The sequence below is a fragment of the Thunnus albacares genome, chromosome 16 (assembly GCF_914725855.1).
Source record: "Thunnus albacares chromosome 16, fThuAlb1.1, whole genome shotgun sequence".
In the NCBI taxonomy this organism is placed as follows: domain Eukaryota; kingdom Metazoa; phylum Chordata; class Actinopteri; order Scombriformes; family Scombridae; genus Thunnus; species Thunnus albacares.
Window position 1 is genome coordinate 683,547 of NC_058121.1, and position 55,298 is coordinate 738,844.

The 55,298-nt window shown below is 40.5% G+C and overlaps 2 protein-coding genes and 1 long non-coding RNA gene across 4 annotated transcripts; 1 reads left to right on the forward strand and 2 right to left on the reverse strand.

The window, feature by feature from the left end:
- Nucleotides 1-345: 345 nt before the first annotated feature.
- On the reverse strand, nucleotides 346-27,984 carry slc35f1 (solute carrier family 35 member F1). Its single transcript, XM_044329781.1, has 8 exons — nucleotides 26,760-27,984; nucleotides 16,805-16,980; nucleotides 11,002-11,129; nucleotides 8,522-8,681; nucleotides 6,880-7,036; nucleotides 6,092-6,144; nucleotides 3,279-3,433; nucleotides 346-1,471 (listed from the first exon to the last, which is right to left on the reverse strand). The coding sequence occupies exons 1-8, from the start codon at nucleotides 26,852-26,854 to the stop codon at nucleotides 1,238-1,240; spliced, it is 1,158 nt and encodes a 385-aa protein (XP_044185716.1). The 5' UTR covers nucleotides 26,855-27,984; the 3' UTR covers nucleotides 346-1,237.
- On the forward strand, nucleotides 26,097-26,839 carry LOC122965627. The gene is made up of 2 exons (XR_006398275.1): nucleotides 26,097-26,185; nucleotides 26,674-26,839. It is a non-coding gene; the product is annotated as an uncharacterized LOC122965627 (long non-coding RNA).
- Nucleotides 27,985-28,427: 443 nt separating the features above from the next.
- On the reverse strand, nucleotides 28,428-49,980 carry nus1 (NUS1 dehydrodolichyl diphosphate synthase subunit). 2 transcript variants are annotated; one of them, XM_044377057.1, is made up of 5 exons: nucleotides 48,995-49,976; nucleotides 47,867-47,998; nucleotides 41,804-41,956; nucleotides 33,962-34,061; nucleotides 28,428-31,259 (listed from the first exon to the last, which is right to left on the reverse strand). In XM_044377057.1, the coding sequence occupies exons 1-5, from the start codon at nucleotides 49,392-49,394 to the stop codon at nucleotides 31,169-31,171; spliced, it is 876 nt and encodes a 291-aa protein (XP_044232992.1). In that variant the 5' UTR covers nucleotides 49,395-49,976; the 3' UTR covers nucleotides 28,428-31,168. The 2 variants fall into 2 exon arrangements, with proteins under 2 accessions (XP_044232992.1, XP_044232993.1); XM_044377058.1 differs by lacking the exons at nucleotides 28,428-31,259; nucleotides 33,962-34,061 and adding an exon at nucleotides 40,166-40,396 and having other exon boundaries at nucleotides 48,995-49,980.
- Nucleotides 49,981-55,298: the final 5,318 nt, after the last annotated feature.

Below are 55,298 nucleotides of genomic sequence, written 5' to 3' on the forward strand. Positions count from 1 at the left end.
ATGTTATTTTCTGATTGTTTCATGGTGGATACTTTCTAAAGCACAAATAAACAAGTCCACACCTCCGCACAACCCTGTGGGAGGGTGCCACATTGCATTGATTTTGTGTGAATGCAGAACTTCAACTTGTGTGTAGCTCAGCCCTGCCCTCGGTCAAGTAGATACACAGACCTGCAGCTCTTTATACATGCATGACACGGAGAGCAAAGCGGAGAGAGAAAATCCTGCACAGTATGCCTTTAACTCATCAGTTCATTTATATGTTTTCTGTAAATTCAGTCTCTAAAGATGAAGGTCTAGATGCCGTTACAAAGCTTTCTTCACATTGTCAGGATGACATTCTGGTCGGTTTCATTTCTATTATTTTATTTCTCTTATTTTGTTTCTATTTCATTGGCCTAAAAAAGTCAAATTTAATTGTAGTGAATGTACACATACTGGAACTAGGCTATGAATTATCCACCATGTGTTAGTTTTACTAAACTATTCAAAGAAAAAGACTGAAGACATGACCTCACTGTCCTCAATGTCTACAGCTCTGATGCTATATATCACACACTAGCATAGGTTTGTGTGATACATGTTGGTAAATTAATTCAGTGAAGTATTAAATGACTCTAGTGTATGTATTACTTTAACAGATAACTAAATCTGTTGGACAATTAGAGCAGGCGGATTTGGAAAGACTGTAGATTCTGATCAGATATTCAATTTGGAAGTAATATGGGTAAAACCATTAACCGTTTGGCAGAATAATCAATACAACCATTGGTACAGAATATACAAACACAATTATACAGCATATACACAGAGATTGAGCACAAATATTCTTGACAGATATAAAAAGAAAGCAGATTAAATAAAGTTACAATACCTTCTATATACATGAATGATCATTTACAGTCACTACTGTCTACTCTTTGATCACAGTGAACTCAACATTTTTACTTGTTTTGCTATTTGTTTTTAATTACATTCTTGTCATTCAGTTAGCAGGTACATATTTGGGTACATGAATTTGTCTAACTTGGTCACTGAGTGGGTGGAGACTTCATCCCTCAATACAGGCCAAAAAATCAAAACCTGGACGTACCTGGGTGATCACCCAGTTGCCCTGCTTAGCAGACTGGGTGCAGCCAATACTCTCTCTCTGTACACAACTGTGGTCAGAACCTGTAGGCTGCAGCTGACTCACTGATCCACCAGACTGACAGTGTAAACTCTCCTGCAGATCATCTTAGGCTACACGTACAGGAGGTTCGTCCCCTGGCTCGGGGCCCAGGCTGGTGTAGGTGACGGCAGGCTCCAGGACTACAGGACTGAGTTGGGGCAGGTCAGTGGCTGGCTGGCTGCCTGTGTTCCTGAACTGCTTGTAGACCCGTGGGTCCTGGGCCACATAGGTAGACGAGGAGGTGTAAAAGACCAGGCCCAAGATAATGATGAAGAATGACAACAGATAAAGGCCTGAGAACTACAACACAGAGACAAAACAGACTTTACCGACATGACTTATTATTGCGTTGTGTTGTCAAAGGCACATTATTGAAATGATCTTCTGTGGATCACCAGTCAATGATGTTTACTGAAATGGTGTTATTCAGCAACAGCATTCTAACTGTTTAAATCATATCTTATGACCTAAGACAGGTACAAAAACAGGATGACAGCCATGGTGCTGCTCTCATGAACATCACAGCTGTTTGCAACTGCTGTTTGAGTTGAAGATGGTTAAACTTTTTCCAACTTGCTGCCAATAGCTCACTGTGTGATTATGGCTAACACAGAGAGGAAAACCATGCAGAATTCATTTGACTGGTACATAAGTTTCACTGAATTATATATGTTTCTTCACCAGCAGAGAACAAACACATCAATCAAAAACAGTCTTGGAGCAACATCAGCTTTGAAGTCTGATTATACAGTCAGAGCCAATAAACAGCTGAATTGTCTGAAATCACTTTACTCTTATTGTGAGCAGTGAATTGAGATTTCAGACACTTATTGAATCATTTTGCATCATCACTGACAGGTGTTACATTACCGCAATTTGTGCGTCTATCAAATGCAACACATTGAATTGTGGGATTGTTAGCAGACAGTAGTGTACATGCTCTGAACACTACTTTTTTGTTCCATTATGGAATGTTTGAGGGCACTATAAGGTGCATATATTTAAATAAAAAATATAATAAATAATATATCAAGACAAATAAAAATCTATTGCACTAAAAGGAGTGATTATGCACATGGTCAGTGTTTTTAGTATTAGTTAGCTATACTTACTGTATTAATCCTGTCATATTGCCAACCATTTCCTCTAAGTCACAATCTGTTCTATTCAGCTTCGTTTGGATCAGCACAAACAGGACATTCCATTACCTCTGCCATTAAAAGGGGCAAATCATGCTTTTTATGATTTTCTGTATACTGTTATGGGGTCAGATGTCTATGTTAAACATGATTTCACATGTCAATGTTAAACATGGTCAGAGTTCCAAAACTTGAGGTGAACGTATGTAGAAATCCTCCCTGCAAGTCAAAAGCAAGGTTGTTCCACAGGTTGTTTGTGTTGTCCACGCATCAGAATCCGTATCGAACATGTATGGATGTATTAAGTAATTCCATTGATTATTATAATTCCATGTATTAAGTTTCCAATTGTGAGTAAAGAACAAGAAAAAAAAGTGAAATGCTACTACTACTGTTTGTTTACGTAGTCTGCTGAGGGGCTGTGTCTGGAAGTTGACCAATCAGAAGAGAGTGGGTTTATCGGGAGGTGGGCCTTAAAGAGACAGAAGTCATCCAGCAAGGCACTCCGTTGGCCCATCACATACATGCAATCACACATTCCTGGTGGATTACTTTGTAACGTGAAAGCCTTATTCGACTGTTTACCTTGCGACCATTGCATCTAAAGATAACACACTTGCTGCTGTAATAACTCTGTAAAAGTTGTAAAATCCTGTCTGTAAGTATTACAATCTGCTGCAGGGTGTTTTGGCATCTTATAAGTCTTTAAATAGCCACATCCTTGCCCTGGATTCATCACGCCCTATATAGAAAAAACAATGTAGGAGAGTAATGTACGTGTTCTTTCTAATGAATTTAAATTACCATATTTCAGTATGAAGCAGACCACACCTACATGTTGAAATCCACTCATCAACAGTTACGTGTAACGTATTTTAAACTAAATTTAGACCCATTTTAACTTGGATGTCTGGACATCTTTTGACCAACCCATCACCAATCAGTGTCTCCTGGCAGCTTGATGTTACCTTGTAGTGAAAGAGGAATAGGCCACAGAAGAGGCTGTACAGGTCAGCTGTGAGCAGAGAGAGGTTGACTGAGGTGGCGCTTGTCCTCTTCATAACTACCGGCATGAAGCTGTATAGGCTGAACATAAAGGCACTGAACCCAATGTAGAGAAGACCTGCAAGCACATAACTTCTAAATTACAACTAGATTACATGTTGTGGTCATATAACTTGTATGTACAGTGTCAAGAAAAAGTAAGTGAACCCTTTGGAATCAGTATGCAGCACCCTTTTTATGCTACACATAGTGCTGCATGTTCTTCCTAAACAATTCAACCTGAGTTTCATCAGTCCATAAAACATTCTACTTGGTGTCTTGCCATGGACACCATGCCTGTTCAATGATTTGTGCATGGTAGACTCATAAACAGAGATGTTAACCAGCTCCAATGACTCCTTTAAGCCTTTAGCTGTTACTCTGGGGTTCTTTTTTACTTCACTGAGTATTCTGTGTTGTGCCCTTGGAGTCATCTTAGCTGAGTTCCCACTTCTAGAGAGAGTATCCACAGTACTAAATTGTCTCCATTTATAGACAATTTATCTAACTGTGGAATGGTGAATATCTAAACTCTTTGAGATAACTTTGCAACCTTTTCCAGCTATATGCAAATCAACAATTCTTGATAGTAAGTCTTCTGAGATTTCTTTTTTGCGACAAGAAGAGGTACTTTTTTGATCTCCGTGGGGAAATTTATCTTCTGCATTTGACCAATCCTATACACATACACTAGGAGCAGTGGGCAGCTGCACTGCAGCGCCTGGGCACCAACAGGGGCACTGACAGGAGTATTAACCCTATCATACAGACGCGTGACAGATTAAAAGAAAAACCAACATAAAGTGTCTTATTAAGGTGTTGGGCCACCACGTGCTGCCAGAACAGCTTCAATGTGTCTTGGCATTGATTCTATAAGTCTCTGGAACTCTTCTGAAGAGATGGAACCCCATTCTTCCAAAAGATATTCCCTCATTTGGTGTTTTGATGATGGTGGTGGAGAGCACTGTCTAACACATCTGTCCAAAATCTCCCATAGGTGTTCAATTGGGTTGAGATCTGGTGACTTTTAAGGCCAGAGCACATGAATCACATCACTTTCATACTCATCAAACCATTCTGTGACCCCTTCTGCCCTATGGATAGGGGCATTGCCATCCTGGAAGAGACCACTCTCATCAGGATATTCAATTTAATTCAATTCAATTTTATTTATATAGCGCCAAATCACAACAGAAGTTATCTCAGGGCACTCCTCATATAGAGCAGGTCTAGACCATACTCTTTATTTTACAGAGACCCAACATTCCCCTTGAGCAAGCACTTGGTGACAGTGGCAAGGAAAAACTCCCCTTTAACAGGAAGAAACCTCAAGCAGAAATGGGCTCTAGGTGGGCTACCATCTGCCTTGGGTTGAGAGAGAAAGAGGGAGATAAGGAGAGAGAGGAAAGAGAGACACAGAGAAGCACAATAACAACAATAATAATAATAGAAATATGACTAATAATAATAATAGCAGGCCTGGGCATCAAGTAGCCATTGTCCATGGAAACCCACCATCCATAACAGCACCACAACCCTGATCTATTGTAACCTGTGAGACGAGAAAGCACAAAAACTCCAGGGAAGAAGCCAAGTTAGTAAGATGCATTAATGGTACTTGAATGCATACAGATGGAGAGGAGGAGGAGGAGAGAGGAGCTCGGTGCATCATGGGAAGTCCCCCGGCAGTCTAGGCCTATAGCAGCATAACTAGGGGCTGGTCCAAGGCAAGCCTAGCCGGCCCTAACTATAAGCTTTATCAAAAAGGAAAGTTTTAAGCCTATTCTTCAATGTAGAGCAGGTGTCTGCCTCCCAAGTCCAAACTGGAAGATGGTTCCACGGGAGAAGAACCTGATACCTGAAGGCTCTGCCTTCCATTCTACTTTTGGAGCCACAAGTAATCTTGCATTATGGGAGTGCAGTGGGTTAATAGGGTACTATGGTACTAGCTCCTTAGGATAGAAATGTTTCATCATAGGATAAAGGTGATCACTCAGAACAACTTGCAGTGACCCTTCCCTCTAAGGGGACAAGTGGATCCAAAGCATACCAGCAAAATGCCCCCCACAGCATAACAGAGCTATTTGATCCCCTCACGATAGGGGTCAAGCATTCAGTCCTGTACTTGTTTTTCCTTTAATTTGTCACTCGTCTGTATATGTCTTTGATGGTGGGAGGAAACCAGAGCACCTGATGGAAACCCATCTAAACATGGGGAAAACATGCAAACTACACACAGAAAGGGCCTGGGATGGCTGGGGTTAGAACCCAGGACCTTCTTACTGTGAGGCACCACTGAGCCACCATGCCACATTGTTCACATCAGCAGATGCTTCTTGTGAATAGTAGTAGTAGTAGTTTGAATGTTTTTATAAATCAAAGTAGCGCTAACCCACACCTCCTATCTTGTTTCATTGATAAAACATCAGGTTTGCTAACTCTTGACTCCAGTTAGCTTTTGTTGATGTCATTAGCCAAGGGGTTCACATGCTTTTTCCAACCTACAATTATAAAAATGATGTAGTCAATATGGACAAGAGCAATACATTTATATGTGTGTTATCAGTTAAAATAGATTGTGTTTGTTCATAACTGGAACTTAGATGAATCTCTGGACATATTTAATTTCAAATTTACACATAAATGCAGGTAATTCCAAAGGGTTCATTTACTTTTTCTTGCCACTTTAGGTCCAAGATGTATGTGTGTGTGTATGTTCTTGTGTGCACAGCCTCACCTATCTGCCAGTCCCAAGGTACCTTCAGTAGCTCCTTGTGTTCCATTATGGCCCTGCAACAGAACACCAACAAAGGTTACAAGGGTCTATCTGAGAGAATATTAAAAAAAAAGATTGTCCCTCACTGTGCTGTACAGATCTGTTCGCACTGAACATCCCTATTACAAACTTGAAGTCATTCTTGCCAGTTTTTGCTCTGGAATCTCTTTGTGACAACCAATCAATCTACTAATTCAGGATTTTAACATTCAATTCAGTCCTGGTGTTTGCTGATAAGCTGGAGGTCTTTGAAGATCCATCAGATTCCATAAATATATGAGACAGGCACAGGATTGTACAACTCTGGAAAGTTAACACGTCAAAAGTAATTTATCTGTCCTTGCTACAATCCTTAAGTAAACAGCAGAATTATCTAGTTCTTGTTATAAAATAAACTACCAGGAATGTACACTTATGTATTGCTTGGTCAGAACAATGTGTTGCTGCATGGAGTTGCATTGTGTGAGAGTAAAAGCTAAGCCAGGTTCTACTAGGTTTTTTTTCCAGCAAATAAAAAAGTACTCTTTTATTTACACCCTAGAGACACATTACACCAGTGTCTTTGGACTCAATTCACCTGCAGATTACACACCTCCACCACCACCTGCCACCTCACATTTACTAAACCTTTATCAACAAATGATCAAATTCACCCTTGTAAATGCTATTATGGTGACTGTTTATGGCACAGCCTGTATGCCTAACTTTACAGTTTTCATGAGGTACTTCTCTCTACTGCACAAATTTACAGCTGGATGCCGCTGAAAAAGGATCCAAAGAGGCCCATCATGCCAAGGAATTCCACACGGCTCAAGTTCTTCACTATGAACTCCTCACAGACATTGGAGATCCCATACAGTGTTGCTCCTCCTAGAACCAATAGATCTCCAAACAGCTTCTGCTCTCCTGGACAGATGAGGGAGAACAAGAAAGAAAGAGGGAAAGAAAGAAACATGAGCAAGACTGCTCTGAGCAAATGAGCAAGATGCTCCATGTAACCCCAACGATGTGAAAACAACATGGCAACATCCACATGTGCCTGCAACATGAACTGAGGCTTGTACTATTAAGCAAGTTCAACATACCCAGGATATCTTTTCATTATCTGGCTTCATTGAACCTAACATTGGCTGTCCAGATAACCAGTACTACGAAGCTGGTTATCAACTAGCTCAGTCAACCCGGGGTTTCCCTATCCAGCTACGAGCACATTTATGTAAAAGAGGCAGGGTTGTTAATTACGAGCAACATCATCAGAACCATGAATGAAGTACTTCATATGATATGAGATGAAACAATGATACCAAGTATCTGCAGAAAACTTCTGTTTAAGAGACAGCAAAGTCATATTCAACAAAGTGAAATGTAAATGAGCCTGTAATCATACAACAGAATAAGATGTAGAAACACTAGCAATAATTTCCACATATCAAAAGTAGGCTACAGCTTAAAATACATGTAGGAATTATTATATATGACTTAAGTATAGAGTGAGTATTTTAGCTATTTAGTTGGATGATGAAGAAACCATTCTGAATATGTCACATAAAAAAAGAAACCTAAAAGTAATGCCAAACTGTTTCTGCTACTGAGGCAAAGAGTGGAAAAGTAGTTAATGACTGATGAGTCTATCTGACCCAAATGTTGCATTTATAATCATGGGGGCCAATTAACAGTGTGTGGATTATTTTTCTGATAAGAGACAATATTTCGTTTTTATTTCCAGTTATCATCACACAGTTGTCTCATGTTATTCTGAGCTGCAGTGAGGGAATCAGAGTGTAAAATCATCCACACTGTCAGCTGTCACTCCGGGGATAAAACAAATTTTATACTATTAAAATGCAGCTAAAATCATCATTATGTGATTAGTGTCGTAAAAGATCTCTCCGTTTGTTAGAAGCTCTGTTTCAAAACCAGAGTGGAAATAGAAAGTCTGGAACAATAAAATGTTTCCACTGACCTATAGAAATATATATTGCTCTTTTTTACTTGTCACTTTATTGTAAATTCAGGACTTTTGTCCATGTTGGGATCTTGTAGGAATGATGACTCTTTTTTTCCAGTGATCTGATTGGTCAGTGGTCAGAGTGTTGACAGGTTGTGATCTGATCCTCTGAATTAACCTGCTCTGGAGCAGGTTAGCTGCTCAGCATAAATTACCATGGTGATGAACCCCAGTAAGAAGTGAACCACCGTCGTAGGACTGAAAACACAGAGTTAAACCTGAAGTTACCTCGCTGATCCCAAATCCTGCTTTGTAGTACAGGCCTCTGAAACATGTATTTGTGCTTGTGCCTCATTTCCTCACTTCCTGAGTCATAAGATCAGAAATGCTGTGTTTGTTCATGAGGTGTGTGCTTGTGTGTGTGTTTGTGTGTGTGTGCTCACCAAGGCCTTGCTGGCGGCCAAGTAGGATGTCAGCCCCCACCATGCAGCCAATACCCAACAGACACAGTCCTGCCCCAACCACATGGACAGCCTTGTACCTCACCAAGAGAAAGAACCAGGACAGCAACAGGACCACAGGGATGGCAAAACAGTCTAACAGCTGACAGGACGGAGAGAGACACAGAGAAAAACCCATACCAACATGATGAGCCCTCACACTGGAGTTTTCTCTTTCCCCTGGGTGGGTTCATTTGGACCCACAATGGAACCATGGACTATCTACAACCACACAACTCCCCCCAACAAAGGTGGGGTGAGTTATTTTGGCCACGCCTCTCTTCACTGACCTCAACTGGAAGCACACCTGAATCCTGACTATATGAAGGCTTGTCTGTTTTGTTCACAGTCTGTTTTGTTCACACTTATTAATTCAGTTTGATTTATTAAGGATGTAGTTTTGGGAATTATATGATGTGTTTTCTTTTCAGTTATTTGTGTTTGGGCCAAATATCCAGCCAGGAAGAAAAGTGTGCACAAACTCATGAATTTCTTATCTGCTGCTACTAAATGAGCCATCGCGCTAAGCTGGAGAAACGTTGCCAGAATGTGGATTGTGTTTACTCAGAGCAGGTATTAAAAGGACTGCTGAGGGCTTGCCTCAGCATGGCACAAATCTGCTATAAAATGCTGACTTTAACCTTCATATGGGCAGCAGGCATCAAAAGCTGCTTTTATCAGTTGGACTGTGTTAAATGATGATTTTTTTTTTAAAGGTGGATTTCTAGTGGGTGATGCTGTTTGGAACTTGTCAGTGTTTTGCATGGTGACTCCAGTATTTTCTGATAAGGTGATAGGTACAGTACTGTAAAAATAAATGATCGCCCATGTGTATGTCTGTAGAAGAACAATATCATATTCTTCTGTTCCTGTGCCAGACAATCTTGTGAACAGCCACTGCAGGGGAACTGTGCCCGGCCTGTCTGCTCTAGAGAGATGCTGCCACATCATCTCTATGGCCCTGACTATATTCAGTTCTATTGATTTCTTGCTATTCTGAGTCAGGAATGTAAGCTAATTCCCTTATTCCAAAAGTGCCTAACTGCCTACATGCAAAATTAGGATTCATTACATTACTTACAGGGAAATAATTACATTCTATAAAAGGATATACCATATAATCTAACATGTATTCATAGGCACTGTGTAATGTAAGCAGGATAAAAGGGTATTTCAGTGTTTTAGTATTGTACTCCATTAATTTAAGGGACTCACAAGAGTCAGATTAACAAAATATCCAGTCTTCTCCTGAAAATAATGCCGCTAGACTTTTGACAAACTCTAGGAAATCAGATTACATCCCTCCCATTCTTACATCTTTGTACTGGCTCACTGTGAGTTTTAGAATTGATTTTAAGATGTTGCTTATAATCTTTAAGGCTTTGGATGGTGAGGCACCCACTGATACTGTTGATATGTTAATCCCTTATGAGCCACAGCGCAGCCTCAGATCCTTAGGCAGGGGTCTCCTTCTTGTTCCAACCACATGCTTTGTTACCCAAGGTAACCAGGTCAGCTTTGGAACTCCCTCCCTAGCTCCTCTGTAGCGCCTTTTAAAACGCTTCTCAAAACCCACTTTTATCAGATAACCTTTTCTTAAATTGTAACTATTGTTTTTATGCTGTTTTGTTCTTATTTTTCTTTGCCCCTCACTGTTTTATTGTTTTTTGTTGTATTTTTAAATACTTCTTGTAATCAAGTTTTTTAGAGATACTTAACTGTGTGAACAAAGAATATAAATCTGCTGATGGTGCTACAGGAAAGTCAGGAGGTCTCCAAAGTCAGTAGGGATCGGGTTCATGAATGTCTGTACAAAATTTCATAGCAACCCATCCTATAGTTGTTGAGATATTTCAGTGTGGACCAAAAATTTGGACCAACTGACTAACACTGTAATCACTATAGCCACACTTGCATGGCTAAAAAAGAAAGGTCACTATTGAAGCAGCAGAGGTATTCTGACTTTTTCTTTTTAATATGGGTCAAGCTCCAAAACCCACTGTATCCTACATTTCCCATCATGCAACCAGTTGCATCTTTTGTTAATTCCTCCCTGCCTGGTAAATGCCCATATCTTTGAAACTCCCTGTCCCAATTTGTAACATAGACTGATAAATTTTGTTGTTTCCAAGTCCCAAGCTGACGACCACACAATGGCATCACCTAGGTTATTTTCTCAGACATGACAAAATTCCTCCACAGCCAAAGAGGCCATGACACAACTATTCTCACAGACTGAGTAGAACTTAGCATGACCAGAAAACTGACCTTCATGTGTAAAGTCAGTGGAGTCCACCTTCCTTTAATATGCTTTCACGTTTCAATTTTAGAGCATTTCTAATGCAAAAAACAGCAAAATCTACAAGCACACACACACACACACACACACACACACACACACACACACACACATACAAGCTAACCTGTACACTGGAGAGTGTAGTGTATTGGTAAGCTTTCAGAACCAGATAGTTGGCCTCGATGTCTATCAAACCCAGAATCATATATTTCCACCAGCGCTGCTTCAGAATAGCCAACAAGTTTCCTTCACCTGTTAAGACAGAGAAACACAAAGAGAAGATAATGAAAATACTAAAGCATCAGTGTGTTAAATTTGACATTACATCCATTTGGCATATGCTTTTTTCCAAAGCAACTTATAATAAGTGCATCCAAACTACACAGGGGCAAGAGCTAGATATCCACCAAAATTGGGAGTGTATCCCTTTTAAATACACACCCACAGAACAGACCGGAAACACACAGAGTGCAGAATGAGATCATTTCCTCTCCTGTTTTTCATTAAACAAAACAAATGGGATACTTGTGACCCATGCATGAGCATGTGAGAGCCCTGTGGGACTCATAAATTTATCTGAAATTTGCAACTGACAAGCCTTGGTGAAAATGTCACCATTTGCCATCTGCATAAAGGCAGTGCAGAGCTTTTGTAAACCGGCCCCTGGTCCACCACTTCCATGTGACAGTAGGTTTTAACAGGCCTTTACAGTTTTGATCTGTCATTACAGTTTCTTGTAAGGGTGTAGGGGATGTGTATTCTTCCCAATCCGTCACGATATAGATGTTACGATTCGGTGCATGCAGTCGTATGAAGAATACACTCCAGAACAATTACTGTCAAAATAGTTTAATAATCCACTAAGTCTGATGTGCAGAACAATAATTCTAGAGCACAAGTTCCACCTGGAACATTTTGGCAGCGCACCACTAGCATGCTCATGGGTATGTTAGCAGGCTTGGCCTGGGTTACCCTGCCGTCAGAATGACAAACGAGAGATCCATAACACTGAATGAGTGCAACACTATTATTAAAACATGTGCTGTTATTGCCGGAGTGAAACTATATCAGGTCTCCTCGTCCTCCTCCCCTCTCTGTGACAGTCAGTTTTTCACTCGACCTTTGAGTGAAGTCATTCAGAACTACTATTTGATTTCTGACGTGGTCAGACAGCATGTTCTAAGAACCAGTTCTGGGAGAGAAACATTTAGTTAAAATGTTATATATATATTATTATATATGACATTAGAGTATTAATACTGAAGCATCAGTGTTAGAGCAGCATGTTACTGTTGTAGCTGCTGGAGTTGCAGCTAGTTTGAACTACTTTATATACAGCAGGTATCCTCATGAAGGTTGTTTTCCTTTTCCACGGCAGCACAATTGAACTGTTTCAGTAATAGTTTTGGCTAATGAGCCATTGTTGGATGTTTACATTTCTCATAATGAAAGACCAAAATGTTATTTTCGAACCATGACCCCAAAACCAAGGTGTGTACCAAACCATAAACCTGGTGTACCATTATACCCCTAGTTTCTTGCTATCAGGCTCCTAAATACTTTTTGCAGATAAAAAGATAAAAAGATTTTTTACAGACACAAGATACAGATACTTTCTAAGGAATAATACATGGCTTTAAATGGTATACTACATTTTTTTTCTGAAATCTGATGACATGTTTTCATAAGGACCCAAACCAAATGACAGACTATTACCTCATCTGCACAGTTCTGTTTGTAATCTCATAGCACTAAATTTCAATGTTCTATTCAGTTTCTTCCATTACAATGACACAAACTGAAGAAGCAGACTACTGTACTATGTTAGTGTAGCCACTCTTTTTGTTTCTCATCTGTATGCCATAGATAATGCCACCCAAACATCAGAGAATCAGATATTAAGTCTATAAATTACTAATGGTGAGTAAACATTACAAGTTTTCTGCAGTCCTGCTGTATCATAGAATAATACTCCTTTTATTACACTAAATTATAACAATCTATAAAGGTAGTGAGATTCTTTAATTAATTCCCTTGAATAGAAAATCAAGTCAATTACCATACCATACTTTATCATACCAAACCATACTATACCATCACCAACACCAACACCATTCCATACCATCACCATACTGTCATACCATACCATACTGTACCTTCACCATGCCATACCATACCATACATACAATACCATCACCATACCATACTATAACCATACCATACCATACTATACCATCACCATACCATCATACCATACCTTCACCATGCCATACCATGCCAAACTATATCATACCATCACCATACCATACCATACCATATCATACCATACCATCACCAGTGGTGACTGGTGACTCAAAAATTGGGAATGAGAGGAGTAAAACCAACCCACTGCATCATATTATTTTACACTAGTTGACTACTTATCTCTACTTTCTTATGTTCAAGTTATGTTTTCTTCTTATGTTCAAATGCAGGACCGTGCAGGGACCTTTAGAGGGGCAGGTGCTCAAAGTTAAAAAGGGGCACAGAAACAAGATTTTTAAACACTATACGCCAACATAATTTATAGCATAAACTGCTGAATTATAGCAACCTATATTTGAACAGAATGTACCATGGAATATTACAACAAACTGCATCTTACTATATCATTGTCGCCCACCTGATGAAATATACAGCTCAGCTTAAAAACTAACAATGAAAAAATTCTAACAAGCAAACAGCCAGACCTCCTGCACACTCATTCACAAATCACACAACATCAACAGATGACCGAACAACCAATCAATTAAAAACTGGATAAATTCCAAATGAATCAGGCTTTTCATATGATGCCTTTTGAGTCCAAATTTCCCATTTTCAAGTTTACGTTTCCCTCTTTTATTGAGCAGTAGTTGTTAAAATGTGACCATTCACTGTTAGAATAGGAAGAGGGCATGAGAAGGGTGGGGAATTGTCTACAAATGCTTGACAACCCGTTGCATACATCTGGACCTCCTGGAGTGCTTGGACAGTGATGCCTTTCTGATGTCTCTACGCCAATTTATCTCTCGTCAAGACAAGCCCTATGAACTTGTGTGTGATAATGGCACAAACTTCATAGGGGGAAGGAGAGAAATCCGGGAGGCCTTCACATCCATGGCACCTCACCTGCAGGAGCAGCTAGCTGAGCAACAGGTACAGTTTCAGTTCGATTCTCCAAGTGCTCCTCACTTTGGTGGAACTTGGGAGAGGGCGGTGAAGTCGGTGAAAACTGCTATTCAAGCAATCCTCAGAGAAGAGGTAGTACCAGATAGCTGATCCTTCTCATGGGCAGGCATAATTCCTCCCTTCCTCAAGCTCTCTTTGACTCCAGGAGGTAGAGTCCACTAATCGGGAGATTGGTGGTTCAATTCCCAGCTTCTCCAGTCAGCATGTCCAAGTGTCCTTAGGCAAGATATTGAACCCAAAATTGCTCCTGATGGCTGTGCCATTGGTGTGTGAGTATGTGTGAATGCATTAGATTCCCCTCCTGATGAGCAGGTTGGCAGCTTGCATGGTAGCCAACAGTGCAATCAGTGTATGAATGTGTGTATAAAGGGTGAATGTTGGCATGCAGTGTCAGGCGCTTTGAGTGGTTAGAAGACTAGAAAGGCACTATATAAGTGCAGTCCATTTACCATTTACCATTTGGGGACGGCTGTGTGAGAAAGCCTGCCTAGCCATAAAGAGCAGGTGAGCAAGCACTGACGTCATCACAGACAGTGTCTACATGAGCAGCAGAGCAGGCAAAGCAGCGGAGGTAATTCTGGACACTTCTGAGTTTTCCTCCTGTTGTGCGTAAATGACTGGAGTGTAAGTTATTTCCATGGTCCGTTAGTGTTGTCATGCAGCATTTATTTAGTGAGTTTGTTTGTAATTTGAGTTCTTTTACCGTTTTTTCCTTAACTGTCTCTTAATTACCCAGTTTCTGTGGAGGGCACAGTATGGTTGCTAATTTGTGTTAGCTTATCAATGCCCTACAGTTGTGGTATCTTTAAATATGTTTAGAAATTTGAATGTTCTTAATTTAGTTCTGCCATAGAAGTTTTCCTACATTTTCATATTTGCCTTTGATTTAGATTTAGATTCTAATGGCTGCAGTAACTAGCTCTATTGCTTTGAAAATATGTTAACTCATATTTACGTTATTTTTATATATTTTGTTATTTCTCCCTTGTAGACCACACACACACACTTACTCAACCTAATAAGTGTCCTATCGTAGCATATGCATGTCTTCTGAACAGTCTACAATAAACCCCCTGAGCTGTGGATCCTCTCTTCTGTCCTGATTCTTTGACTTGAATCATCTCCATATCTGCTGACTCAAACCAATTAAATTTCCAAAGGCCCAGCCTTTAATATAGATATGCTTCCATTTCATTAAATGTATCAATCCACACTGAATCCCAGACAGTCTCACAGAGACTCTCCGCGTCTTTTAATGCTCTGAGTCTGTTTCTGTTGCGTTTAGTGAAGTGTAATCTGAGCAGGCAGCTGTTTAAATCACACAAATATCCTGCTGTGTATGTCTTTTCAACTTATTAACTGTATCGATGAATCAATAAATACAAACACTGTTGATTTCTTCCCGTGCAAACTCTTTTGGTTCAGTAAATTTCTGCTGTCAGTCATCCTGGTGAAGGCAGTTTGTCCGGCTGCTGTCCTCTCAGCTCCCCAGGAGCTGCAGCTGACAGATGGCTGCTTCTGTGGACAGAGATGCTGAACGCAGGTCAAGTGAGAAGTCGGGAGGCTGCGGAGAGGCAGAGTGTGTGGATGGACTATTGTGCTCACATGAGATGATTTTTTTTTTCTGCTTTTGATAAAGTGTGAGAGAAACAGAAGTGACTGTACAGCTGACACATTGCTTTGGATTCCACCATATTTCTCTTTTGGTCGTTGCCTCAGCAATGCACGTCCATGAAGATGGGGGGTGGAGCTTCTGAAGGAGCATGAAGGAAAGGGTGTATTTGTATGGGTGTTTAGTTCAAATCATGGATGTATTGTAAGAGCTGGATAGGGCACCGCCATTCAGCCTTGCAGCCAATTTTTCCCTGTGGTAATTCAAGGTATTGCAGCAAAAAATCCCCCAGTGGTCCAAAAAGAATTTTCCTCATAGACCATCGTTGTAAAATGGACGTCTGTAAAACTGATGACAAGACACCTCAAACTGCAAACAAGGTCAATTATGACTCTTTCTATTATGAATTTTTGATCCATGGAGGTTTTATATTTGTTAAACTTTCCTTGAGCCGAGAAAAGTGATTTAAAGATCTGTGAGGTCATCATAATGCAAAGTCTGTGAGCTGAGTGGGAACTCGCGGGCGAGCCAGCAGGGCAAACACCACTTTGTATATCGGGTGGGCTAATATCCAGCTCCTATAATACATCCATGGTTCAAATATCAACATATTGATCTCCTCTCACCACTTCACACACATTGACCTCTCCCTTCTTGCCTGCCCTGCAGCTGTCGCTGTTGAAGCATTTTAATCAGAATTTCAATAACAGATTTTTTCAAAAGAAGAGAGAAGAAATATTTTATAAACGATATTGAGATTTGGTAATGGTTTATTTCAACCAATTATTTTGATCTCCTCTTGCCTCTCAAAAATAGAGAAGGAGCAACCTCCTCTGCCTCTATGGACAAGCCTCCTCTGTGTTGCACTGGTCATTCAGTTTCTAAATTCTGGTCTAAAATTATAGCTCTCATTGTGCAAAAACACTAATTTAGGGAAAATGAGTCTGAATTGTGAGTCATATTTTGAGCAAGCACATTCAACAATTCAGTGTTAAGCACTTGACACACAGGAGTCTGATTCAGAAGTCTTCCAGCATCAGTCTATACACACACACACACACACACACACACACACACACACACGGCTCTAAATTTCTGTCTGTACCTTGCCTGACTGCCAGTGTGGTGGTGTAGACCAGAAACAGCAGGATGTAGTTAAGAAAGCTCTGGAACACCGGCGTGTTAGCATGGAAGTCATCAGCCAGGTACTTGCTGGTCAGACCAATAGCACAGATTAACAAGGACAGGATCTGACCCAGGGCCAGGGTCACCAACAGGTCCCTGCAGATGACAGAAGACATGAGTCAGAAACATTTTTTTAAGGATTGTTTTACATCATAATCATAAGACAATATGTATGTGTTAGTATTAGCCCCGCTATTACATCGAAAGCACTCAGTTTGTTACAGAACATATCAGTGGCGGCTGGTGACTCAAAAAATTGGGGAGGACAGGAGGAAAACCAACATGGAATCTTACAACAAACCACATCAAATTAGATCATTGTCCCACCTGATGAAATCGGAGGGGTGGGGGGCAATTTTATATGCCAGTAAAACAATTTGCTTGAGTGGTGAAAAGGCTGCTTCTTTAAAGACATTTAGCATATACATATTGTCTCTAAACAAAGAAGTGCTCATTTTAGCCATGGAGTGGTTCAAATGTGTCATTTTACCAACAAAGTGAAATTCAAATTTATAGTATTGTTTTATTGTGACAACAAATTTATGTTCTCATCAAAAACAGACAACATGTCACATGATTTACATGTGTTTCCTATGTATTTTCTTGGTATACAGAAATATATAAAGTAGCACAAAGCTTATAATGTGATACAGGAACAGATCAGTGCTGAATACTAGAAAGACTGAACACTAGAAACATTCACAGATCTAAAAGTGTAGGTTCACATCAGAAAGTATTAATGCATGTATCAAATACATGACTTACACACTCTTATCTATATGTGCGATATACAAAAGATAGTCTACAAAGCTGACATGTTAACACTAGGGGTGTTAACATGTCAGAACACAAACCTCACAGTTCAGAACGTATCACGGATTTGAGTCACGGATCAGATCATTATTAGGATCAGCGGAAAAAAAGGGGGGAGACAAAAAAAACTTTGTTTTCTATTTATTCTGTAACACACAGCCAGAAACAGCAAGGAACTTTTGCCTATGGTCTTAAATGAAAATAACATTTAAGATGTCCGATGTTAACTCAAATGTCACATCGGACCCGTTAGATGCTGGTTTGATCGTTGCTCTTTAAAATCCCTGTTAATGTTAGCGACATGCTGTCTGTCCATGACTTGTACTTACAGCAGTTTGTTTACTTTGTCTTAAATGAGACATTAAATTTTGCAATTAATCAGTGCAGTTCATATGCCTGCCGAACCATGGGGGGTGATCCGTACGGATCATGGATCAACTACAATCCGTTATACCACTAGTTAACACTTATTATTCTAGTTACTTTAAGCTTATTACTCAATATACGGCTCAGCTTTAAACGAACGAAAGAAACTGTCAGAAGCAAGCAGCCAGACCTCCTGCACACTAATCATACAACATCAACAGGTGACTGAACAACCACTCAATTAAAAATGAGTGAATGAGTGTTATCATGTTATCTGACATCTTCTTCTTTCTATCATGGAGATGAAGTATTCATGTTATAACATCCATTTGTGACTGTTGGTCATCTTGTTTGTTAGTTTACAGAACTTTATGGCTGCTGCTTAACCAGTCTGATATCATTAGCAACAATGTCAAACAAGCTAACTCTCCTGGTTGTTTCTCCGGTTGCTTCTCTCTCCAGCCTCCCCGGCAGCGTCCTGCTGCTGCTGCGCTGCACAATCCAGATAATTTCTCCCATTAGCTTATCAACAGTCTTTAACAGTTCTTCCATGGATGTATAAAGAGTCCTTCAGGCTGCTACAATAAGCCAACTGTTACATTGGCTAACGCAAGGAGCTATCTACTGCTGCTACTCTGCCTTACATTGGAGAGAATTGAAGATGAAATCTGGAAACTATCATTGGACCAACTCGATGTCAATATTGCATTCTGCTTGTTGATTGGTTTGGGAGGACGTCCTCCCTTGGAGCGTCATTTTACGTGTCATGGCCAATCACAGATTAGCATGAAAAAAAATGAAATACATTAAGTCCAATGTAAGAGATCCCACCCTGCGGAGGACAGCAGGCACCCGTCCTCCTCTGTCCCCCACTCCACCTCCACCAATTGCCCCCCTCCTCCACTTCACACACACTGCCATTTCTCCTCCTGCCCTGCAGGTGTCGCTGTTGAAACATTTTAAACAGAATTTCAGTAATTGATTTTTTCCAAAGAACAGAGAAAAAATACTTATAAATAATAAATAAATAATACTGAGATTTGTAATGGTTTATTTCAACCAAATAATCTTTTTTATATTTTGATCTCCCTTTTGCCTCTCAAAAAATAGAGGAGGATCAACCTCCTCTGCCTCTATGGACCAGCCTCCACTGGTACATATATCTCTCTCAGTCATGTGCAAATGCTTTGCTTAACATGAACACATTACGGTTGAAATCATGCCAATAATTTCAATAATAATAATATAACACACTATATGAGGGTTGGTTTTTTTCTTCTGATCTGAGCATCTTAGTTACAATAACGGGAAATCTTAATGCTCCAGCATACAATTATATTTTAGAACAATATTGTTCTTCCAGCTACGTGTCAGCAGTTTGTGTTTGGCTCTTTCCTGTTTCTATATGACACAGTCCCCTGTGCTCAAAGCCAGCTTCATGAAGACATGCTTTCCCCAGTTTCATCAGTGTAATGGTAAAACAGGGAAGACTGTAATAAATAAAACAAGCAAAAAAACATGATTATCCATCTACAATAAATAAGCATTTAAGCCATATGTTTAATATTGAATTGATTATAGCTGTTACTTCTCAAAGCTGAATCCTTCTAGCTGCCTCTTCTAATAATAAAACCTCTGTATTGTTTAGCTGTGGGGCTCATGTTTAATTCATTTACTTCACCATCTCAAATTCCAGTTCTTGATTTCTGATTCTATAAGTTATTCTTTCCATTTCTAAAATTTCATTGACTTTTGATCTTTAACTGAAGGGAGAGTAGGTTTTAACCAGTTCCTCCAGTTAAGTATTCTAACACCATATCTATTTGTAGAGTTAGCTGAGATGGTGACATACCTAAAACAATACATTTTGGTTCTAGTACCTGTTTAATTTGGAATATTTTCATAATAGAGATTATAATGAGTTGGCAGAACGTTTTTAGTATTAGAAGATATGTGAGTGGTTTGCATTCTTCTCACCAAAACTGCTCCAACAGTCAGCTAATGTTGTGCTGAATAGAATTCCTGGCCAGGACCACCAGGAGTTCTGTTTCAGAAACTGACTGAAGGTGGCGTTCCATCATACATTATAAGATATGAGTGACGCATACTGAGTATATCAGCATAGCAATGGTAGGAGAAACCACGTGAGCTGATAATCAAACCGAGAGACTTGGTGTATACTGAGAAGAGAAAGGGAACAAGCACAGATCCTTGTGGTGCTTTAACTCCTAGGCCACCAGGGTGCCCCAACTATTCTTTATTAACCAAATCTAAGGGTTCTCTATTGAAAAGGAAACCAATCCACAGCTTGTGCTCCCACTGATGTGCTGCTGATGTGCTGCAGTAAGTGTATTGTCTCATATCAGCTGCCTACTTTGCTATATTCTTCATTACTGCGGATAATTACCCGCTTTACATTTAAACTTACGCCAGTTCTGCTCAAGCACTCTTCACTCTCCACTTCTTTTAGCAACTTTTCTTGCTAATCCCACAGTTGTTAGTTACTTTAGTTCAGCAGTTAGCTTAGCAGCCAACTTAGCTTATCAGTTAGCAATGGCTTCTCTCTCTCCCTCCTGCTCTCTCTTGCTCAGTGTGTCATATGTTTAGCTACTCCTCTGCCTCCTTTATGTCATGAAATGCGGAGAATATATTTATTAACTAACACAGGAACAGGACACAGAAGTGCAGGAAACAAAAAATGAACAAATGATCCAACAAGACTGAACTGAAAACAGGACTTAAATACAAACTAATCAGACAACAAAGAACAGGTGGCAAGACACGGGGGTAGGCTGAGAGCTAATAGGCTGGGAAGACACTGGGAGTACAGCAGGGCTGACGAGACTGATACAGAGAACGTGTGATGGTAACAGTAGAGTGGGGAAAAGCACTGAGACCAGGGCTGGGCTAATGGACATGTTGCAGTGCAGGTGAAGGGGAAAAACAGGCTGGGGAGGAGTGCAGGAAAACAGGAGGAAAACAGAGCAAACAGAAAACCATAACCCAGAAAACACAAATAGGCTCAAGGAAGCCCCAAATGCCAGCAGGCCAAATGCAAACAAAACACACTGTGCTACTGTACAGAGCTAAATGCACTGCAAGATAAACTAAGTCATGCAAACAATTGGGAAGCCAGGGTGGCTGGATGACTGTCTGAAGGAAGCATAACCCTAAGCAGAAGCCCACGGTTCACCACCCACCAGTTCACGTTTCTAACAGGTTCTTCCCACTCAGTGGCGGATGGCACACTATAACAAATAGAATTGGCTGTAAAGTTTTCCAGGTTGGGTGAGAGAGACTAAGAACAAGGCTTTCTAATGAGTTATAATTAAATTTAGGCCAAGGGTTGATAATTAGGCTTAAGTGTATGATGGCTGCAACTCTACCTCCTCGGCCAGTGTCTCAAGGTATATGAGTATTAATATGACTGGGGGGAGTGGATTCATTTAGGCTAACATATTTTTCATGACACAGCCAGGTTTCAGTAAAACAAAATAAATCAATACAATAATCTGAGATTAGATAATTTACTAATATGGCTTTAGATCCTAGTCTCAACTCTGGGTTGCCATGGTTGTGATCTACTAATAAACTCAGCCATATTTCTAGATATGAGAGCAGGTCCATCCAAAGTGGGATGTATGCCATCTCTCCTAATCAGACCAGGTCTTTTCCAGAAAGTCCGCAAGTCCGCAAAGTCTGGCGAGATAGCCTTAAATCATTTGGGAAGGCCCTCTGAAATGCCAGAGCCGCCTATTACTCATCATTAATAGAGAATGAAAACAGCCCTAGGTTTGTTTTTGGCACTTTGGCCAGGCTGACAAAGAGTCATAACTCTATTGATCCATGTATTCCTATAGCTCTCTGTAGTAACGACTTCATGAGCTTCTTTAGTGATAAAATTCTAACCATCACCTTCTGCCCCCAACAGACACCGATTTATCCCCAAAAACAGGAACCTTAGAAACAGCTGTAAAGCCTGATATATGTTTAGATTGTTTCTCCAATCGACCTTCCTGAACTAACTTCAATGATTTCTTCATTTAAACCATCAACCTGTCTCTTAGACCCCATCCCAACTAGACTGCTTACAGAAGTCTCACCCATAGTTAGCACTTCTTTACTAGATATGATCAGTCTGTCTTTAGTAACAGGCTATGTATCACAGTTCTTTAAAGTAGCTGTAATTAAACCTCCGCTTAGAAAGCCTGCTCATGATTCAGGTGTTTTAGTCAACTATGGACAGTTAAACACAGAGTTCCACAAGGTTCTGTGCTTGGACCAATACTATTCACCTTGTATATGCTTCCTTTAGGTAATATTATTAGGAAACACTCCATAAATTTTCACGGTTATGCAGATGATACCCAATTATATTTATCAATGAAGCCAAATGAATCCAATCCAGTTAACTAAACTTCAAGCATGCCTTAAGGACATAAAGACCTGGATGACCTGCAATTTTCTGCTACTAAACTCAGACAAAACTGAAGTTATTGTGCTTGGCCCTAAACACCTGATATAGCTACTCTTGATGGCATTACCCTGGCTTACAGCACTACCATAGAGAATCTGGGAGTTAGCTTTCATCAGGATATGTCCTTTAACTCCCACATAAAACAAATTTCAAGGACTGTCTTTTTTCACTCACTTAATATTGCAAAAATCAGGCACATCCTTTCTCTAAAAGATGGAGAAAAAATAGTCCACACATTTGTTACTTCTAGGCTGGATTACTGCAATTCCTTATTATCAGGCTGCCCTAACAAGTCTCTAAAAACTCTCTTACTCATCTAGAATGTAGCTGCATGTGTACTATTACACATTTCTCCCATTTTAGCTTTGTTGCATTGGCTTCCCATAAAATCCAGAATAGAATTTAAAATGTTTCAACTCACCTACAAAGCCCTTAATGGTTAGGCACCATCATATCTTAAAGGGCTCATAGGGTACATCTCAAGTCTCTTATTTGATCTTTCCTCGCTCCTCGGCTGAACCGGAAGTTGTTCCTGGTGTGCCATTTTGATGAGCGTCCCAAGTCTCTTATTTCTGCTCTGAGGATTGAGGACCGAGGAGGGATCTCTGAGGAGCGAGGAACAAGGGAACACGAGAACAGCCTTCATGGAAGTCTTTTACCAGCCGACATGCCCCTTTATTGGATATCAGTTATCGATTGGATGTTGCAGCTGATCTGACTGATCTGATACATCACTGCAGTTTCATACCAAAGTGGAGACAGATTACAGATTAAATTTAAGTGTATCACCCCCAAGTTTTATATTTTATTTGTTTTCTGATTCATCATATAGTTAAAAATCAGTTAATTATCGGTCTGATCAACAAAAGAACCATAAACAACTTTCTTCATTTATTAGAAAGATTTTTCTCTTCATGAGCTGTTTCCTGTTCCTTGCTGACAGGCAGACTCTTCCTGACTCTTTTTATCCATAATAACAGTTAAACACATTTATATTTTACATCATTTATTTTCATTTCCATTCAGTCACATGTGAGGCTGAAAATTCCTGAGCGTCGGGTTTGACATGAGTTACATAATTTCCATTTTCCCTGAAACATTTAGCCAAATACATATTTTCCAGTGTTCAAAAGACACCCTGATCATATTCTGGGTTATTGAATAATGAATTCACTATCAGGATTATCAAAAAATACAGATGAAAATAATCAATAAATAGTATAAACGTATTCTGTGAGTAGAAATAGTTCCTGTGCCTCTGAGCAGGACACAGGACACAAAGTAAATACAGAATGATGGTGCTTATTTAGGTGTTTGTTAAGCATGTAACAGGCTGCAGAGAGGACCAGCTGCTCTGGCAGTGATAACTGTGCACCTTTATTAGTGTCAGCAAAGTGCACATGTGTGCAGACACAAACTCCGTCAGAAGTCATCAGAAATGGACGTCGCTTCACGTGACGCTTCAGAGGAAAGCATGTCTCATGTCTCTAAAAACAAATTTCCTTGTTCCTCTCTGCTCGCTTGGTTTCCTTGCATCTCTCCATGCATCCATGGTGGGAGGGACTAAGACGCAAGGAAAAGACGCAAGTGAGAGAAACGTGGATGCAATATTAGAGACTTGGGATGCACCCACAGTAACCTATTACTCCACTAGAAGTAACTGTGCTCCAAGAATGCAAGCTTACTTGTGGTTCCTAGAGTCTCCAAAAGTAAGAAGGAAGGAAGCAAATTTGGGTTTGGTAGATTATTTCTTTGTTGTAACAATGCTTCTTGGCAATAAATCTTAAACCGTTGGAAAGCCTGTTTATTTCCCTTTTAAGTGGTGCCACATTTGTATGCCGAACCGCTTATTTTGCTGTTGCTCTTGACTCTTATTTTGAGCTTCTGGTACCCCCAGGTGCTGCCTGATTGGCACCTGATTGGCCCTAGTACCATCTCCAAAGTGAAGGCCAAGTTCCATATAATGGGGGATGTCAGAGACAGGCCGCAAAGTGGGTATCCCAAGAAGACGACACCCCAAGAAGACCGTTTCCTCACCCTGTCAGCACTTAGGTACCGTAAGCTGTCTTCTACAGATTTGCAGTCAAGGTTTGCAGGACCATGTGGCCGATGGCTCTCTGCAACAACACGTGCACTGGAACCTGAACATGTGGAGGAACGTTATGTTCAGCGATGAGTCCAGATTCTGCCTACAGCAGTTGGATCGTAAGGTCAAAGTGTGGAGAAGATGCGGAGGCTCCTGTCTGTTAAATGAATAAATTGTTAAATTGCCAATATGTCTTGTTTCTTCAGACTTCAATCATCCAATCCACCAAACACCAAACAAGAGTCAATGGCAGAATAAGCTGTTTGGCATTGGCAGGGAAGATTTGGCAAATTTTTCATGGGCGCAACCCACATACTCAGCTCTGCTGCTCATCCCACAAATGCATGTTCCCTACAAATGTGGCACCATTTAAAAGCGAAATAAACAGGCTTTCCAACGGTATAAGATTTATTGCCAAGAAGCATTGTTACAACAATGAAATAATCTACCAAACACAAATTTCCTTACTTTTTGTGCTAAGTTTAGTTAGGGCCAGACAGGCTTGCCTTGGACAAGCCCCTAGTTATGCTGCTATAGGCTTAGACTGCCATGGGACTTCCCATGATGCACTGAGCTCCTCTCTTCGCCTCCCCCTCTCCATCTGTATGCATTAAAGTACCATTAATGCAACTTACTAACTTGGCTTCTTCTCTGCAGTTTTTGTGCATTCTCGTCCCACAGGTTCCCATGGACCCCCTAGCTATGGACGGCAGGCTTTCATGGATCGTGGCTGCAGGGACCCCATGCTGATGTGGTCCTGCTTGACACCCATGCCTGCTATTGTTATTATTAGTCATATTTCTATTATTATTATCATTGCAGTGTTTCCTCAACAATAGTACCTGAGTCAACGTCTGTGTTGTTGCCTGGACTGCAAGTAGCGTAACTCCTTTTAAGGAATAGGGCAGTGCATAAGTGAGTGCATGGTTAAGCGAGAGCAAGCAGTGAATGCCAGCAGAGCAGAGGAAAAGGTTAGCAATAAGTTGTCAATCTGGCAGTAAATGTACTGCCAGTGTGACTACAGTGTGTCAGTTAATAAATGCTGCAGCTTGTCAAGACCAAGAAGGGGCTTAGCTCCGAAGTTAGCAACAATGGGTCAGCCTAACCTGACGACGATATGTGGCACACTGCAAAATGTATTTTGGCTTAACTGCAATTAAGGACTGTCATTTGTCCTCATGTAAAATTGAATGAGTTTATGTGCAGCCCCTGCTAACTGGTTAATTGTGACTTAGAAGGTCAATCCATGATGGTGGTCCTATCTATCATTTTTATTCTTTGTGAATGTGTACTTATTTAGTTTATGATTTGTTTACTGGCCTGACATGTTGCCGTCTTTGCTCATATGTGAGTCTGCCTTGTTCTGTCTACTTCTAATAAAAGCTTCTTTACAGTAACATTCCTCTGTGGCAGAAACACTAGCACCACACACACACACACACACACACACAGTGCCATTGGCCTGATATGCTGGTCTCAAATTCAGCTTGTTGCCAGTCCAACAGCCACAGGACAAACAGAGAGGCCGGGGATGAAAGAACAGCAGATGGCAAGAAAGGGTAGGAGACGAGTGAGTGTGTGTGTGTGTGTGTGTGTGTGTGTGTGTGTGTGTGTGTTTGTGTGTGTATGTGAGTGAGTGAAAAAGAAAAACAAAAGGAGTTTGCAATTAATAGTGAGAGTGAGGCAGGTGTACTGAGACCAATTAAGTTCCAGTAGAGACAGAGACAGGGACAGCAGCCATTGTGCAGCACAGCAGCGATGAAGGCTGATGACCCCACCATGGCAGCCTCCCCCCGTGCCAGCACGCACCCGACCAGTACAGGCTCTGCTCCAGTACCATAGGATGCAGGAATGCCCCCACTCGAACGCTTGAACACACACCACACACACACGATGTGATATTCATGAAAACGGAAGATGCTGTATGATTATTATGTTGACATCTGTTGCACAACCTGCCTCCTGCAGCAGCAGACTGTATGATGCGTTTGATGTTACAGGTTGTGTATGAAACAAAAGGAAAACGAGCTCTCCTGTTCGTCCGCAGTGTTGAGCGACTGCTGCTGTGCTGGCTGAGCGTGGAGTGAATGTAAAGGGAGGCTCGGATCAGCGCCGTCATCATCATTATCTTACCTGGTTAAGACCTTCCTGATCCGCTGGTAAAGGCTCGGCGCCGGGGTGCCCGTACCTCTGGGAACGCTCTCCACAGTGGAGACGACAGAAATCATGCTTCCACAGGCTGAGCGGAGATCAGCGCATTCTGCTCCGAGGAGGGCCGGTCGAGGAGGAGGAGGAGGAGGAGGAGAAGGGGAGCAGGCTCACCCTCAGCGGCAGCAAGGAAGCAGCAGACCCTCCTGTTCTCCGTGTGCAGGCTGCAGGCAGGAGTAAGCAGCGGTGCGTAGAGAGTAGATATGTTGAGGTGGAACAGACCCTGTGCCGGGATGCCCTTCCTCTATTTAGAAACTGCGAAATTCTGAACCAGGCATGTATTTAACACAGACAAGCTGATTGTACCACCAGGTGGCGTCCTTTCACCCAGCGACCCTCTTGGGAGGAAGACGTAATAGATCAGGACGTGTGAACACGAATCACTGTCTTACTCCAGAGCCTACCGCTATAAGTAAAACATGGTTTATTTTAAGAGATGTTATTGTGTTATCATATCTGATTTAAAATTGGAATCGCTTTCTAGTTAAGCCTGTATTGAAACAGGACTGTAGCCAGAATGCCACTTCATTAACTGGAATTCCCAATCCAGGCATGTGGTCTAAATGCTGGTAGCATTGGATACAGATTACTTAACGAATTAATAGATAAGTGAGGGCGAACCAGTAGCTCAGTTGGAGCACCAGGACACCCATTTCTCCCATCTGTATCTCTGTCTCCACTCAATTAAGACGTTTTCATATGCTTGGCTTTTGAATAGCATTTGATTATTTCACTTTTTATTTATTTAATGTAATGTTGGGTTGTTTTTTTTTTGCTATGTGATGATGTAAATGCTGATCGAATCCCTCTCCACACGTACAGCAATAAATGCTAAATTCCTTTAGTTTATTGGAATTGTGGCATATTTTTTTGCCAGACAAAAGTCAAATAGACCTTTTAAGTATGTTGAATAAAAAGGGAGAAAAACACATTCCCATGACATGACATGTCCTCAATGGCAGTTACAGCTCTATATGGAAAAAATCCTGGACCAATCATTATTTACAAAATATAGAAAATTGTTATTAAAATGTACTGTGAAAGATGTCAGTTTGCCTTTTGTAGTTGATCCCCTCAGACTGTTGCCTTTTTGCAAAACCTTTCTAGAATTGATCTGCTTTTATCATTATTGTGGGAAAATGTACTGTTTGGTATCCAAGACTACAGTAAAGATATGCACTCTGAGTTATATTTTATATATATTATATACTGTTTTTAATTTTATCAGCCAACTTTCTTATTGATAAATGAATGCTTTGGGGGTAAAAAGCCTAATTTCATTTTGTTTACTACTAGGTCAAACAATACATTGACTCAGTTCGTTTAGATGGACTGATGCCCCATTTTGTTAGTAGTCACCTCATGGCAACAGAGAGCTCAATCTGATTCCACTGGCCTGGTGTCTTTCTGGGAAGCCAGAAAGCCAAACTGCTAAGAATGTTTTGGGAGTAACTACTGATAAGTAGAACGAAGGGCTTCATCAATTTGTGGTCTCACAAAAATGTTGGGCCAGTTGTGAGCAGTTGAAGCAAAAGGGATCCACTGTTTCACATGAAAAATGCAGAAAAAAAAAAAAAGAACAAAAAGACAATCTTGTGCGACAGAGATTTTATTTATGTCTTTAATCATCTTGTGACCTTTCAGATGTATTTTGGGACTGCTCATGGAGGTCTCATCCTCAGGGTGGTGCTGCTTAACTTTGCAGAAAACAGAAGAATTTGCACCCATTGATACTGTATAATGTAATTACATCATTTCAACATTTACTGAGTGAAAACATCAACCAATTAGTTACATGTGCAGTGTGGAATCATCTCAGGGATTACAGTTCTTACCCAGACAACTGTCCTCTAAATAAACGCACGTTCTTCCACATGGTGATCATGTAGCATAGTGTATAGCAGTGTTTGAACCAGTGTGTTTGTTTGTTTTACAAGTGTGCTCAACATTTTCTTTCCCATAACTGGAAACAAAAACACACAGCTTCAAACTGCAAGAACTATTTTCAAATGTGATAGATTACGCTCAGTCACTGCCAACAAGTTCTTATTCTGTATTGGATTTACAGCTATTGATTAGAAAGGTAATGTGAAGTGGAGAGGGATCAGGGATTCTGTTGGAAATGGATTTGACCATGTGAAAAGAGAACGATGATATTAGAGGTCAGAAAAACAAAGAAGTTGAATGTAATCATTCAGGAGACATTGCCAGCAGACCCAGACAGAGTGTAAATGTGGGGTGTGGTAGACTGTCTGCTTAAAGCTGGAGAGTGACATCAACGGATGCAGTCATTATGTCCCACAGCATGCGCTTTTGGTTTGATGGCTGCTTGCATGGAGGTGAAAATGTTAACAGTCAGACAGAAAATAACAAGCAACTCATGAATACACTGACATCACATGACGATGCTGAGGCTGTTGCGTGGACGGAGCTATTAATTCCAAAGTCAGTCACAGTCATCACACACACACACACACAGAGCACTGTCTACATGAACAACACACACACCATACTCCACCACTGTTATCATCAGTGTGTGAGGTTTGACACACTCCAGGAGGGATTTCATACAGAAGCAAAGAGTAGCTGCGGTTGCTTTACAGACTTGTAAAACAATTTAGTTTTTAAACTCTTTATCTTGGGACAAATATTTAATTATGATGTTATCTTCACATATCAAATATTATTTTTTGGTGATCAGGAGTTTTAAATGTCACATTTTCTCAGTCATCCGTTCTACAGAGTACTTTGTCTAGGAATCATTTCTTCCCAACTTGAGATAAAGACACAATAGAACAGATGAAAAACAGAGTCTCCACTTTATATCACCATTGACCCTTTTTCACAGCAGATACTTTGACTTGTCAAAGCAGGAAAAGCATAGGTGTAAATAATAACATTAATCAGAGCCTGAAACTGGCTCACCAAAATGGAATGCAGCCATCATTAGTAATTGATTCCACCTGTGCTCTTCCTGCTTTGACAAGTCAAAATGTCTGCTGTAAAAAAGGGTCTGCAAACTTCCATGCTTTGGTCACATGATGACTACTGAGCAAACGCCACCCACTGAGCAAGACCATGAGATGTAGTTGAAAGCACTGTAAAAGCTAGTCAGTGCACCTCGAGTTAAGATTGTTTGGTCAAATTGCTGTTTCCAAGGTCGATAATGAACTTTGCTGTTCATAATTTGCAGTCTTGACAAAAGACAAAATGATTAGCAACCACAGCCGCTCCTAGTTTCTGCTGTCATGTACTTTTCTGTGATCTACAGTGATGACCACATTTTGTGGCTGCATGCATTCTGATCTATTGAGGGCAACAGCAAAGGATGTCAGGGATGTATCTCAAATATAACAAAATAAGACTGAAGTGTAAAAGTTTAAAAAGAGTAGTTTGACAAAATAATCTGAACTAAAGGTCCACTTACTAGCTTTTTCCTCGAGCTTTCAAACACATCTCATTGTCATCATTTTATCATGTGACCCAAGTACAGATCTTCAGTTAGGCGATAACAGGAAGCTGACTGGCAATTCTCCCCAGTATATGGGGGAGTTTAGTTAGAATATGATGATTTTGTCAAGTTGTAATAAGATTTCTATATGAGCTGTGAGCATATACAGAGACAGTGCATTTCTTTATTTCAGGGCTCTGATCAGTCAAAGAGGAACCTTAAACAAACTTCTGTACGTGTTGGGAGGCAACACTACACATGAACACATGACCGCAAGCTGGAGGCCAAAGGGACAAACACAGAGCCACATGAATTTTTCATATTTACACATCATTAACCACTCGGTCCCTCAGCTCCACTTACTCTGTGCAGCTCAAGTGTTGTTGGTGATTGAGCTTCTCCCTAAATGCAGTTATATTTCCCAGGATGCTTCACGAGGACGGGCACAAAGCCTTGTTTCTTCTTTGTTGTCTGCTGAGTGAAGGCTTCAGCAGTAAACAGCAGCTGGAGACTGAATGATAAACAGTGAGCCAGAGGGTCTGAGAAGACAAAACAGGGTTTGTGGTACACTGAGTCTATAGACAGTCTTCTCATGTCAGTGCATGTCTCTGATGTGCCATTTTTCTCTCTTGGAGAGCCTGTTCCAGAAGTTCTGGAATGTGAGTTTATTATAAGACAAGAGCTGGTGGCAGGAAGTCAGCTGACTGGCTATGTCTCCTGGTTTCCTCGTCTTTGAGCTGTCTTAGTCTGTTAGAGATCCAGGAGGAGAAGTCATGAGGGACACAGCGAGGTATCGAGCAATTACCACCTGCCCCCACCTCTCGTCTGACTGTATGAACACCACATTTGTTCCTGTGTGAAGACCTTGACGCCGGCCTGCACATCACTGGCCAAGCCGCTGCTGACACACACCATACCGCTGCAGGACACCCAACAAGTCCTCATAGGAGACGTTTCGGTGGGAGGGCAGGGAGCTGAGGGCAGAGCAGGATACAGACAGGAAATATCAAACTGTACATAACTTAACACTTCCAGAGACAAGAAAGATAAGATTACAGTGCCATCTACTGTGTGAGGGATTTTTTGCATTCAAAATGAAGATGAAAATGTAAAATTCAATAAGACAAAGCAATCAATAAGTCTTAGTTCAACTATGTCTAAGACGTAGTTGATCAACCTCTGGTGGTTGTTTAGTTGTCTTAGTATTTAGTATGAAAATCTCACATTCAGCTGCCATTTATTTCAATGATTTTGAGTTCTATGTTAGCAAACATGAGAGGTTTATGTTTGACTTTATTCTGATGATACAACTGACCAGCAGAAATACCAGAGGAATTCTGAGAAGCACTAGTTGCTTATAATTAACCATTTAACCATTAACCGGTAAGAATTTTGACCAATTAATACTATAATCAGTTAAACAGTTAAAGCTAGAGTGTGGGACTTTGGTCTCACCCTTCTGGCAGTGAGAGTAAAGGGGGGTGCTGACATGCAGCACGCTCTCATGCGCACCCCGAATGACAACTAACAGAAAGGGCCAGTAAAAATGGATATGTTTTGACAGTCCACCAGCTCACTGGGATTGGTAGTATGCCCGATGGCCAGTACACCACTGGCTATAACCTACTGCTGTGGCTGTAAAATGGTGGATAAATTGTTTTGAGCGTCACGCAACCCCTGCAAAATGATTTGATCCATTCGGTCCTATAACATTTGGAAACTCTACAAGAGCTGCACAACTAACAGCCAAACAGCCAGCGCAGGAATGTTGCGCCCGACATGAGATTTAAAAACTCTGCATACAAATACAGAGAGATTTATCTGATAGTGATAGGCTTAATCAGCGTTGTGTGAACTCGTTTGGCTTGAATGTATGAACATATATACACACACACACACATATGTATATATATATATATATATATATATATATATATACATATGTGTGTGTGTGTGTGTGTGTAGTGTGTGTGTGTATATATGTATATATATGTGTGTATATATATATATATATATATATATATATATATATATATATATATATATATACACACACACACACACACACACACACACACACACACACACACATATACACACATATATATGTATGTATATGTATGTATATATATTTTTTAAGTAATTAAAAAAGGTTTGCTGCATGGTAAAAGAAAAATAGGCTATACATATCAATTAAGTCATGGGGGTATGTTGACACATGCAACCAACCAAATGTGCCTACAACCACATTACGCTGAGCTTGAGCAAAATGAAGCGAGCAAAAAGAAGTACTGTGTGGGACCATTTTGACCGAAAGGACAACAAGGTTATTTGTAAGATATGCACTGCAGTATTGAAATATAGCAGCAGTACAAGCACAATGCAATACCACTTGTGAAGCAAACATCCACAAGCATCAGGTGATGAAGGACAACAAACTTTTCCCCCTGAGAGCTGAGGATGGCAGCTGAAGAGTCACAAAGTTCAATGCGAAGGTTCCACATTCCTTGAGTGACCACATGGGGGTAGGCTATTTCATTTATAGGTTTAATATATTCTTAAGTGTACTTTTAAAATAGCCTAGGAACATTCCAATATTATTATTATTATTATCATCATCATGATTATTATTACTAGCCCTAGCATATTATCAGCCCTAGCGTGTATTGTTACTATTAGGCTATTACTATCATTATCATTGACATAATAGCCTGTTCTGTTATGAATTAAGAGGAACATTAATAAGACTTTTTTTTTCACCACAGGTTGACACAGATGAGTTGGTGGCCAAACCAATGCTGGTCACCTGTGTCCTGAACCCTCGCCATAAACATCTCCGTTTTTTTCACTAAGTGAGAGAGAGAAGCCGCAAAAGCAAAACTTTTAGAAATCTGAGCTACTGTGGAGGTGGCCACTGAAGATGATGAAGATGGGCCTGGTGCTACTGGGGGAGATGATGAGACAGTGGTGTCTGCTGCCCATGCTGGAGTTGCCAGGGCAATGCCATGATGTTGCTCCTGGGAGACGACTACAGCACCACTCAACAAGCTAATGACCCATAGGCAGAGGTGGACAATCAGCTAATCAGATGCTCTGACCGCCTGTTTACATCTACTCTTACAAGTGACTGATATCTGATACCTGTGTTTACGCTTGCTTAACACTTGAAACATCCTGCATATGTAAACGAGGGTCTGGTTACCGAAATGGAAGTAAACAATTTGTTTTTGTTTTTTTCAGTGGACAGTAGTTGTGCCCGCTGTGCATGTGAAAATAACATTACACATCATTAAAATGTGTTCAGTATAAATTGGTCACATTTTCAATGACGTGTGAATTGCAATGACAGGGATTATCCAATCTGTCCGTTTAGATGACAGTTGCATTGGCAGATATCTGATTACTATCAGATTTATTGCCTGTTTACATGTTCATAATACATATCCAATCTGTGCCACATGTGAGTAAAAAATCAGAATTGGGTCACTTGTACCAGGCAGTGTAAATGCAACCTTAGTGAGAGTTATCAGACTTGTTGATAGTGCCATGTAAACAAACAGTACATATTGTATTGTTTATGTTGAATCAGGGAGATATGATTAATAAAAGTAAAAATGTGATTTGTAATCTTGTTAATAAAGTTCAGGCAGTGTTTAAGTGACAGAGAGTATCTTACATGAATTCAGTGAGTCTGATGTGCCAGGGGAGGAAGCCCAGTGTGCTGTTGACCGGACCGAACTTCACCACCAGCTCAGGATCTGGAATATTCTTTGACTCTGAAACAAGCACAAAGACAGGCAGCATGTCATCAGCACAGCTGCTTTATCCATACTAGCATCACTTCAATACAGTGCAGCATCAGAGGTGCGCTCTGATGAACCTGCCAAGTGGGTGGAGCAGTAGAGTTTTCATTGAGTTCATTAGACAGACAGGATTAATGTGTAGGATTTAATCTCTGGTCCAAACTCCGGAGCAGAAGGTGGCGGTAATACACCTAATACGCTGGTTGCCAACTGCCATTATAAACCCAAAAGATTTTTTTTTTCCAAACAGAGTGGTACATCCTGTCAGCCGAGGTGTTTCCTATCTGTTCAGCCGAACTTTGCAGCTCCTCATCGGAGCAGAGCGTTAGCCACAGCATGGCCAGAGGGAAGCACAGCCAGCTAGCCTCTGCTAGCCTCCCGGTTAACGTTAGCCCCGGTTCTGCATGTGGATCCAACCAGAGCACTGAGCACCGGTTTGTTATTCAAGTTAAAGTGGGAAGAAGCAGCGGGTCTGACGGGCAGCTTGAGTGAAGTGGAGCCTGCGGAGGAAGCACCGAGACTGTCAGGTGGCAGAGGAGATGGCAACAAATCGAATTCTAAATCGAGTGGAGAGGATGGAATGGCCTGCCAGCAGTCCTGACCTCAACCCCATTGAACACTTGTGGGATCAGCTTGGGCGTGCTGTTCGTGCCAGAGTGACTGACACAACCACGTTGGCTGAATTGTAAGAAATGCTGGTTGAAGAATGGGATGCCATCCCACAGCAGTGTGTGACCAGGCTGGTGACCAGCATGAGGAGGAGGTGCCAGGCTGTTGTGGCTGTGTATGGTTCTTCCCCATGCTACTGAGGCTCCTATTTGTTAAATGAATAAATTGTCAATATGTCTTGTTTCTTCAAACTTCAATCATCCAATCCACCAAACAATGGCAAAATAAGCTGTTTGGCATTGGCAGAGAAGATTTGCACAAAGATTTCCACAAATGCATGTTCCTTACAAATGTGGCACCATTTAAAAGGGAAATTAACAGGCTTTCCAACAGTATAAGATTTATTGCCAAGAAGCATTGTTACACCAAAGAAATAATCTATGAAACACAAATTTCCTTACTTTTTGTGCTATGTTTATTTTACCCATTCACACAGTGTCTGATAATCCTGAAAAGATCCGTGTCAACAGACCTCCAATATTGATACCACAGGTCCCACTCCCTCTGACACATGCAAGGTGCAAGGACCCGTTCATTGCTGCTTGCAGCTTTAATTTTTCATTTTGATTTCCTTAACCTTCCAGATTTTTATTTTTCACAGTGGATACTCCTTGGCCTGACTGGTCATTTTCATTGAGGAATATGTTGAAACCCTAAATGCTAACAATGACAATATGTTTCATTTTGTGTGTGTGTGTGTGTGTGTGTGTGTGTGTGTGTGTATCTCTCACTCACTTTCCCTGCCTCTGCCTAACTCTCCTTCTCCAGGTTTAGTGAACAACACTGCAAGGAGAAGATCGTTGGTTTTGGCTCAGAAAGCAGGAAGCACAGGGTTTTTTCTGCATAGAGAATTTCAAGGCAGCTGCCTCTGTCAATTTCCAGGCCTCCGTCAAAATCAGGGTCCCCATGGATCCTTAAAAAGTCTTAAAACATCTTAAAATATATTTTTTTGTAGTTCAAGGTCCAGTGAGGATAAATATTGTAATGTTTCTAATAATGGGACAAGACCATGAAAAATAGGAAAGTCCTCCTCATTCTGAACAAAAAAAGTTATGGCACTCCATGGCTTTGCAGAAATGTGAGTGACGAAACAAATGTTCTAATCATAAATGATTGTGATTCTATAGCACTACATGCAGGAAAATCGCTTTGAAGTATTTAGAAATGCTCATGGAATTAACCTAGCACTGTGCAGTCTTTAAGTAACTCTATTAACTCTAAGATCCTTGAGAAAGCAGTCTCTAATCAGTTCTACATAACAATAGTTTATTTGAGGATTTTCAGTCAGGATTTAGAGCGCATCATAGCACAGAGACAGCACTGGTGAAAGTCACAAATGACCTTCTGACTGCATCGGACAGAGGATTTGTCTCTATACTTGTCCTGTTAGATCTTAGTGCTGCATTCGACACAATTGACCATCAAATCCTTTTGCAGAGACTGGAACATTTGATTGGCATTAAAGGAACTGCATTAAGCTGGTTTAAGTCCTATTTATCAGACCGATTTCAGTCTGTACATGTTAATGATGAATCGTCCATGAAGGCAAAAGTTAGACACGGAGTTCCACAAGGTTCTGTACTTGGACCAATTCTATTCACCTTGTATATGCTTCCTTTAGGTAATATTATTAGGAAACACTCATAAACTCATAAATTTTCATTGTTATGCAGATGATACCCAATTATATTTATCAATGAAGCCTGATGAAACCAATCAGTTAAACAAACTCCAAGCATGCCTTAAGGACATAAAGACCTGGATGACCTGCAATTTTCTACTATTAAACTCAGATAAAACTGAAGTTATTGTGCTTGGCCCTAAACACCTTAGAAACACATTATCTAATGATATACCTACTCTGGATGGCATTACCCTGGCCTCCAGCACCACCGTAAGGAATCTGGGAGTTATCTTTGATCAGGATATGTCCTTTAACTCCCACATAAATCAAATCTCAAGGACTGCCTTTTTTCACTTACGTAATATCGCAAAAATCAGGTACATCTTGTCCAAAAAAGATGCAGAAAAACTAGTCCACGCATTTGTTACTTTTAGGCTGGATTATTGCAATTCCTTATTATCAGGCTGCCCTAACAAGTCTCTAAAGACTCTCCAGCTGATCCAGAACGCAGCTGCACGTGTTCTGACTAAAACTAGAAAAAGAGATCACATTTCTCCCATTTTAGCTTCACTACATTGGCTTCCTGTAAAATCTAGAATAGAATTTAAAATCCTTCTCCTAACTTACAAAGCCCTTAATGGTCAGGCACCATCATATCTTGAAGAGCTCATAGTACCGTATTATCCCACTAAAACACTGTGCTCCTAGAATGCAGGCTTACTGGTGGTTCCTACAGTCTTAAAAAGTAGAATGGGAGGCAGAGCCTTCAGCTATCAGGCTCCTCCTCTATGGAACCATCTTCCAGAGTCGGTCCGGGGTGCAGACACCCTCTCTATGTTTAAGAGTAGGCTTAAAACTTTCCTTTTTGATAAAGCTTTTAGTTAGGGCCGACCAGGCTCACCTTGGATCAGCCCTTAGTTATGCTGCTATAGGCCTAGACTGCTGGGGGACTTCCCATGATGCACTGAGCTCCTCCTCCTCCTCTCCATCTGTATGTGTTCATGTAACATCAATGCATGTCACTAACTTTGCTTCTTCCCCGGAGCTTTTTTGTGCTTTCTCATCTCACAGGAAACCCTGGGTTCTGGGCCGAGCCTTTGCGGTCCTTCACAGTCCTGTTGGCATTCTTCCCTGGCTGCTGCTGTGTCATTGTCATTATTGTTATGATTGTTGTTATTCTCAGTCACAAACAGCTTGCAGGACCTTGCAAATATGTTGCACTGGTTAAACAAAACACTACCCTGGCTGTGTGTGAGTATTTTAGCTAATGCATACATTTAGACGATTTCAATATATTATTGTGGGGTTTTTTTTTGTTACAATCTAAGCCTTAAACACTTATCAAATCGGGCAGGTCAGGTCATTAAAAAAAAAAAGACATTCTGATTAATAGTGGATGGATCGCGGGCGGTGAAATAATACATCATTAATGAGAAAAATATTAATGACATTCTCTAAAATGTGAACATAGCTGCTGCTCAGCTTCATTTTTCATCAGGCGCAAATTACTGACTCATAACTAAGCAAACTAACAACGGGGAATACTAAGAAATATACAGACACTAATAACAATTATACAAGAGAGATTCCTAGAGAAATTGGTGCATTCAGCTTGCTACAATCTTTCCAGAGCACATGGGTTATCAGGAGCAGAAACGGGACTGCAGCAGGCAGCATTCATAGTAGGCTACATAAATATTAAACTGTATTGCAAAGGAACAGTTCACCATGCAAATGTTTATAAATGATGTCAAAGACATCTTGCATGGCAATTACGAGAACTACCATTACTCCCCCAAAGCATGGAGAGATCTCCAGAATGTCAGAGGCAATGACTAAAAAAATCCTGAAACCTGTTAATCTGTGAGGCACACGCTGGCTTCCTCATCTGCAGAGAGCACTCACTGCTTTATGCAACTTTAGGCCAGAGCTTTCCCATTTATAGCAGAGGCAAAGGCAAACGGTGCAGACATGATTGGCAGGGCTCGTTTCACTTGTACATTTTAGAAAAACTACAAGTCACTGCATTTTGTCCTCTTTTTAGTGGACATCCTTGATCAGTTAATCAGCTTAAAATTGCAAGATGACTCCACAACACTGAGTGATGTCCATCAGGCTCTGGAAAAGACTTATCTTTCTCTCACAGCGATGCAGTGTTCACTAGGGCCACACCTTGATGCATTTTTGACCGAGGCTCAGGGGGGAGTTTTCCAGGAGGTGCAGCTAGTTGGCCGTGAGGATGGAAAGCTTGAAGACGAAAGAAAGAAAGTTCTACACAGCATGTAGAAGTACCTCAGACAGCAGTTTGACTTTTTTGATCAAGACCGGCTTGGTTTTCAACACCTGTGACTGGCCAAAGAACCATGTTGAACTGGTGACTACAACACTGCAGGTGCACTAGAGAGATGGTGGGTAAGAAGGGAGAGAGCCCGGGGGATACCTGAATAAGCTGAAAAAGTAGGCTAACAGTTGGAAATATGTATTATAATTGTTCTACTGGTTTTTGTAATGTTTTCATTGCAATATCGGGAGGAGGGGGGGGTATGTACCATATGTTTACAAAGAACTGGAGTTTCCAATCTAAATTAGGGATGCTCATTTTTATTATTTTTTTCTGACCGATAGCAGACGCTCATTAACCAACCATTAACCATTATCGACAAGATTAAATTATGATTAGATTGGACAAGTGTCTGTAACCCATAAAAAAAAATACCAATACAACAATTTTTTTTTTTTCATGAGAAGGGGTTTATTTTTACATGTGCAAATAGCAGCATACACAACAACAACAGAACATGAGTATTCGCAATAGACTGTAAAAGATATGGACGTAGCCACCATGACGTGGTACTTCTGCCTGGCTCCTGCAGCCAAAAGCAGCAGGTCTTTTGTGATCTCTACCTTGGTTATGCCCCCAACAGACCTGACATGGTCAACAATGAGCCTCTGAGCCGACAGAGACCTCTCCTTCTGATTCTCCAAAGTCAATTCTTTGTTATTGGAAAATCCTCTCTCTACACTGGCCTGTCCATGAGACAAGACAAGTAGAATCTTCACCACATTCCACACTCTGGAAAATGATGGTTTAGTCCCCATTGTCACATAAAGCAGGGTGTCCGCTCAATCTGTTTTGAGGTCAAATTTCCCTGAATTTAGACAAATCACAAAACTCCCTAAACTCACTGAGGATATCATCACACACTGCCTCATCTATGTGTTTAGCTTCAACAAGTATGCCCCAACATGAGTTGAAAAAGCTGGCTTGTTTCTACACATGACTTGTAGGAATAGTGAGAATTAGCCACCTTAAGCACCCACAGTACCTCTGCAGTTAGGGCTTCGTTTCTGGACACAGAACCCAAAATGGTCCCTTGTTTGATGGTGGACAAGAGGGAAGCACTGCAGCTGGCAGCGGGTGTCACCTTGGTCACCAGGGTGAAAAAGCCAGTGATGGGGTTGAGAGTTGATTCATGTGCAGCAGAAGCAGCCTGGTGCTTAGGCCAGGTGGTGCAGCCCATCGCCACAGGGTCAAGTGGAGGTGTGTGGGGGTGTGGGTGTGTTTATTTGTGCTCTAGAACATAACCACTGTGAAATAATCAGAAAATCATGTTTTATTGATCTTTTTTAAAATGAGACTTGAAGCCAACAGCGAAGTCTAACTTTACTTTTAACATTATCAAATGAAGAGAAATGTCCTCCCCTCCTAGTAACATCTTTGTACTCCCTCATGGCAGAGTTTACAGCTCTGATCAGTCTGATCTCCAGCTGTAATTGGCCACTGCAGCCTTCAGCCGCAGTGACGTCGGGTTGTGTTTCTCCAAAAGTTGACTCTGGCTCAACTTTCCAGCCACAGTCCAGTGCAGTGCTGTTGCGGCCAAAATGCCTGCAGACGTAACGCACTACCCCCATTCAAATGAATGGGAGAATTGGCGTTTTTGCCATACCACCTGATTTGGTCTGAATACCGCCTTAGCTCCTTTACGCCTGGATACCACTGGACGCACAGATCGAGCTGGGCAGGAAGTCAGAATAGAGCATCCAATCAATTTTCAAAATAAAACACCCCGTGCAGACTCCCGATCGTATTTCAACAATAAACATAATTAAAACAGACAAATAAAGAAACCGTTTAACTCTCTAGCCGACTTAACCATAGTAGAAGCACAAAATACAACAAAAATGACCAAATAAACAAAATGTTAACAAAATTGGGCAGTTTAGTTCCCCTGCTAATCCAGTAATTACGGTAGCCTAAGGGCACTTTTACAGCTTTGACTAGTCTGCTGTAATTATTGTAGTAGGAGTGCAACTGAATTTAAAAGGCAAATGGCTTCCCTGCTTTCAAGACGCTTCGCTTCTGAAACGCTCCCGGTGGGATATGACGCTATGCAAAGGACGGAGCAAAACCACATCGGAACTGGAACATGGCGCACACACGCCCCATGGGATCCCGGCGTAAGCTAGCGCTGGCTCTCTCATGTTTGAAATGTCAAACGGTTTACTACTCAGTAAACGTTTTGCACATCCCAGGGCCTGGTCTTTTTCAAGCTATGCCTTATAGTTGTCCAAGTGAAGCCAGACATTAAATCGGCATTTTCCTCATCAAAGTACAAGCTCCAACTCAGGTCGGAGGCTGACGTTAGCCCACACAGAGAACCAGAGCCGTCGATAGAAAGTTGCGGCAACTCCATAGACTCCAATAGGACCAATTATTCCACAACGATGGCGGATCATGGAGGCTCAACTAGTTCCTAATAGTGGCTGGTCACAAGCAGCATTTTCCGTTCTTTGAGGTATATTCAGAAGAAAAAATATCCAGCAACAACATAAAAAGTTTAAACAAAAAGTTTTTTAATATTCCATTTGCTAGATCGATAAGCTAAATTTGAAGAACAGTCAGGGATTCATTTAACGGAGTGTTTTCCATCATTTAGCTACCGTTTTTTAAAAGCTTATTTTAACCAACATAATAAGCTTTCAAAATATCATCACTATATTAGATTGACTGTATTTGACAATACTAACTAGCTAACTAATAGTGAAAATATTATCTAGCTACAGAGCTAGTGATAGTTTATGTCAGCTATTAACTACCTATCAATGGCTCTGCAGAGAACAACAAAACGTCAAATGACGTGACTGATCTGCCGAAACATTAAAGTATTGTTTAACTAATATAGATTTTTCTCAGTCGATCTTAACTGAACCACATATACTCTATTATACAGGTCTTATACTCTATTATTTGTGAAGCAAATTTCCATGACATTTCCAAAACTTTCTGGGTTTATTTATTTTTCCAAAACTTCTCCAGGCCTAGAAATTGCTATTTTCAAATTCCATAATTTTTCCAGGTTTTCCATCACTGTACAAACCCTGAATATAATTAACTTTTACACACACAGCTATGAACAGGTACCTCTGAGTAGTGTGTCCAGCATGGAGACGCTGATGTCTTTGGAGCTCCTCTCTTTGTTCTCCACAGAGCGACAGAGCTGCTGTGCTGCCTGAACAATACTCTGCTTCCCATCCTCTGGAGACAGGACCTTCACTGTGGGCCTGCAGGACACCACTGACAGACAGACAGACAGACAGACAGACAGACACACACACACACAAACACATGATCAATTTCCACTGCCTCTGATTGAAAGTACAGATGGGTGACAAATTAAAAGGAAAAACTGGTACAGGCCTGAACGCTTGACCCCTACAGTGAGGGGATCCAGTGGATCTGTTATGCTGTGGGGGGCATTTTGCTGGCATGGTTTAGGTCCACTTGTCCCCTTAGAGGGAAGGGTCACTGCAAATCAACACAAAGTTGTTCTGAGTCATCACCTTTATCCTATGATGAAACATTTCTATCCTGATGGGAGTGGTCTCTTCCAGGATGACAATGCCCCAATTTAGAGGGCAGGAGGGGTCACTGAATGGTTTGATGAGTATGAAAATCATGTGAATCATATGCCATGTATGTATTATAGGTTTGCTACTACTTTTTGTGATATTTTTATTGCAGACATGACAATGACTCAGGCATAATGTTGGGAGGGAGTAAGTGAGTGAGCAAGAGAGAGCATGTATGAGGCAGAGGCATGGAGGGAGGCAGGTGTGAAAAAGATAGACCATAAACTAAGGGACTGTGACTGTGTCTTAACTGTGTCACAATTAAGGAAGACTGTGTTAAGTTGCGTTAAATTGCCTTTTCTGTATTGCTTTTACATAAATTTACATTTTGGCCACCAAATTTAGGGGCTTGGTGGACTGTAGGGCTAGTGCTTGAAAAAATTAGCATTTAGTCCTGGGTTTCTTGTAGGAAGCAGTGCATCATGCTACACTTTTTTTTGGCTGATATTGAAAATATGTGGAAAATATTGAGCTAAAAACATGTCTGAGTATCACAACAAGAACCACATCACAAACACGACACATTCATTGTGAGCAATACATGCCCACCAAACAAATGAAAAGAACTAAAGAAAAAAAGAGCATGTAATATAATTAACTTTTACACACACAAACATTTGATGTTTTGATGATGGTGGTGATGACACTGAAAATATGTGGAAACTAACTAACATGGTGTTCATCCCTCCAGAAGAGTCCCAGAGACTTATGGAATCAATGCCAAGGCTGAGGAACACCATTCTTCAAAAAGATATTCCCTCATTTGGTGTTTTGATGGTGGTGGAAACTGTCTAACACATCAGTCTAAAATCTCCCATAGGCGTTCAACTGGGTTGATATCTGGTGACTGTGAAGGCCATAGCATGTGATTCACATCATTTTCAAACCATTCATTGACCCCTTGTGCCCTGTGAATTGGGCACTGCCATCCTGAAAGAGATCACTCCCATCAGGATAGAAATGTTTCATCATAGGATAAAGGGTGATCACTCAGAACAGCTTTGTATTGATTTGCAGTGATGCTTCCCTCTAAGGGGACAATTGGACCCAAACCATGCCAGCAAAATGCCCCCAAAGCATAATGGAGCCACCAGATCCCCTCACTGTAGGGGTCAAGCATTCAGGCCAATACTGGTTTTTCCTTTAATTTGTCACTCGTCTGTATATTCACAGGGAGATGGTGAGAAACTTACTGGTTGTGCATCTTTAAAGTGAGACTGACAAACTGACAGTTTCAAACACTCATACTGTAAATGGGTTAGAGTATTTTGGTAGCCACTGCTGCTGTGTGCATCTATTTCAATCAAATGGGCCCTTGGCTGCCTGCAAGGATTTGTCAGAGTGTACACCATTTCCTTGATGGTGATTAGTGATTAGTGATTTGAATTAAATATGAGAAATTGTGATTTGAATTAAATTTGAGAAATTTACCATCTAACTATCTTTCCACACAATTAACTTCTTTTAATTGTCAGTCAGTCAGTCAAGTCAGTCTTTCCATTCTTGACCATATTGCTCCATTGAAAATCAGAAAGCTCAAATCAAACACCCTTCCCTGGCTAAATGATCACACTTGATCATTGAAACAACAGTGCAGAATATTAGAACTTGAATGGAAGCTAACTAAGTCTGCAGTTACCTACAATACTCTAAGGAATGTACTACAAAAGGACCAGAAAGCAGTAAAAGATGCAAGATCAACATATTTTCCTGACATAATGTCAATAAAAACAATCACAACCCCAAAGTCTTACTCAATGTAATCAATTCTGTTCTCAATGGTCCATCCAGTACAGATCTTGTACCCAAAAATAACTGGATTTATTGGGAAGATAGAGAGAACATGGTCTCAAATTTCACCTGATCCACGAAATCTACCCACCTCCAACAATGATCTTGCTTCACTTTCCCAGTTTCAAACCATTAACATCCCAGCAATGGATAAAATAATTTCTTAAATGAAATCCTCTACCTGTGGTGTAGATATTATCCCAACTAAGTTTTTTAAATGGATATTCCCCTCTGTCATTTTATTCTTTGAATTATTAACAGTTCTCTAACTTTTTGTAATTTTCCCATTTATTTTAAATATTAAAATAAAATTAAATATGCAATCATTCAAACATTACTGAAAAAGCCTAACTTAATATGTAATTTTTATCTAAGGTGCTTGAGAAAGTTATCTCAACTCAATTAATATCCTTTATGAATAGTATCGATACTTTTAATAGTTTTCATTCAGGTTTGAGAGCTCACCACAGCACAGAGACAGCCCCCATGAATGATTCTAATAATCTACTTTTAACAACTAATGGAGGTGACTGCACAGTCCTGGTGCTTTTAGATTTGAGTGCTGCCTTCGATCAGTCCATTCTCCTGCACCATCTAGAAACCTGGGTTGGTCTTATGGGAACTGCTCTACATCTACAACGTTCACACCTCTCCAATAGAACCTCATATCATGTTGTCATAGCAAATGCCTGTTACTTGTTGCCCACTTTAACTGTGGTGTTCCTCAAGGCTATATCTTTGGCCCACTGCTGTTTTCAATACACATGCTTCCTCTCAGCCAGATCATTCAGAACCATAGTATCTCCCACCACTGTTACATAGATGATGTCCCTCTTCAAACCAACAACCCCAGGAGCCTTGATAATCCGTTTGCCTGCCTCAGTGATGTTAAATGTTGGTTGTCCCAGAACGTTTTAAAATTCATTGACAATAAGTCTGAGGTCATTGTCATTGGTCCTACAAATTCTACCAGCCTGCTTCACAGTAAGCTTGGTTCCTTGACCAGAAAACATTAAACAATCCGCTAGAAATATTGGAGCTATTTTTCGTGCCGATCTCTGTTTTGATGCACAAGTGAAAAATGTTGTCCAGTCATGCTTTTTTCAACTCAAAAAAATCTCCAAAATTGGTTGAATAATTGCCATGTTACTTTCATAAGGAAAAAGTGCTACATCAATAGCCTTCCAGGATTAATCCATTATTTCCTGCGGTGGGAGGGAGAGCCTAACAAATTACCTGTGAAAACAGTGTATTCAATACACCCCTGTTGTTTTCAGAACTTTGGACTCGCCCAACCTAATGGAGACTGCTAGGTGTAACTCTACTCAACGTTTACTGCACGTTTACTGAATCAGTGTTTCTCCTATAATTATAACAACGAGAACCCCCGCCAGGCCAAAAAAATATTTTTCAATGCCAAAAATAACGCCAAATATTCATTCATTCGGAAATCAATAGCGTTTGGGAGTCTCTGTGCAGCGCTGTTCCGGTACGTGAGTCAACGTCTGTGTCATTGCCTGGGTAACTATTTCTGGCGTAACTCCGTTAAGGAATAGAGCATTGCAGAGTATGTTTGCATAGCGAGTGGGAAAGAGCCAGCAGCAGAGAAGTGACAGTGGATGCGAGCGGAGCAGAGGAAAAGGTTAGAAGTAAGTTGTCAGTCTGGCAGTGAATATACAGTACAGACTACAGTGTGTCAGTTAATAAATGCTAAAAAGTCACATCTGTTTCCCCAAGTGCTGGAAAAGTGAAGGGGCTGTGTTAGCCTAACCTGAAGATGCAAAACAGAGAAATAGAGAACGGAGAAATGTGTGGCTGTTGAGTTCACTGTGCATTCTGTCCCGTTACATCCACCCCCCACCTCCCCTTCTTCATTAGTTGAAGATTATGTACGATTAAGGTCGACCAAGATTTTCTTTGGTTGACTACAGCCCTAAAAATCAGATGACTCCTGTCTCCTACTGATTTACATAAGGTCACACATGCATTTATTTTCTCCTGCCTCAACTACTGCAATGCACTTTATGCCAGCATTAGTCAGAACTCCCTTCACTGACTCCAACTGGTACAGAATGCTGTTGCCTCGATTTTAACTGGCACTAAGAGATATGAACATATTACTCCAATACTTACCAACTTACACTGGCTGCCTGTTACATTAATTTTCTGTCGGTTGACTAATCATTGCAGTGCGACAAGTTTTGGTAAGTATTTCATGTTTTTTCAAGCAGAATGTGAAAATGAAGGCAGTTTTCTGTCAATTTAAAATCTTTCAAGGTCCAATAAACTTATAAAATTACCTTGATGAATAACCATGATAAATAATATGGATATGTATCATTCATTATCATCTTAATGTACTAAATTAATGTGAGATAGAAACCTGTGGATGTGGGTTTCTGGGTGTTAACAAGCAATGTCAGTTTCTGTCTTTTGTGTTCTGGAAGAATAGCCTGGAAAACAGGTCTAACACCACACAATAGAATGTATTACTCTTGTCATAGTTTCAATCCAGCAGAATGAAAGTGAAGAGGAGAAAATCGGCTTAACTTCCAGCAAAGATATGATGTGAAACAGATGTTAAGTTCATTATGTCAGCCAGCTTATTCAAGTTTGTATTTAGTCTCAGTATCATGTTTCAGATGGAAGGATGAAAAAATGTATCGAGCAATGAAAGCTAATGAAACACAAGTGGTGTGGGATTCGGCTCTCTAGATATCAGACACCCTGTCGGTTAACAAACAGGATTATCAAGTTTTTACATTTGCTGTTATTGTGTATAGTGCCAATGCTGCAAATGCTGTGCCTTGATTTCAAAGAACAGGCCATATTATCAACACAGCTGAGATACATGTTGCAGTAAACAATCCCCCAAGTATTGCAGCTTCACCCGTCATGGTGATGGTCTGTTTGAACAGAACTGACATGGAACTTTTCCATAATGGAGATCTAAAGCCTATGAGAAAGCCAAACAACCATTCAGAACTCTGGCACAAAAATTAAAATAATATAATCCAGCCATGTTAACAGATACACAAAGTTAGGGCTTACATTTCCGCATACATCATTTGCATTCATACATAAATTACACACATGTCTCACTGCCAGCTAATTAAATTTTTCATTTCATTTATATTCCATATTTATTTTAAATGTGCATTCCATATGTATTTTCCTACAGAAACAACAATCTGTCAGAATGACAGGAATTACATGAAAGTCTAAACTTTGACTTGTACATTTTTTATTACAGAAGCTTGGGTGCTATGAGGTGTAATGAGAATATAAATAGGAATCTACATGTTGCTTTGACAAGGATTGGATGACTGAAGTGGGAGCAGATTTGAGGCAGGCTATACAAAAACTGAGAATACTATTCTTCCCAGCAGTGCTGACACGGCAGTGAAGAGAGAGAGAAATAAAAACTTTATCCAGTACAGACATGACTGAAAACAGTTCAAAATGATTTCTTACTTAGGGAAGAAAAGATGTGAATGTCAAACCACTGCAGTACCCAGACATTTGCATTGTGATCGCTGCTTACATCCTGGTTTAATATGTGATATATTACAGTTGTATAAATGCACTGAATGACTGAATGAATTCAATACAAGCCAGGAATTTCAGAAAACAGCTGTTGCTTCACATTCGTTTGACTTTTGATTGTTGAATGAACTTTATGTACATTTTAGCCTTGTTTGTGTGAGGCAATAAATGACATATGTACATAATTACACAACCACACTGCGTTAGCCACTAAATAACAGTAGTGCTGAGCCCTTACCATGGTGCTGATGTTTGTCACTGCAGTTGTTCAGGAATTCCACATTGTATTTGGATCCCTCGACTCCCAGCAGGTCCTGCTGCTGCTTCACTATCTCTTCCAGCAGACGGGAATTGTTTTTCCGAAAAATCCCTGAGGGAAGAGACCAATGACAATTATAGCACATCAGTCAATCCAGAATAAAATTTGAAAAGTTATTTTGCTGAAGTTCTGGAGGGGAAGGCTGCAAAGGCTACAAGTGGATGATGAAACATTACTGCTTTGCAATATGATGATATTTTGTCTATGACTTTATAACTGTGGTTAGAGGGGTGAACTTTCTTTCCCTCTGAACATAACCAGTCCCATCAACAGTTCCCATAAAAGTATATAATAATATACATGAGCGTCAAATAAAATGATTAGGTGTCCCGACTATCCACAATTCTCCAACTCTCAACAATGAGCAAACTTTGAAAAGATGGACTAGCAGTGAGAGAATGACACTTGAGCTTTAAAAAAAAAAAAGCTCAAGTGTACATGCTTTGCTCCAGTTGTCCTCATACGTTAAACTGATTTTATTAGTGTTTCAACAACACCACAGAGGAGTTAATAGTTGAGTCGTTTACTAAATAACACAGGGTAAGCATGCACAGACATAATTATTGATGTTCACAAAGAAGATAGTAATAAAACCATGACCATTGTACAGTTTATATGATAGTATTTGTTACTAGTTTGTTTCCTCAGAGACTGGAAAATTAGCATGGTGTGTGCATAACTCTAACTGAAGCACATGTGGAACAAACTAATATAACCTCTACAGTCACATGACATGACTGAAATAAGTCACGGAGAGCTGGATCATTTTTATAGTGGGAGTGAGGTTCATGTTGTACTTGTATAACTTATGGTCAAACACAAAGGGTGCCTAAAAGTAATTAGATCAGATCAAACTTGTGTAGTTTATACAATCTTATAAACATTATTGTATAGGTTTACAGTGACAGGGAACACGTAGCTAACGTTAACAGTTACATCTGTTCACTGTTTAATTACGATTAAACGACTGTTTATTACTGATATGCGGACACCGAACATAGTGCTCTTGGTTGTACCACGCAGTTAGGTAAAGTGTAAAATGTTTACCGTGATTATCATAGACGCTGACATACGATATACCGACAGCCATACACCAGACCACCAGGTTGGCTATGTCCGTATAACTGGGCTCTTCTTCCGCTACCAATAGGCCGATGTGGACCGGCATCTTCTCCAGAGACCTGCCGTCAGACAGCCACCGTAACCGGCGACTGGCAATGCGGTTTCCAGTTACCGGGTTAGCGTTAGTGTCAGGGTTATGATTTAACTTCTTCTGGTGGTCCGGGAACCCAGCCAAGGCTAACGGCAGCAGCAGAGCAGCCATCGCCCGCTCCCACAGCCGGCCCTTCCAGCTCCGTAGCCGGACACGGAGCCAGGAGACGAGCGCTCTGTTGACGTGGACCAGAACCAACAAGAGCCGCCATAACAAGTCGTACAGCAGCGCCATTAGTCTCCTTATTCCTTCGAAGTAAAGTCCTAAAGGATCGTGGTCAGAATCTGCTCTACAGGCGCTTTAGTCTTAAGTATGATCTGCCTGCTAAATCCGTTTCAGCGTTGTCAACCGTTCAGTCTGCCTGCCGCCATCTTCCTCTCTCCTTGGCAACCCCTGACCTGTGAACCCTCAGCGTGCTACACGTAGCTCGCTGATTCGACAAGATAAGAGTGACGTGCCCCTACAGCCGATCATAAGTCCCATTGATGTATGAGAGCTGGATAGGGCGCCGCCGCTCTGCCTTGCAGCCAGTTTTTCCCACTGGCCACTGCAATGAAAAATCCCCCTGCGGCCCAAAAAACATTTCCCCCATAGACCACTATTGTAAAAGAGACGTCTGTTAAACTGTTGACAGGACACCTCGAACTGCAAATGACGTCAATTATGACTCTATCTATTATTAACTTTTGATCCGTAGAGGTTTTATATTTGTCAAACTTTCCTCGAGCCGAGAAAAGCAATTTAAAAACCCATGACGTCATCACACTGTAAAGCCTATGGGCCGAGCGGGAACTCGTGGGCGGGGCCAGCGGGGGAAACACTACTGCGCCTATTCAGTGGGCCGCACAACGCGGAAGCAAACCCGGAAGCTAGAAACTGATCTGAAACCTTTTTGGCGTATGCGCCAGGCAAGCAATTCCTATAGGACTGAATGGGCGCCATTTTTAGTCCGGTATCCAGCTCTTACAATACATCCATGGCGCCAGACAATGACTTGTCTCATTATCAGAATTAAATCCATTCGGTCCGATCACATTTCAAAAGCCTAGAAGAGCCACATGATTGAATTGTTTTATCCCCATTCAAGTTAGATGGAGGGCTAAACCAGAAGTAGCCGGCTCAGCCATCGAAAGTCACTAGGGCGCATGCACTATGGGCCACACAATGCAGAAGATCCAGGTACTTTCATACCTGGAAGTCGATTTTTTTTTGAGTCATAATTGACATTATTTTTCAGTTCAAGATTTCCTGTCAACAGTTTTACAGACGTCTCTTTTACAATGGTGGTCTATGGGGAAAATCCTTTTTGGGCTGCAGGGGGAAATTTTGCTGCAATACCGCATGCACCAGTCAGCAGCTTTCATAGGAATGAATGGGGCCCCGCCTCGGATGTTGTATCCAGTTCTCTTTATACATCCATGCGCCAGTCAAGCAATTCCTATAGGACTGAATGGGCTCCATTTTTAGATAGTCCGGTATCCAGCTCTTATAATACAATCAGCTGTGTGACCACTGAGTCTAAACTCCATCTATGGTCTTCTCATTAGTGCAGGTTGCTTTTAATTTGACAAGTTTACATTATTAATTTCTAATTGACATTATGGGTATATGATGTGCTGTGTGTAGCTTTGTATGGTGTGTTCTGTGTGGGTTTTTTTTTTTTGCTTTGTACCGTTTGTTGTTGTGCTGTTGTATGTTTTGATTGTGGGAGACTACGGATGCAAATCAGCTTCGCGCTAACTCCGGTGCAGTGCATCTTTAATGTTTAAAACTGCACACTGTCCCAATCAATAAATCAAATCTACAATAATCTACATCCATGACATCCCAAGTCCCTTACGTGCGTTCTTTCCTTGTGTCTTAGTCCCTCCCACTGAAGATGCATCGGGGAGACACAAGGAAACCATGAAAGGAAACAAGCAACAAAAAAAACACAAACAAAGAACACACCATACAAAATACAAAATACAAAACTACACACAGCACATCACATACACCCACAATGTCAATTAGAACTGTCAATTTAAATCAAGAGCATAGATGGAGTTTAGATTCAATGGTCACAAAGTTGATTGGTCTTTAGTAGATTTTTTAATTTGGCCCTGAATTTATTGATTGAACTACAGTTCTTCATATCATCAGGTAGGACATTCCACTGAGTTGTGGCTTTCACAAAGAAAGCTGACTGCTCAAATGCAGTGTGACGAAATGGTATGGTACAATCTTTTATAGAGGATATTCTGGAGGATCTAATAGAACTTACTGAGCGAGTGAACACAAAGTCACATAGTGGAGGAGGGGCCAAACCATTTAAAATTATATAAACTAAGCACAAATTTGAGAATAATCTAAAATTCTCAAAGCTCAGTAAATTGTATTTCTCCAGTACCCTACAGTGGTGGAAATGCATTGGCTTTTTGTCCAGAGTTTTAAGAGTTCATAGCATGCATAAATATCTTGGCTGCGTCCAAAGAGAGACAGTTTCTAATATGTCTAAAATTTGCTAAGTTGTACTTTATGGTTTTAACCGTTTTTTTTAACATGTTTCTTAAAGTTCAAATTTGGATCCAGTGTCACACCAAGATATTTTAAATCAGTAACTATGTCAATTTTTTCACCTTTGATGAAAATATCAGCATTAGGAGGTTGTACCATAGTCTTAGAGAAAAACATACCCTTTGTCTTGTTTACATTTAGACTCAGACATGATTGATCAAGCCAGTGTGTGATCCTTTCCAATGCAATTGTTAGCTTTGCAGCAGCTAACTCAGCTGTTTTTGCATGTGTGTACACAATGGTGTCATCTGCATACATTTGTAGTTCTGCATCATGATGCTGTTGAGGGAGATCATTCATATATAGGCTAAATAATAGGGGACCTAACACTGACCCTTGTGGTACACCCATTGTGCACTTCATGTTACTGGACAGTGTGTCACCAACTTTAACATGTTGTCTCATATTAGATAAATATGAAGACATCCATGCCAGTGCTTTAGATGAGAAGTTAAATTTAGAGAGTTTTGATATTAAAAGATCATGATTGACCATGTCGAATGCTTTACGCAGATCCAAAAATACAGCACCTACTCCTCCTTTGTCAAGTCTCAATTTAATTTGCTCTATTAACTGCAAGGTAGCAGTTTCGATGGAATGATTTGCTCTAAAGCCAAATTGCATACAATGTTTTAATGACAACTTTCTCAGCAACCTTTGAGAGTACTGGCAGAATACTTATTGGTCTGTAGTTACTGGTTTGAAGGCGGTGACAATGGCACATTTCCAGTCATCAGGAAAGGAGCTGTGTTTAAAAGACAAATTAATTAAATGAGCAGTAGGCGGAGTTAAAATATCTTTGTGTGATATGACAAACATAGTGTCAAATTGGAAAGCATCTCTACTTTTGGAGCTTTTTAAGGAGCTGATGATTTTGTTTACTTGTAACTCATTAGTTTCTACTTGCTCAAAAACCTTGCGTGTAGCATCCATAGGAACAATATCCAGTTTCCTTCTCATAAAGTTTTTTCCTAACTCATTTACAGACTCAAGAAAAAAAATTATTAAAGACAGAAGCAACAGTAAGATGATCTTCAATTAACTTTCCCTGTACTTTGAGTTTAAAGTCTCCTAAAAAATTTGGGTCCCTCCTTGTGAGATTATCAATGTTTTTCCAGATCAATTTACTGTTGCCTTTTGCCTTATTCAAAATATTGAGATAAAAACAAGATTTAGCTTTTCTTAGCTCTTGGATAACTTTGTTCCTTAAACCTTTATAAATCAGCATGTCTCTTCTAGTTTTAATTGCCTTCCTTAGTGCGGCATCTCTAGATTTCATTAGTTTCCACAAATTTTCATTAAACCACAGTAAATTGTTTTTATTTTTAGATTTTATCTGTATCCTCACATTAAAGCTTTCCCTCACAGAGTTGATTCTGTGAGTAAAGTATCACAGCCATAGTCCAGATCATCAGAGGACAGTACATCATCCCAGTTCAAGATGTTAATTTCATTGGTAATTTCTTCTTGCTTAGCTCTGGTTATGCATTGAAGGATAATTGTCTTAGTTGCTGTGGTCTTAAATCTACTTTCAGTCAGTTTTTTTGCACATAGGGTTAGGTTATGATCTGATAAACCAGTGATTAAATTATAACTTTTAGTTATTCTTTCTGGTTTGTTAGTAAATATCAGATCGATTTGTGTACTGGAGCATTTTGCTATCCTAGTTGGGCCTTTTACTAATTGCTCTAGTTGGAATTTCTCTGTGATCATTTTTAGTTTTTTCTCTTAGTTTTATCCTCCCAGTTCACATTAAAATCACCCATAAGCAAAGACCGGTCCACTGGATCAGTGATTCACTCTGGTGCCTGGGCTCGTCCGTGCCACAGGACAGAGGAATAGATTGTAAAATACCCCAGTAAGTTATGATGAAAACTCACTCCTTTAAGTTTTCTTCTTGTTTTCAAAAGAAAATACTCTTCTGTTAGCTTCTTTAGTGCCATCTCCTTTGGAATATTGGTAACAGCAGCTAGCAGTTAGCAGTTGACAGCTAGCTAGTTGTTTTGATTTGAAAAATGTATCAAAAAATGATGTTTTCTTTTCTGTTCTTGCTGATCAATGCTATTCCTTCTTCTATAAAGTCCATTCTGAAAACTTTTGAATGTTAATTTGCAAAATGTTCCACTTTTTTGGGTCCAAGTTTGAGATGTAATCAGGAGCTCACTCCCAGTGCAGCCACTCCTCCGGAATGAATTCAGCTCTTAGATTTCATCTGTGAAACCAACATTTACCCTCCAAAAGGAATTATATCATATATCATAATGCTATGGAAACATTAGAGCCAGCAGTAAATCACCAAAGAGCTGCACAGATCAGCTCATCAGATCATGTTCTCCCTGGGATGACGATGAACAGGTGTTCCGAGAATTGCATCCACCTCGCAGGCAGCAACAATAAGTTCTGCCAAATGCACCCCTTAACACTCAGTAATGAAACTTCAAGTCAAGGTTTGATAAGAATCAAATGGTTTTATCAGCACAAGCTTTATTTGATCAACATTGACAGAGTGAATGTGACACCCCACATTAATTTTTTCCATTACTATTTAAAAACTTAATTTACTAATATCTGAAATCCTACGCTTGCAAAAACGAGTTAAAAAAGAGTTCACCCTAAGAAATATTGAAACCTTGTAAATTTCAGACCAATCAAATCAAGGAAATGCTACTACTACTGAGTGTAATAAAACATTGATGACTCTAAACTTTCAAAAACTATAGACTTCAGATCATTGATCATCATTGTTGAACCTTACAAAGAAGATTATGAAATTTTAAGATTTTGAACAGTACTTTGCCTTAAAAATCATTAGTTTTCCTTCAGCTGTGTGCGCCATGGATGCATAAAGAGAAGGGGTGTGCACCCGTTCCCTCAAGGTGGATGCAATATGCGGCAGGGATGCAAAACTCAGTAGACACCTGCCAATCACCTCAGGAGTCGGGCTGCTAGCATGAATGTATAAAGAGAACTGGACACAGCATTGGAGGCAGGGCCCCATTCATTCCTATGAAAGTTGCTCAGTGGTGCATGAAGCCAAAAATGTTCAACTTCCTCAGCATTGCTTCTGCATCTGTGGTGCGCATAGAGCAAGCGCACTGGTGACTTTCAGCAGCTGAGTTGGCTACTTCTGGTTTAGTCCTCCAGCTAAGTTGAATGGGGATAAAACAATTCAATTGTGTGCCCTTCTAGACTTTAGAAATGTGACTGGACTGAATGGATCAAATTGTGATAGTGAGACGAGTCATTTCGCAGGGGTTGTGATGCTCAAAAAAAATTATCCACTGATTTACAGGACGGTCTCTTTCACAATGTAAGTCTATGGGAAAAAGTCTTTCGGGCCCAAAAGCATCATGTGACATTGTAATTATACAGTATGTCAAATTGGCTTCATAGCCTGGCACTGTTCCTGGGGGCTTGGCTGCTAGCAGGTAAGATGACCGGTACCAGATTGACTTGGCTTGCCAGGCCGGCTTGGGATCCCACTTTTACAGATGATGTCACACATTATGATTGGCTGTATGTTGGAAAGGGTATATGATTGACTGAAGTGTTTCCCCTAGAATTTTTTTCAGGCCCGGTGGT

What these genes read in the sequence shown, in the direction of transcription:
- slc35f1 (XM_044329781.1), bottom strand. Translation starts at nt 26,854, where the DNA reads ATGATTTCTGTCGTCTCCACTGTGGAGAGCGTTCCCAGAGGTACGGGC. An exon ending in TTTTTCAGCGGCATCCAGCT is followed by an intron (nt 6,145 to 6,879) that starts GTAAATTTGTGC and finishes GTTCTGTTGCAG; the next exon opens with GGCCATAATGGAACACAAGG. An exon ending in ACCTTGGGACTGGCAGATAG is followed by an intron (nt 3,434 to 6,091) that starts GTGAGGCTGTGC and finishes ATGTGCTTGCAG; the next exon opens with GTCTTCTCTACATTGGGTTC.
- nus1 (XM_044377057.1), bottom strand. Translation starts at nt 49,394, where the DNA reads ATGGCGCTGCTGTACGACTTGTTATGGCGGCTCTTGTTGGTTCTGGTC. An exon ending in TGACAAACATCAGCACCATG is followed by an intron (nt 41,957 to 47,866) that starts GTAAGGGCTCAG and finishes TCTGTCTGTCAG; the next exon opens with TGGTGTCCTGCAGGCCCACA. An exon ending in ATCAGACTCACTGAATTCAT is followed by an intron (nt 31,260 to 33,961) that starts GTAAGATACTCT and finishes CTCTGCCCTCAG; the next exon opens with CTCCCTGCCCTCCCACCGAA.